The sequence below is a fragment of the Bubalus bubalis genome, chromosome 3 (genome assembly GCF_019923935.1).
Source record: "Bubalus bubalis isolate 160015118507 breed Murrah chromosome 3, NDDB_SH_1, whole genome shotgun sequence".
In the NCBI taxonomy this organism is placed as follows: domain Eukaryota; kingdom Metazoa; phylum Chordata; class Mammalia; order Artiodactyla; family Bovidae; genus Bubalus; species Bubalus bubalis.
This window is the reverse complement of record NC_059159.1, coordinates 18,628,938-18,700,727: the sequence shown is the minus strand read 5'-3', so window position 1 is coordinate 18,700,727 and position 71,790 is coordinate 18,628,938. Positions and strand designations below refer to the sequence as shown.

Sequence of the window (71,790 nt, the reverse complement as noted above, 5' to 3'; positions counted from 1 at the left end):
GTGGGGGGACACAGCTAGAGAGGGCAGGGAACCTCCCCACCCACAGCCGGTCCACCTTCAATCTGACACCCCCAGGAAAAGGAGGCATTCCCAGATTCTCAGACGGAAGGAGGAAGGGGAGGGGCTGCGGGGAGGGGAGGAGGGGCCGCCACACACTGAAGCCTTTGTGGGATTCCCAAGCGTCGAGGTGGAAACACTTCATATATCAAGTCTGTTTGTCCCTCCCTGGGGAAGGTGGAAGCAAGAGGGAGGGAGGAGGGGGTGGAGGCCCGGAATCGCCTAGGGCTTAGGGCCTGAAATAGGAAACACCAGTGTGTAACTCGAGTCGGTGGGGAGGGGTCCTCCCCAACCTTTCTGGAGGAACAGACCTGTTCTTGGCTCCTGGGATTCCCATTGGAGGCTTTCCCTCCCTTTCTCCAGGCCTCTACTCCTAGTGAGCAGAAACTCACACACCCATCACTCCGTCCGGATCCTGTGCCCGTCCTGCCGGGCTCTGTAGCTCCCTTCCTTGAATCCCATCCCTGGCCTGCCCCTTCGTCCTCCCAGAATTAGCTCCACCCTCCCTTCCCCATCTCCCACTACTCTAAGCCGGGATCCCCTCCCCCTTCCTCTCTTCCACACCCTGCTCTGCTTGAGCCTCTGAGACCCCTGTCCATCTCATCTGGATCTCCGTCACCCGCTCTTCAAACACCGCCTGACCTCCTTTTGCCCCCAACTGGTCCAGGACCCTGACTCAGTCTCCTCTCTAACTCTCGACACGTTCCCTGCCTCTGTGCCTCGACTCATGGCCCTGACCCGCAGGTTATGATGACAAGGGGGCTGGGGCTGCACTGAGAGTCTCTGTCCCAGGAACCTTGTGATGAGTCTGACTGTGATGACTGTGGAAGTCAGTGCTATTCATCTGCTTATTCAAGAAGCATTTATTGAGCACCTGCTACATGCCAGATCCTCTGCTAGATGCCGCACGCCCTTCAAGGAGCTCACAGTTAGTATGCGTCACTCCTCAGCTCCGGACAAGAGGGTCCTTTGTTCTGGGAGCCTCCAGGTGCTTCACACTCCACAGAGCAAACAGTCCATGAGATGCATATACCCAGAGTCTCCACGGCCCCCTCTACCCTCTCTTCTAGACCATTCTCTGAGTTCCTAGCCAAACACAGTGTGGAACCATATTGAAATCTGAGTCAAAAAGAAATCAGTAATACTGAACCCATCTTTACTAAGATTTTTGATATTTTGTTTATTATGGGTCATTTATATGAATTTTTAAAAAATATTGCCTTAAAAATATTTTAAAAATGCATCCTCAGGGGCTTCCCTTTTATAGTTTTATGTATTAATTTTTGGCTGTGCTGGGTCTTCATTGCTGCACATGGGCTTTCCCTAGTTGCGGTGAGTGGGGGCTACTCTCCTTGAGGTGAACAGGGCTTCTAATTGTGGTGGTTTCTCTTCTTGCGGAGCACAGGCTCTGGGCGCACGGGATTCAGTAGTTGCAGCACACAGGCTCAGTAGTTGTGGTGCACAGGCTTAGTTGCTCCGCAGCATGCGGAATCTTCGCAGATCGGGGATCGAACCTGTGTTCCCTGCATTGGCAGGTGAATTCTTATCCACTGCACCAGCAAGGGAGTCCATATTAAAATATTATTTATCATTATTAATGAGTTTTATGGCATCCCTTAAATTGTGTACCTGAGCTGAGGGCCTTGCTGATCCTCAGAATTTCCTATCTAAGTGACCCCAGACTGTTTCCAAAGTCTGTGGACCTCTTTCTCTATCCATCCTACCCACTGAGGACAGGCCAAGTGCAAGTGCCCATTCGCTCAGGGCTGACGGTGGTCAAGGGCAGGCTGGCTTTGGGAATGGACGTGGTTTGCACATGGGGACTGGGGAGGTGTCCTCACCTGAGTGGACCAGAAAGGAACTGCTGGTAGGAAGAGAAAGTGGGTAGATGGGGAGGGGGTGGTGCCACCACATTCCAGCCCTAAACTCCAGTGATTTTGAAAGCAGATTTGTCAAAGAGATAGATCTTTTTAAACATTTGATGTATAACTTTTATTTATTTATTAATTTTTAATTAATTTATTTATTTCTTTATTAATTTTATTTAGTTAATTTATAATTATATAATTATAATGATATATACTATCAGATCATCAAGGCTGTATATTGTCACCCTGTTTATTTAACTTATATGCAGAGTACATCATGAGAAACGCTGGACTGGAAGAAACACAAACTGGAATCAAGATTGCCGGGAGAAATATCAATAACCTCAGATATGCAGATGACACCACCCTTAGGGCAGAAAGTGAAGAGGAACTAAAAAGCCTCTTGATGAAGGTGAAAGAGGAGAGTGAAAAAGTTGGCTTAAAGCTCAACATTCAGAAAATGCAGATCATGGCATCCGGTCCCACCACTTCATGGGAAATAGGGAAACAGTGGAAACAGTGTCAGACTTTATTTTTCTGGGCTCCAAAATCACTACAGATGGTGACTGCAGCCATGAAATTAAAAGATGCTTACTCCTTGGAAGGAAAGTTATGACCAACCTAGATAGCATATTCAAAAGCAGAGACATTACTTTGCCAGCAAAGGTTCGTCTAGTCAAGGCTATGGTTTTCCCTGTGGTCATGTATGGATGTGAGAGTTGGACTGTGAAGAAGACTCAGCACCGAAGAATTGATGCTTTTGAACTGTGGTGTTGGAGAAGACTCTTGAGAGTCCCATGGACTGCAAGGAGATCCAACCAGTCCATTCTGAAGGAGATCAGCCCTGGGATTTCTTTGGAAGGAATGATGCTAAAGCTGAAACTCCAGTACTATGGCCACCTCATGTGAAGAGTTGACTCATTGGAAAAGACTCATGCTGGAAGGGATTGGGGGCAGGAGGAGAAGGGGACGACAGAGGATGAGATGGCTGGATGGCATCACTGACTCGATGGATGTGAGTCTGAGTGAACTCCAGGAGTTGGTGCTGGACAGGGAGGCCTGGCGTGCTGCGATTCATGGGGTCGCAAAGAGTAGGACATGACTGAGAGACTGATCTGATCTGATACTATCAGTTCAGTTCAGTTACTCAGTCCTGTCCAACTCTTTGCAACCCAATGGACTGCAGCACGCCAGGCCTCCCTGTCCAGCACCAATGCCTGGAGTTTACTCAAACTCATCTTCATTGAGTCTGTGATGCCATCCAACCATCTCATCCTCTGTCATCCCTTCTCCTCCTGCCCTCAATCTTTCCCAGCATCAGGGTCTTTTCAAATGAGTCAGCTCTTCGCATCACGTGGCCAAAGTATTGGAGTTTCAACTTCAACATTAGTCCTTCCAATGAACACCCAGGACTGATCTCCTTTAGTATGGAGTGATTGGACCTCCTTGCAGTCCAAGGGACTCTCAAGAGTCTTCTCCAACACCACAGTTCAAAAACATCAATTCTTCGGCGCTCAGCCTTCTTCATAGTCCAACTCTCACATCCATACATGACCACTGGAAAAACCATAGCCTTGACTAGACGGATCTTTTTTGACAAAGCAATGTCTCTGCTTTTTAATATGCTGTCTAGGTTGGTCATAACTTTCCTTCCAAGGAGTGTCTTTTCATTTCATGGCTACAGTCACCATCTGCAGTGATTTTGGAGCCCAAAAAAACAAAGTCAGCCACTGTTTCCACTGTTTCCCCATCTATTTGCCATAAAGTGAGGGGACCGGATGCCATGATCTTAGTTTTATGAGTGTTGAGCTACTATAATTATATATATATAATGTAAATTATAATTATATAATTTATAATGTGTTAGTTTCAGGTGTACAGCAAAGTGCTTCAGTTACACAACTACATATATCTATTCTTTTTCCAGTTCTTTTATTTCGGTTACATAATATTGAGCGGAGTTCCCTGTGCTTCGCAGTGGGTCCTCATTATAACTTTTAAATATTTAGAAATTTTTTGTTCACGGCTTTTTAAAAAATATTTATTTATTTATTTTTGGCTTGCTGGGTCTTTGCTACTGTTTGGGCTTTTCTCTAGTTGCGGTGAGCAGGGCAACGCTCTAGCTGTGGTGATGGGCTTCTTGTTTTGGCGGCTTCCCTTGTTGCAGAGCAGGGGCTCTAGGGCACACGGGCTCAGGAGCTGTGGTTCCCGGGCTCAGGAGCAGTGGTGCACCTGCTTTGTTGCTCCGCTGCATGTGGGATCCTCCCGGATCAGGGATCAAACCCGTGTCTCCTGCATTGGCAGGCAGACTCTGTACCACTGAGCCACGAGGGAAGCCCCTGTTCTTGGCTTTTTATTGGTTCTCTTGCCCTAAGCCCCACAGATGTTAAGGGCAGGCCTGCTTACAGGGACGGCGAGTGGGCAGACAAAATTTATCAGGATGGAGTAGACCAGCCTGATCTCACTTCTGCTCAATGCCCACCTGTGTACCTTTACTCCTGTCCTTCCCACCACCAACTCCTACCCACCCTTCAAATCCCTCTCCTCCCTCTGCAAAGTCTTCAGCGATTCCTGCTGTCCTTGGTGGCTTCTCCCTCCTCCCAACTGTGTTATTTGCTCCTCATACCACTCCCTGAGTCCTCCTTGCCCATCCTGCCTGATATCAGTCCTGATATCAGTCCCCAAGAAGCTCTTTTTGCTGCCATCTGTTAGTGTACGCGTGTGTGTATGATGTCCTGGGTTAGCAGTGTTTTAATGGTGCTGACAATGTACTGTTTTACTGTTTAAGTTCCCTACAATGTTAGGCTTTGGAAAGAATGAGTTTGGAATCAACCAGAGACCTAGGGTTGATGCTGGCCTTACCCCTTATTAGCTATATGACCTTGAGCAAGTTAACCTTCCTGAGTCTCAGATTTCTCCATATAAAAAACAGGGTAATAAAACTTGCTTGGCAGGGTGTTATGAATACAAGAAGTAATCTATATAAACGGCCTGATAAAGTAAGCAGTCAATAAAACGTTAACCATAATAATTATACTATTACACTTAATATATTATTATATAGTTTACATGTATTATATGCCTGCTATTATATTGTTCATAGGACAATTATAATGATATATTATTAAAGGCCTTACATAAACTCGATGACTGAATGGGACGATCAGGAGATGCAAGAAACCTAAGGGAACAGAAATGGAGCTCTTCTAACTTGAGGCTTTTCTGCCTGGGAGAGACTGAGGATGTCATCTGGAACTGGGTTCCTTTGGTAAGGGGATCCTTGGGACCCATGATTCCTCTCTGGGCATCTGGCATAGAAGTGAGGCATCCAGGGCTCAGGATTAATCCTTCCACGTGGCTAAAGCCTCTTGACCCCACACTTCATTTAGTTACACAAGCCACACCCTTGGCACAAGCCTGTTCCTGCCCTGTTAGCAGAGGCAGCTGAGTACCAGGCACCACCTCCATCTGCCACAGAGTTGGCCAGTCTTCCCAAGTGAGTCCTCTGCCCCGACATACCCCAGAGCGCCTGCCTAGGAGTAACCGCAGGAACCAAGGGCTGGGGGGAGCAGGAGACGTTGGATCCCAGCTCCCAGGACCACCCACCCTGACCTCCTCCCCTGTGATTATTAAAAACATATTTCCAAGGAATTAGCAACTATGCCAGGGATGTTGATCGCTAACCCTCAGTCCAACCAATGGTTTTAATCACTAACTGCAGCCACATTAACATTACTAACTAATGAGAAGTCTGCAAGGCGGGGTGGGCAGAGAGTGGGGTGGAGAGGGAGACACCTGCTAGATGGCTGAGCCAAGGGGCCACCCTGTAAGAGAGTGGCTCAAAATGGAATTCCGCGCCCCCACCCCAGTCAGAAGACCAGCTCCTTAGGACATTAAAGAGACTGGTTTGGGGATGGGGTGCCTATCTCCAGGCATTCTGTATTACCACATCTTGGGGGAACCACAAATTAGGCTCCCTGTGGGAGAGTCCACAGGGCAGGGCGTTCACCTGTGGTCAGCCAAGTTCTTAACTGGGGCCCCTGTAAAGACCTAGCTCTTGGCTCACAAGTGTGTGCAGAATGCAGGAGATTCAGACCCAGAGACTTGCCGTTGTCCAGCAGCAGCAGCAGCAGCAGCAGCATGACGGGGATCCTAGTCCACTCCTAGTCTTACCTCCACCCCTCCCAGACTGGGATCCCATTTTTAGCATGTGATTGTGATGGTAAAGAATTTGTCCAATGTGGGGGTGAGGGGGTGGGGGGTGGGGGGGCGGGGGATCGTGTGTGAGGGTGGGGTGGTGGTGGTGGTGGTGGCTAAAGGTGACCATTGGTGCACTCAAGATAGATCCTTTTGAGACAGCAGAGAGGAAGTTAAGAAGGCAAGAAAGGCATAGCCTGGGTTGATGAAAGGAGAAAAAAACAGAAGTCAATGAGGTGGTGGAGGGAGAGTAGACAGGTTAAGGAGGGTATGGAGATGCCTCTGGCTCTTTGGAACTCCCTAGGAAGAAGATATTTGACTCAGAGAGGGCTGTCCTTGTAGCTCATGGTTTTAAATTCTTTTTAATAGAGGTAGTTTTTTTTGTTTTTTTTTTTTTTTTGCTACGAAAACATCTTACTTCTCTCTCTCTTTTTCCTGTGGGATGTGGGATCTTAGGTCCCCAACCGAGGATTGATCCCAAGCCCTCCAAAGTGAGAGCTCAGAACCCTAACCATTGGACCTGCCAGGGAATGCCCCTGGTTGGAAACTTTTATGTTCAACAACTGCTTACCAAACACCGGCCCTCTTACCATCTGTCCTCTTCTCTTCCTCTCTCTCTCTCTTCTTTGTTCATACTCTAGCGAACAGCTAAGGCCTGGAGTTGGCTTCCTCTTCACTCGGTGCAGATTTTCTCGCAGGGCAAGTCCTTGGAGTTCTACCTCTCTCCCAGCCACCAGCCTTGCATCCTTTGCTATCAGCTTCCCTGAAGGCAGCGCCTCCATCCACCACCCAGACAGAGCAGCCCTCTTCTCTGTGTGCACACACCATGCCAGGCACTGGAGAATGGACCCCAGGAAGGAGGGGTCCTACAGAAGTAAGGAAGGTGCAGATTCCAGAGCCAAATGGAACCAAGAGTCAGTCAAACTGCTGAGCACATGTTCAACCAATCAGATTAAAAGAAAAATCAGAGAGATTCTTTAGAAGATGGCAAGGAGGTGTACAGGGAGCTGAGGTCCAGGCCCAGGCCCAGAAGGACTAAGACGGGGAGGCGCAGGGTGGAGAACCATTGGCTTGGAGAGAGTCTGGGTCCTGAGGTGAGGGCAGGGCTGGGATGGGGGTTGTGGGAGGTGGCATAGACTTGACCCCTAGAAGGCCAGACTCAAATGTCTGACATAAATTTAAAGGGAATGGAGGCTTCTCTGTGGGGCCCTAGGCAGGTGAGAAGGCAGCTTGCCTTTGTGCTCTCCCCAGGCAGAGGCAGGCAGGCGTACGGGGGGATAGCGTCCGGGGAACAGTTGTCGTGGACACTGTCCAGTAGCCCTCCACCCAGGCCAACCTGCTGTCTCTATAATCAAGAGCCCCAGCAACCCCTCCTGTGCCACCCCACACAGCCAGTAACAGAAGAATCATCTCTGAAATAAACACCATATAAGAACAACAACCCCCAGAAACTCCAAAGGGGCTTTGATGTTGGGGCCAAGGGTTTTGACTAAACAAACTGGAAGCGATTTAGGCCAGAGAATGCTGGGCAGCTCTGAGGCAGCACTAGGGTATTGAGTCAGGTCACCAGGAGCTAGTAGAGGACTCTACCCTCCCCACCCCCAACCAGCCACCCTGGAACCTCAGAGACCAGTGCAGAAAGGCGAGGGTGTGTGCTGTCTCCCATCTTCCCTACTTCCTACTGCCTGAGGGGCTGGACCGTTTAAGAACATCATCTCCACTCAGCGAATGCTGCGCTGTGAAGCTGACCCTGTGAAGTCCTCCCCTCCTCCCCCTCCAGCCCCAGCACACACAGTCACTGCCCTCCACTTCCCCGGTATCCTCTCCTCCTCAGCCAGTCCTTATCTTAAATGTCTTTATAAGGAACAACTGATTCCAGGAACAAATCTTGTCCCAGTCTGAAAAGTCCCTGATTCCATAACAGCCACGTGGCTCTGGCACTGAGGGGGGTCAAATCCCAAAGAGTTGGCAGTTCAATCCTTGGACAATCAGCAATCCCCTGGAGGGCATAAACTGCATCTGGTTCATCTCTGTGTCCCCCATGCCTAAGAAAAGAGAGGGGTTCAGTCCCTGTTTGTTGAATGAACAAATGAACAATCCCTTGGGGGAACCACAGAGGGTTAAAGTCCTGGTTCTATCATACGCTTCAGCGTCCTCTGCCAAGAGGTATTACCCAGCTCATAAGTGGTTTTATGAAACCATACATGCACACACACACATCCATATACATACATACAGACATACTACTGATACAAGAACTATGTAGAATGTGCAGCCCAGAGTCCAACATGCAGCAGGTACACAATGGCGGGGTGTAAACGGTTCATGATTTAGGTTACTTCCCTACCGGTCTGTGTCTCATTTGTAGCCAAAAGAACCTACATTTGTGAATCTGCGCAGAAGGGCTCAGAAGACTGGGGCTGAAAATCTTTCCAGGGTGGTGATTCCAGCAGGAAGGCAATGGTAGTTCCCTCCCCTCCCCAACCGTGGAGAAAGCTGAACCTTTCTGGACTTGTGTGGTGACTTTCTCTATTAGAGACGTGAGGGGGAGGGGCTGGGGTTTCATCTGTGCCCCTTAAATGAGACCCTCTGCTCTGTAAGATGGTCTCCCTCTGGTCTCCTCTCTGACTCTACTCTGGCTGTTTCTCTCCCTCATATCCTCTCCCTGAAGGCCATCTGCCTTCCTGCCTTTTTTTTTTTTTAAATCTTAATTATTGTTTTACATTTAATCACCAAGTCTTGAGTAATAGGATCCTAAAGAGCCAGTGAGATATCCCCAGGCTGGATTGACTCTCACAAAGGAACATAACAAAACAAGGGAGCCACTCACAGAGAGCCAGACACGTGCTTACACACTTTCTCTCTCTCTCACACACATACACAGAGTCCTATACACGAAAACAAAAAAGTACAGGGAACATGGGCATGCCACACAAATACACAGACACACACACTTAGATATGTACACACAGTGTCTCAAGCACACGCCTACACACATACATTCACTACTAACAAAGAATCTCCAAAAAGCAGCGCATACACATGCACACACACACACACACACAGACTTACAGGAGGCCCGATGACTGTACTTCAAGCTTCACCTCCCAACCCAAGCCCAAAAATCTGTCTCCAATTATCTGGCCCGTGTTGGGAGCAACAGGAAATCCAGAGCTGCCTCTGTCTTCTGGGGGAGATGCCGGGATTTCAGCCATTTCTCCATCTTTGGAAAACAAAAGCCTTCTGGTCTTGCCTCCTTCTCCCTGCTTCCAAGGCAGCTGGGGCTAGAAGGGTGTGCATGTGGGTGGGAGGGAGGGTGTAAAACTGAGACTAAGAACCTCTTGGGAAAGAACAGCCTGGGAGAGTGGCCAGGGATCTCTGAGCTCTGAACATGACCCTTTCCAACTTCCCCCAAAACACTGAACAGGAAAGTTGCTTGGGTCAAGGATAAGGGTCTACAGTGAGGATCTCCGAATCAGCAATGACCCCAGGCACTAGCCTCATGGAGTGACCAGCACAAGAGTGCAACAACCAGCAGACTTCCAATCAGAAGACCTGGGCTCGAGTCCCAGATCTGCAGCGAGCCAGCTGCCAGTGACTTCACGCCTCAGAATCTCACTTAGAAAATGGGGGTAAGACAGCGGCATGCCTTACGGGGTGGTTGTGAACAATCAGTGAGCTGGTCCAAGTGCTTGTGTAGCTGTTGGCTATGAGATGATGCCCCAACCTATGTGAGTGGCATCTCCTCCCCAAATAGAAAGCTGTCCATAGAAAGCTGTCCTTGTCTCCTCCAGATACATTTGGCTATTCCCACAGAAGAGAAAATATGGTTTCAAGAAACCAAAGATTGAGACTTCCCTGGTGGTCCAGTGGCTAAGACTCTGTGCTCCCAATGCAGGGGCCCAAGTTCTAACCCTGTTGGGGGAACTAGATCCCACATGCTGCAACTAAGAGTTTGCATGCTGCAGCGAAAGATCCCGAATGCTACAACAAAAATCTAAGATCCCACTTGCTGTAGTCAAATAGATAAGATCAAATATTAAAAAAAAAACCTGGATCAGCTTCTTTATCTCTCTTCCCTTATTAGTCTCCCCATCTTGCAACTTTCTTACTTGACTGCACAGCCCACCCCACTGGATTTGGATATCTTGTTTTTAAAGACACCTAATCTAGGGGCCCCTGGAGGAGGGCATGGCAACCCACTCCAGTGTTCTTACCTGGAGAATCCCCATGGACAGAGGAGGTTGGCAGGCTACAGTCCATGGAGTCGCAAAGATTTGGACAAGACTGAGCACAGTCCAGCAGTGCCTTCGCCTATTTAAGCCCAGGGTTAATTTCCCCAAATAATGGACACTCTACCTGGCTTTGCTTAGGGGAGGGTTAGAAATCATGACTACATAAAGGTAATAGCTCCCTCAATGGCTTTAAGGAAGGAACTTCTGAAAGTATTTGTTTGTTTATCTGGTTGTGCCAGGTCTTAGTTGCAGTGTACGGGATCTTTTGTTTTGGCATGCAAACTCTTAGTTTCAGCATGTGGGATCTAGTTGCCTGCCCAGGGATCGAACCCAGGCCCCCCGCATAGAGAGCACAGAGTCTTAACCACTGGACCACCAGGGAAGTCCCAGTAAGGAACTTTTGAAGGACTCTTGCCACCATCCAACCCACTCTCTGGAACTTCAGGGCTTTGTTGGATTTATACTGCTTTGTAGGATTTAAACATGCAATGGCACCCCGCTCCAGTACTCTTGCCTGGAAAATCCCATGGACGGAGGGGCCTGGTAGGCTGCAGTCCATGGGGTTGCTAAGAGTTGGACACGACTGAGTGACTTTACTTTCACTTTTCACTTTCATGCATTAGAGAAGGAAATGGCAACCCACTCCAGTGTTCTTGCCTGGAGAATCCCAGGGACGAGGGGGCCTGGTAGGCTGCCATCTATGGGGTCGCAGAGTTCAACGTGACTGAAATGACTTAGCAGCAGCAGCAGCTCTGGGAAATACGATTTCATTGTTTTCATCTAAGTTTCTCCACCAGGCAGGGAGTTCTGGGTCACCTTCTCAACACTCCAAGCATGCCAGGATAGTGGATGTGTGATATGCTAGACTTGCAGAGGGAAATGTTTCCTCAGCCCCTCCCCGGGCCCCTGGGATGGGACAATCTTGTTAGAGAGCCAGACTCCAACGGGTGCTCAAATAGAGGGAATTGAAACCAATAGAGTAAAGTATAGAAGGAAGACTTTTCTCACCTCTCTTCTTTATATCGTGAACAATCTTCCCTGGTAGCTCAGCTGGTAAAGAATCCACCTGAAATGTAGGAGACCCTGGTTTGATACCTGGGTTGGGAAGATCCCTTGGCAAAAGGATAGGCTACCCACCCACTCCAGTATTCTTGGGCTTCCCTTGTGGCTCAGCAGTTAAAGAATCTGCCCACAGTGTGGGAGACCTGAGTTTGATCTCTGGGTTGGGAAGATCCCCTGGAGGAGGGCATGGCAACCCACTCCAGTATTCTTACCTGAAGAATCTCATGGACAGAGGAGCCTGGTGGGCTACAGTCCACGGGGTCACAAAGAGTCAGACATGACTGAGTGACTTTCACTTTCTTTCTCCTCTCTCTTCTGTATATCGTGAACAATCTAATGGGCTGATTTAGTGTTTAAGAAACAGTCGGATGATGGGAAAGAGAATGTGGGGGAAAAAGAGAGGAGTGAGAAGAAAGGTATGTGAGCACCACAAGGTCAAGGAACAGTCTTGAACATGGAGAAGAAAATGATGAGATCGTCCCTGGGGGATTGGGGCGGAGCTGCTTGATTCTCACTAACTCCAGAGCTGGGGTTTGGGTCCCCCGAGCCAGGCAACAGAGCCCAAATCTTTGGGGGAGGAGGGGTCGGGAGCTCAGATACTTCCCCCTCCGCTCCTGAAAAGCACAGAGAGGACACCTTTCCTCGCCTCCTGCAGGCTCCCAGCACGTGACCTTTGAACATGTAGGGTCAAGGGGCATGAAATAGTCCAGCTCAGGAATGAAGAGATCCCAACCCTGCCGGCCCAGCCTGGCCCTCCGAGGCTGGCTCAGGGGGTCCACCCACAGTCCGAGCGGCCCTTCTTTGAAGGCTGGGCCGAGAGGTTCAGCTTTCCAGACTCTGGCGGTGGGAGTGAGTCACGGTCTAACAATGTGATCTGTCAAGTGCTGCAGCTCCCTGGGCTGCTTGTACCCACAGCCTCCCACCGCCCGGATCCTCCCTGGGCGTTCCTCAGTCTGAAAAACTCAGAGATCGTGCCTTGGCTTTTCTGTGCCCCCCACCCTCCCCCATCCCAGCTCCAGTTATTACTTTCCAGAGAGCCCATCTGACGGGGACACCAGCCAAAGAGATGGGTCAGAGGTGGAAAATGCTGGAAATATGGGGCAACTTTTCCAGAATTTGAGTCCAGACTCTTAGGGAGTTAAGAATTAGGATGATGGACCTAGAGTCTGTCATGCAGAGTGAAGTAAGTCAGAAAGAGAAAAATCAACATCATAGATTAATGCCTATATATGGAATCTAGAAAAATGGTGCCCATGAACCTGTTTGAAGGGCAGGAATAGAGATGCAGATGTAGACAATGGACTTGGGGACACAGAGGGGCGCGCGGAGGGTGGGGCAAATTGGGAGACTGGAATTGACGTATACACTACCATGTGTGAAATGATACACATTTTCTCTTAAGGCTAGAGGGAAGCTGCTGTATAGCACAGGGAGCTCAGCCCGGTGCGGGTGGGATGCAGTGAGGAGGCCGGTCTAAGAGCGAGGGGATCAATGTGTACGTATAGCTGATTCACGTTGCTGGGTAGCAGAAACTGACAACATTGTAGAGCAATCATACTCAAAAAAAAAAAAAAAAGAAGAATAAGGGTGAGGGGAGGGCAAAGGAAAAGGAACGGAGTTAGTCTGGGTGGCAAAGAAGGCCCAATGAGAGGTTGAGTGTTTTGTATACCAAAGCCCACTGAACGTACACTTGAAAAGGGTGAGCTCATGGTATGTATCAATATATTACATACATCAACAAAGCTGGTTTGTTGTTGTTTCCGAAGTGTCTGAGTGGGAGGCAGGTGAGTCTGTCTCCAGAAGGAGGTAATTCTGTCTGTGCAGGGTAGGTGGTGGTGGGGGAAATGGACAAGAGGGTTAGGAGGACGTGGCTGCCTCCAGCTTCAAGTGGATCTGGGCTGGACGGAAACAGTAGCATCTATGCCGAGGGGATAGTTGGGACCAGTCCCTGCCCACAGGGATCCAGGGCCCATGCAGAATGTGTCAGCCCTGCTATGAGCCTTCAGTCTCCATGCCAAACACCCTGAAACACCACCACCTCAGGGACCCCTTCCACAGACTCAGATAACACTTTATTTTCCCAGCAAACCTTGAGATCCACCTGTAGCAAACAAGGGGTGCCTTTTACCTTGTTTGGGGCTCATTATGTTATTACTTTTTTTCCTTCTGCTTTATTCTCACTTTTAATTGATGCTAGCTTACATCTTCTGTATCATTAAAAAAAATTATTTATTTTTGACAGCACCGCATGCTGGTGGGAGTTTTAGTTCCCTGACCAGGTATGGAACCCAGGCCCTGAGAGCACAGAGTCCCAAGCACTAGGCCACCAGGGAAGTCCCCTCTGTATCTCTTAAGCCTCTTGGAAATCCATTACCCCCACAAGGCAGAGCATACATAACATTTTTAAAAGTACAATTTGCAAAATACCCTCAGGTACATTTTCTGCTTTAGGGTTGAGAATAGCCTAGGTGGAAGGCATTAATAGAGAAAGTGAAGCTATTTCTATTTTTAGGTTGAGAGAAACAAAGAGACTTGGTCAGGGGCATCTGGCTATTGGATGTGGAGTGAAAGCTAAAACTGGGGTCTTGGACCTCCAAGGTACCACTCTTTCTTCTGTGGAAGGTACCAGAAGCAAGCCCAGGAGAAGACCCAGGTTGTCTTCCTCCAGCCTGGCCAAGGCACGCACCTCCTCCCAGGCACGCTGACAGGACTTTTAACAGAAAAGTGCCCCAGCCCATCTGCTCAGTAGGGGAGGCCAGGGCTGAAGGGAAAGGGGAAGATGACTTTCCAGTTCCTTTTCCTGGCCTCATCCCTTCCATGGACTTGAAGTGAATAGATGCTCCTCCTTTCGGTCACTTACACATGTAACCACGGTACGTCCCTCAGGACAAGGGCAGACAGGACAGTTTTTTCCCCAAGTCCCAGGCATAGGTGCCCACTGTTCTGTCTGGAGTTCATTTCAGAAGATATAGTATGACATTATCTCCTGACACCAGTGAGGCAACTCTGAGCCAAGAGGAGACCGCTCCTATTAAAAAAAATTTTTTTTTTTAATTTTTGACATAGCAGCCTTTATTTATTATTCATTTATTTATTTAAATATTTATTTGGCTGTGGTGTGTCTTTGTTTGGAGGGGAAGCTTGCATATTAAAATACTGACTTATTTACTTTTCACTGTGCTGGGTCTCCCTGTGGCACATGGGATTTCTCCAGCTGGTACACTGGCTTAGTTGCCTCAGGGCATGTGGGATCTCAGTTCCCAGACTTGGGCTCGAACCCTTGACCCTCACATTAGCAGGCAGATTCTTAATCCACTGGGCCACCAGGGAAGTCTTGAGTGGAGTCTTTTAGTTTAGACATGCTGGATCTCCCATCCTTGGGGCATCCTAGATCTTTAGATGTGGCATGTGGGATCTAGTTTCCTGACCAGGGGTTGAACCCAGGCACCCGGCATTGGGAGCACAGAATCTTAGCCATTGGACCACCAGGGAAGTCCTGAGACCCCTTTTAGAGGAGGGGCTGAAGGAATGACTGTGAAGATCACCGGGACAGGAGCCAAACTCTTCCCATACTCAAAAGTGGAAAAGAGAACCCGCAGCCTCGAGAAGGGGCTCCTCCCATTTCAGCGAGACTCAACGTACTTGGTGGTTCACAAAAGGGCCACACCCAGCTCTGCTTTCCAGCACTTGCTCTGAGGTGGGGTGGGAATGAGGGTGCAAGATAGAGCATCATCAGAGACACATAATCAGTCTGACTGGGGAGCTAAGGGAAGGAGCGAGTAGCTTATTATGGATTTGAACAGGCGTCTTTGTGGGCAATTACATCTGAGAGGGAACTGGGTGGTTATGTAAGCTTTATTTTCTTTCAGCTTTTTAAAACTTGATAACTCCTACTTTTTGTTTGTTCATTTAAGTTTTAAAATATTCTTTCTTTTTATTTTATCGAGGTAAAATTGACATGTAACCTTATACAAGCTTCAGGTGTGAAAGTGAAAGTCGCTCAGTTGTGTCCAACTCTTTGTGACCCCATGGACTGTAATCCACCAAGTTCCTCTGTAGGCAAGAATATTGGAGTGGGTTGCCATTCCCTTCTCCAGGGGATCCTCCCAATGCAAGGAGCAAACACACTGGTTTTCCTCATTGCAGGCAGATTCTTTACTGTCTGAGCCACCAGGGAAGCCCCATTCAGGTGTGCAGCACACGCAATTTGCCATCAGTATGTACTACAAAGCAATCAAGGCCAAAGGTCCAGCTATCCCTCCCCACATCGCCATCATACAGTTGATCTGCTTCACTCATTTCATCCTCCCCCAGCTCCATTCTCCTTGGGCAACTACCAATCTACTTTTGTATCTCTGAGTTTGATGTTTTTGTTTTTTGTGCATTTGGGTTTTTGTTTGTTTGGTTTTTGGGTTTTGCTTTGGCCACACTGCAGCACATGGGATCTTAGTTCCCCAACCAATGATTGAACACCTGCCCTTTGGGTTGGAAGAGTGGAGTCCTAACCTCTGGACCACCAGAGAATTTCCTGTTCATTTGTTTTGTTTTTTCAGATTCCTTGTAGGAGTGAAATCATATTGAATTTGTCTCTCTTCGTCTGACATGCCTCACTTAACATAATACCCTCAAGGTCCATCCATGTTTTCACAAGTGGCAGGATTTTGTTCTTTTTTATGGCCAAGTAGTATTCCATTGTGTGTGTATATGTGTGACAACCTCTTTATCTATTCATCCATCCATAGACACTTTGGTTGTTTCCATATCTTGGCTATTGTAAATAGTGCTACAATGGACATAGGGGTACATATGTCTTTTCAAATTAGTGTTTTTGTGCTCTTTGAATGAATACCCAGAAGTGGAATACTAGATCATATAGTAGTTCTATCTCTAATTATAATTTTTTAAGGAATCTCCATTGGAGAAGGCAATGGCACCCCACTCCAGTATTCTTGCCTGGAAAATCCCATGGACGGAGGGGCCTGGTGGGCTGCAGCCCATGGGGTTGCTAGGAGTCGGACACGACTGAACGACTTCACTTTCACTTCTCTCTTTCATGCATTGGAGAAGAAAATGGCAACCCACTCCAGTGTTCTTGCCTGGAGAATCCCAGGGACGGGGGAGCCTGGTGGGCTTCCGTCTATGGGGTCGCACAGCGTTGGACACGACTGAAGCGACTTAGCAGCAGCAGTAGCAGCAAGGAATCTCCATGCTGTTTTCCATAGTTGCTGCACCAATTTATAATTCAACCAACAGTGCCTAAAGGTTCTCTTTTCTCTACATCCTCGCAAAAACATGTCATTTCTTGTCTTTTTAAAATAACAGTCATTCTGACAAGTGTGAGGTGATATCTCACTATGGTTTTGATTTGCATTTCTCTAATAATTAATAATTAAGGATGTTTTCATGCATTTTGTTGGCTATCTATATTTCTTCTTTGGAAAAATGTTTATTCAGATCCTCTGCCCATTTTTTAAATCAGGTTGTTTGGGTTTCTTTCCTTTTTTTTGCTATTGTTGAGATGTATGAGTTCTTTATATATTTTGAATAGTAATCCTTTATCAGATATATGATTTGCAAATATATTCTACCATTCAGTAGGCTTCCTTCTGTTTTTTTGATGATTTCCTTTACTGCACAGTTTTTTTTTTTAAACTTTACATAATTGTATTAGTTTTGCCAAATATCAAAATGAATCCACCACAGGTATACATGTGTTCCCCATCCTGAACCCTCCTCCCTCCTCCCTCCCCATACTATCCCTCTGGGTCGTCCCAGTGCACTAGCCCCAAGTATCCAGTATCGTGCATCGAACCTGGACTGGCAACTCGTTTCATACATGATATTTTACTTCAATGTAGTCCAGTTATTTAACTTCGTTTGTTTTCCCTTGCCTTTGTAGTCAGATCCATGAATATATTGCTAAGGTCAACATCAAGAAGCTCCACTTCTGTTTTCTTCTAGGAATTTTATGGTTTCAGGTCTTACATTCAAGTTTTTAATCCATGTTGAGTTGATTTTTGTGTATGGTGTAAGATAGTGGTCTAGTTTTATTCTTTTGCATATGTCTGTCCAGTTTCCCCAACAACATTAATTAAAGAGACTGTCCTTTCTCAATAGTACAGTCTTCGCTCTTTCATTATAAATTCATTGATCATATATGCATGGGTTTCCTTCTGGGCTCTCTGTTCATTTCCATTGATCTATATGTCTATTTTTAATGCCAGTACTATACTATTTTGATGACTATAGCTTTGTAGTATAGTTTGAAATCAGGGAGTGATACCTCCAGCTTTCTTCTTCTTTCTCAAGATTACCATGGCCATTTGGGATCCTTTGTGGTTCCATACAAATCTGAGAATTATTTGTTCTAGTTCTGTAAAAAATGCCATTGGAATTTTGATAATGATGACTTATAATTTTTAAACAAAGGGTGGAGTGCGAAGAGAGAGAGAGAAGAGGGCATCAGTGATGGAAGGAAAACAAAGAGGAGAGTGTTCCAGGCAGAGGAAGACTGCCAAGGGCACAGGCAATGCTGTGGAATGTGGGCACACTTGAGAAACATTGAGTAATTCCGCTTGATTGGAGCATGAGGTAGTGGAAAAAAGGACTGGAAAGGTAGACTGGAGCCGTATCAAAACAGAGGCCCTTAAATTCCAAGCTAAGGAATTTGCATTTCATTTAGTAGGCCATAGGGAACCCCTGCAAGTGACTGGCTTAGAGAATGGTTTGGGAGGAAAACTCTGGCAGCTGAACGTCTCTGGAGGTCTCTCTCGTTAAGTTACTGAGAATGATTCAGGTTTTTGTGAGGTTGTTGTTCTTGGGAACTGGAAGGCCGGAAGATATTCATTTTAAATGCCTATGTGATGATTCTGCCTTTATTCTAATGAGAGATACAAAGATGAACAAAGACACAGACTCTAGTTGATTCCTAGCCTTGTGGAGAAAGCCAGCAAAGGAGCAGTTACCCTGCGATGAGGTCAAGTGTGCTGGGACCCCAATAGAAGAAGGATGTGGGAAACAGTTCAGAGGTTTCTCTCCAAGAAGAGAACAGTGATCCTAATGTCTTATCTTCCCACTTTAATCTAAATAGTCCTATTCCTGGGCTTCCCTGGTGACTCAATGGTAAAGAATCCGCTTGTCAGTACAGGAGACACGGGTTCTGTCCTTGGTCCAAGAAGATCTCACATGCTGTGGAGCAACTAAGCCTGTGAGACACAACCACTGAGCCTGTGCTCTGGACCCCGGAAGCCCAACTACTAAGCCCATGTGCCGAAACTATTGAAGCCCACGGGCTCTAGAGCCCGAGCTCGGCAACAAGAGAAGCCACCACAATGAGAAGCCTGTGCACTACAACTAGAGAGTAGCCCCGCTTGCCACAACAAGAGAAACCCATGTGCAGCAATAAAGACCCAGCATGGCCAAAAATAAATAAATAAAATTATAAAAATAAGTAACTAAATGGTCCTGCTCCTAAACATATTTTACATTTAAGGGGCACCTAGTCTGAGTCTGGAGAAGGCAATGGCATCCTCTCCAGTACTCTTGCCTGGAAAATCCCATGGACGGAGGAGCCTGGTATGCTGCAGTCCATGGGGTCGCTAAGAGTCGGACACGACTGAGCGACTTCACTTTCACTTTTCACTTTTATGCACTGGGGAAGGAAATGGCAACCCACTCCAGTGTTCTTGCCTGGAGAATCCCAGGGACGGGGGAGCCTGGTGTGCTGCCATCTATGGGGTCGCACAGAGTCGGACACAACTAAAGCGACTTAGCAGCAGCAGTAGTCTGAGTCATGAAGCAAATAACATCTGCTGAATGAACACAGACAAGTGTCCAGAACACAGACAAGTGTCCAGGTACCTGCTCTCTGTCTTCCTTTCTAACACCCCAAAGTGTTAGGCATTGACTAACCCCCTAGACTGGGTGGGTCTGAGAAGCCCAAGGACTCAGGGTTAACTTTGACCTCAAGACACATATCCCCCACCTCTCAGCTTTGCTTAATTGGGTTACAGGAATTAGTCTTGAGAAACAGAGAAACTACATTCTCCTCACTCCTAAGCCTCTAAAGAAGAGGTCAAGCGAGGTCGCCCCTGCTTGACCTGGTGAGGATGGCCAAGCAAGGAAAATAGCTTCTTGGAGGATATGGTAAGGCAGGCCAGTGCAGGGCAGGCAGGAGAATACAGTGGAAGTCGGACCAGGGAGAGCTGGAGGAGGATGCTCCAACCTCGGTACCTACCACACAGGAGGCTGATTATTTATGGATTGCATGAAAGAATCTCAGAAGTCAGAAGGCACTCATTTTCAGAGAAATGCAATTAAATTGCAGTGAGAAACCATCTTTCACCTATGGGACAGGCAAAGATCAGAAAGCTTGAGAAGATCCTGTGTTAGTAAGAGTGTAGGAAACAGACCTTCGCATGGCCCGCCCATGCAGCTGTAAATGGGTAGTTACTGTGCGAGGCGAGCTAACAATATAGATCAACATCACAAATGTGTGTAATTTGCAAGCAAGCAATTTCACTTCTGGAGATTTATCCTGCAGACATACAAAGTGTACAAAGTGATCTGTGTACAGTTGCTTCTAATTGCAGAAGATAAAAAATAATAAAGAGCTGATAAAACTGATGATGGCTTACCTATCCAATTACATACTGTGACTTATGATATGGACTGATTTGCAAGATAAATTACTGCAGAAAACTAGAGGATGAATAGCAGATGTAGTAGGGTAACATTTGTGTGAACAATAAAAAAACAATGTGTGTATATTTGTATGCTCTCATTTGTGTGGAAAGAAAAATACATATTTGGTTATATAAATATAGAATACTTTGAAAAAGGAACAGGAGAAAACTTCCTGGGTTTGCCTCCAGCCTGGTGATCTGGGTAGCAGGGGAGCAGATACATCGTACACATACTCATTTGTACCTTTAAAATTTTATTCTATGTGCAAGTAGTACTTACGAAAACATTTTTAATACAAACAAATTAAAAAGAAGAGAGGGAGGCTTGTGGCTGTTTCCTTCAACAGGGTCTCCCCGGGCAGCACCGTCCCTGTGAGTTGGTCTACAGCGCCCCCTGCTGCTGTTTGTAAATAATGCAAAGTGGGTGTGGGGATGACCCGCAGGGAATTCTGAGGGAACATTGAGACCTCTTTCAGCCAGTCAGTCAGTTAGTTCAGTCGCTCAGTCGTGTCCGACTCATTGCGACCCCGTGAATCGCAGCACGCCAGGCCTCCCTGTCTATCACCAACTCCCGGAGTTTACTCAAACTCATGTCCATCGAGTCGGTGATACCATCCAGCCATCTCACCCTCTGTCGTCCCCTTCTCCTCCTGCCCCCAATCCCTCCCAGCATCAGGGTCTTTTCCAATGAGTCAACTCTTCGCATCACGTGGCCAAAGTATTGGAGTTTCAGCTTTTAGCATCAGGCCTTCCAATGAACACCCAGGACTGATCTCCTTTAGGACAGACTGGTTGGACCTCCTTGCAGTCCAAGGGACTCTCAAGAGTCTTCTCCAACACCACAGTTCAAAAGCATCAATTCTTCGGCGCTCAGCTTTCTTCACAGTCCAACTCTCACATCCATACATGACCACCGGAAAAACCATTAGCCTTGACTAGACGAACCTTTGTTGGCAAAGTAATGTCTCTGTGTTTTAATATGCTATCTAGGTTGGTCATAACTTTCCTTCCAAGGAGCAAGCGTCTTTTAATTTCATGGCTGCAATCACCATCTGCAGTGATTTTGGAGCCCAAAAACATAAAGTCTGACACTGTTTCCACTGTTTCCCCATCTATTTGCCATGAAGTGATGGAACCAGATGCCATGAACTTAGTCTTCTGAATGTTGAGCTTTAAGCCAACTTTTTCACTCTCCTCTTTCACTTTCATCAAGAGGCTTTTTATTTCCTCTTCACTTTCTGCCGTAAGAGTGGTGTCATCTGCATATCTGAGGTTATTGATATTTCCCGTGGCAATCTTGATTCCAGCTTGTGCTTCTTTCAGCCCAGCATTTCTCATGATGTACTCTGCATATAAGTTAAATAAGCAGGGTGACAATATGTAGCCTTGATGTACTCCTTTTCCTATTTGGAACAAGTCTGTTGTTCCATGTCCAGTTCTAACTGTTGCTTCCTGACCTGCATACAGGTTTCTCAAGAGACCTCTTTAGAGAAACACAAAGAAGAAAGAATAGAGTACGATGTTAAGGCTGCAGGAGGTGAGAAAGGACAGGCTATGCCCTTTGGCATCTGATGTATAATAGGAGGAGCAGTGGGAATGAGCAGTACTGGGTTCTAGTCCTGAATCTGCCCTCGCTGGCTGTGTGCCCTGGGACACGCGACCTTTTTAAGAAGTCTTAGCTCTTGCCCCATAAATTGGGCTAATAATGTCTACCCCTAGGGTCATTGTGAAGATCAAATAGGTACGGAATGTGAGCAGAGGTTTAGAATTGGAGAAGTGCTATAAAAATGCTAAGGGATTATATTTAATTAGCCCTATTTGTTTTATGAGAAAATAGAGGCAGTTTAGGCCAGTGGTCAAGACAAAGGACTCTGGAGCTAGAACTGCCTGAGTTGTAAGCCCAGCTCACCATCCCCCAACTGGGATGATCTAGGATAAATTACTAACTTTGAAGACCTCCTGTTTTTCCATCTGTGAAATAGTGTTAAAATAACATTTTCGGATGGTTGTTGTGACAATTAAGTGAATAGGTGTTTCATTTGGTATCTTGCCTGGCACACAGCAAGTGCTAGTTAAGCATCCGCTGTTACTGATTTCTCATAATATATACAGTGCTTATATGCTTTCAGTTGTTGTTTATAGTCGCTAAGTTGTGTTCGACTCCTTTGTGACCCCATGGACTCTAGCCCACCAGTATCCTCTGTCCATGACATTTTCAGGCAAGAATACTGGAGTGGGTTGCCATTTCCTCCTCCAGGGGAATCTTCCCCACCCAGGAATCGAGCCTGTGTCTCCTGCATTGGCAGGCGGATTCTTTACCATTGAGCCACCAGGGAAGCCCATGTACTTTATGTAGGTGCTTTATAAATGTTAGCTAGTCTTACCATTTCTTTTGCGAAGAGCCTGAGGCTTGGAGAGGGGACGTGACTTGCCCAAGCCGCTCAACTAATGAATAGTAATGATTCCAGAACCTTCCAGCCATAAGTACTCTAGTTTAGAGGGCATTTTTAGGTGGGGCTGTATTTAATCCCAGCAACCTGAGTTAGAGCCAGACTGGAGAGGGGATGGAGGTTGGGGGGACAGTGAAGAAGAGAAGCTTTAGTGGGAGGAAAATGTGGAAGAGAGGAGGACTTGTGGGGAGACCCAGGGACATGTTGTGGCAGGGTCGGTAAGAATTCAGCAAAGAGACGTAGCACTAATAGGAAACCGAGTGGAATCAGGAGTACAGAACTGGAAGGACTTCAGAGGAGAGGATCAAGGATGAGGGATTTTAAGCTAAGTTCCTGGGGGTTGGGTGGGGACTGAGAACATGATGATAATCATCCTCACTGGGAATAAGTATTTCACAGAAAGGCAACACGATGTAGTAGAAAGAGCACTAACAAGTATTTGTTCCTCATCTACTCTGCCATGCTATCAACCAGAGAGAAAAAAGACTGCTGTTTGCTAACTGGGTGCCCTTAGGCAGATTATTAAGCTTTCTGAGCCTCTGTTCTCACAACAGGCATCATGACTTGACTGGCAGGATTCTCATGAAAAATGAAGCTGACAAAAAATAGAGTTCTATATGATCCAGCAGTCCCACTCCTGGGCACATATCCAGACAAAATTATAACTCAAAAAATTACTTGCACCCATATGTTCATAGCAGCACTATTCACAAAAGCCAAGGCATGGAAACACCTAAATGTCCATCAACAGATGAAGGGATAAAGAAAATGTGGTACATATATAATACAATGGAATACTACTCAGTCATAAAAAGGACGAGATAGTACTGTTTGCAACAACATAAATGGACCTAAAGATTATCATACTAACTGAAGTAAGTCAGAAAGAGAAAGATAAATAGCATATGATATCACTCATGTGGAATTTAAAATACGACACAAGTGAACTTATCACGAAACGGAAACAGACTCATAGACATAGAGAGCAGACTTGTGGTTGCCAAAGTGGACAGGAGGTGAGGGAGGGATGGATTGGGAGTTTGGAATAAGCAGATGCAAACTATTACATATCAGTGGATTCACAACAAGGTCCTACTGTATAGGAAGAAAGGCGTGCTGCAGCTCCTGGGGTTGCAAAGAGTCAGACATGACTTAGCTACTGAACAACAACAACAACAACAACAACTGTATAGGAACTCTATTCAATATCCTGAGATAGACCAGAATGGAAAAGATTATGAAAAAGAATGCATATATACATATAGCTGAATCACTGTGCTGTACAGCAGAAATTAACACACCATTGTAAATCAACTATACCTCAACAAAATTAATTTTTTTAAATATTAAATCAGGCAATAATGAACATGAAAGCCACTCACAGTGTCTGGTAGCCTGTGGGTACTCACAGGTGTTAGCTGTATTCGAGCTGAGCAACTCTATGCAGGAGACTGAGCCAGGGGCTGTGACGTGCGTGCGCAAGAAGCCTGAGGTAGGAACTTTTCGGCCAAAGAGCTTAGAGTCCAGTTGGAGAAACAGGACATATGCATAAAAGATTTTAAAACAAAACAGAAAAACTGTCAGCATCGTACATTTCAAAGATTGGAAAGGAGCAGCCTCCTCCACAGGCGGGGCTGCTGAAGGGGGCTCCCTGAAGACATGTAAGGGAGACCTTGAGGGACCTAGACAAGTGGAGAAGGAGGTGGGACGACCCAGAGGGAGGAGAGCAGGGTAAGGTGAGGGACAGGCGAGCAATGAGCGGAAGTAAGTGTTTCCTGAGCATCTGCTCCATGTCAGTTGCCACGCCAGGGGCTTTCCTGGATCTAATCGTGCTGGATTCTCACAGCAACTTGTGAGGTACTCATCTGTCTTGATTCATAAATGAGAAATGCTGAGAATCAACAATAACATCACTTGCTAATGGTCACCCTTAGTATATGGAAGAATCAACACTCAAAGTCAGAACCCTGACCACAAAATCCACATAAAGAGATAAAAGTTAGAAAATATCAAGGGACTTCCCAGTGGTCCAGTGGCTACGACTCCACTCTCCCAATGCAGGGGGGCCTGTCTTTGATCCCTGGTCAGAGAACTAAAGATCTTGCATGCCACAACTAAAAAAGATCTTACATGCTCCAACTAAGACCTCGTGCAGCCAAATAAATATTTTTATTGTTAATTTTTTGAAAAAGAATCAAAGATTGATGTATGTATGAGGGAGACAGAGTCTTGAGCAAGGGCGGGGAGGGGGCATTCCAGGTAAAACTGAAAGCACCCAGGCCCTAAGGAAGAAACGTAAGATCATGTGAGGGAGCCAGAGGGTGTCAAGATGAGGTTGGAGAAGCAGAACAACCCTGCCATCACACCCTTGTATATCACGTTCAGAACTGGAGCTTGATCCTAACTTAAGGAGAAGCCAGTTTAAGCAGGGGAGTTATATGATTCAGCTGATTTCTCAGAAAATTCATTCTGGGATGTTGTATGGAACAGGGTTAAAGTGACCAGGATGGAGCAAATTGCAATTGTCTTAGAAGGCTAGTGACGATTTGGATGGGGCTGGAAGTGTGCCTTCCCTGGAGGAGGGCATGACAGCCCATTCCACTATTTCTGTATGGAGAATCCACATGGACAGAGGAGCTGGGCGGGCTGCAGTCCATGGGGTTGCACAGAATCAGACACAACCAAATCGACTTAGCACGAAAGCACACAGAAGTGTTTCTTAGGAGTAGCAGCGTGAAGTCAGTCTTGATGACGAATTGGCTATGTGAAGGGTAAGGAGAACATGTTGTCAAGGTTGACAGGAAATGTCATTTCTGAGATGGAAGAAGACTGAAGGAGGAGGAGATTTGGGGCAGCAGGGGATAGATTGGGGTTTACAGGAATGTGGGCCAAGAGAAGGCTATAATGTCAATTTACTTTGAGACTGTTCAATCCTGTTATGAAAGATAAGTGTGTAGTGTGTAAAATACGAGTGAAATATCTTAAGATGTTTTAAGGATAGATAACTAGCTAGTAAGCAAAATGTTTGTTAGAGGGATGTAGACATCATCATTAGCACATAGTTAAACAGCAAGTAACAGAGAAGGTGATGGCACCCCACTCCAGTACTCTTGCCTGGAAAATCCCACGGATGGAGGAGCCTGGTAGGCTGCAGTCCATGGGGTCTCGAAGAGTTGGACATGACTGAGTGACTTCACTTTCACTTTTCACTTTCATGCACTGGAGAAGGAAATGGCAACCCACTCCAGTGTTCTTGCCTGGAGAATCCCAGGGACGGGGGAGCCTGGTGGGCTAAAGTCTATGGGGTCGCACAGAGTCGGACACGACTGAAGCAACTTAGCAGCAGCAGCATCAAACAGCAAGTAAAACGTGTGTGTGTGTATGCGTGTGCGTGTGAAATGTAGATAGGAATTAGTTCATATTCATTTATTCTTTCTTTGAATTACTAGACTATAAGAACCTGAGGGCAGAACCATGTCCCTTTAGAGTGTCAGTTTTTTAGACTTTTGAAAACCATAACCAGGACTTCCCTGACAGTCCAGTGGTTAAGACTCCATGCTTCCATTGCAGGGGGTGTGGGTTCAATTGCTGGTTGGAGAACTAAGATCCCACATGCTGCATGGCAAGGCAAAAAATAAATAAATAAAATGGATAAACAAAAGCTGTAACCCACAGCAAGAAATATATCTTTTGTATGTCCCAGGTAACATATATTTATAAAAATATATAAGTGCATTGGGCTTCCCTGGTGGCTGAGACAGTTTTTACTGTTTATATAAGTGCGTCAAAAGTTTCTCAAGGCAATATGTACTTACTCTTCCTACTGGTTATGCACTCTGATCTTTCCTATTTGATTCTCTTCTATTTTTTTTCCCAACAAAAGATCTCACATATTTATTACTGAGCCAAAGCACTAGTGCAGAAATACTAACACAAAGAGAAAAATCATTTTCCCAATAAAACATGTCCAGCTGTTCAGAAAGTAGTGATGTTCTCAGAGTAGTATGGTAAGATCTAAGTGACCCTGTGTGCGTGCTCAGACACTCAGTCGTGTCCGACTCTTTGCAGCCCTATGGACTGTAGCCCACCAGGCTCCTCTGTCCATGGGATTTCCCAGGCAAGAATACTGGAGAGGGTTCCCATGTCCTCCTCCAGGGGATCTTCCCAACCCAGGGATCAAACCCACATCTCTTACCTCTCCTGCATAGGCAGGCAGGTTCTTTACCACTAGTGCCACCTGGGAAGCCCCAAGTGACCTTGACACAAGCATAAATATGTGTGCCACCTCATGTGCAAGGCTCCTTAGAGACACAGCTTGGTTCTTCCCCAATGTCTTCCCTTGGAGTTGTACCTGATTCTGTTACCAGTTTTGATTCCAATTCATTAGGCAAAGCGACGACTCTGCTTTTATTTCTTGGCCAGGAATCACTTGATGCTGAACGTCTTGTGAGAAGACATGGTGAGGCAAATTCAACCACACGTAGAATGGCAAGGAAGAGAGGAGGAAGCAGGTAGGAGGACGTGTGTAGAACCTATTCTTTTTCAGCGCTGATTACACCTCTAACTGATTCTACAACTCACTAATGGGTTGTAACTTGCGGTTTGGGAAACTGCTAACAAGTGTATGGGGCTTCCCTCATGGCTCGGTGGTAAAGAATCTGCCTGCCAATGCAGGAGATGAAGGTTTGATCCCTGGGTTGGGAAAGTCCCCTGGAGAAGGAAAGGACAACCCACTCCAGTATTCTTGCCTGGGAAATCCCAGGGTCAGAGGTGTCTGGCAGGCTATAGTCCATGGGGTCGAAAAAGAGTCAGATGCAACTTAGCAACTGAACAATAACAAATGTGCGAAAAGAATGAAAAGCTGAGTCTGAACCCTACTCCAGCCATTTGCTGTGTGACCTCAGGCAAATTACTTTGTCTCTCTGGGCTTCATTTTTCTGACCTGGAAAATAAGAAAATTGGACTTAATGGTTTTTTATCTTCCTTCCAGTATTAAGATCTTTTAGCTCATTACTACTCCCAATACTACACACATACTCCCACCCACCAAATACACTCATACATAGCCCCCAGGATTGGGTTCCTGTTATTATTGACAGAGTATGTCACCTAGGAGGCCAGTATGATGAAGGGTAATCTAATAAAAATAGTTATTGAAATTAGTGTTTATCTAAATTCTTCATGAAGGAAAAATCTTATAGCCATTTTACAAATTGTCAGCACATTTTTTTCTAATTTTTTTTGCCATGCTGCTTCCCTAACTAGGGATTGAATCCCTGCTTTCTGCAGTGGAAGCGTGATCGGTGTCTTAACCAATGGACCATCAGGGAAGCCTCAAACTGTCAGCGCATTTGACCAAATTTGGTCATTATCATTACTCATTATCTCTCCAAAGTCTTTATCATGCAGCTAAATAATAATGACAATAATTTACAGCAAACTGTAACCTTTGCTGACAAAGATCCATCTAGTCAAAGCTATGGTTTTTCCAGTGGTCATGTATGGATGTGAGAGTTGGACTATAAAGAAAGCTGAGCGCTGAAGAATTGATGTTTTTGACCTGTAGTGTTGGAGAAGTCTCTTGAGAGTCCCTGGGACTGCAAGAAGATCAAACCAGTCAATCCTAAAGGAAATCAGTTGGAAGGACTGATGCTGAAGCTGAAACTCCAATACTTTGGCCACCTGATTCGAACAACTGACTCACTGGAGTAGACCCTGATCCTGGGAAAGACTGAGGCAGAAAGAGAAGGGGATGACAGAGGATGAGATGGCTGGATGGCATCACCGATGCAATGGACATGAGTTTGAGCAAGCTCCAGGATTTGGTGATGGACAGGGAAGCCTGGTGTGCTGCAGTCCATGGGGTGGCACGACTGAGCCACTAAGCTCTGAGCAACTGACATGACTGAGCTCTGACACAGCTGAGCAACTAAACGGAACTAAACTGCAACCATGATGTCATAAAAAACTTCATCAGGTAAGAAAGATCCTATCATCATATACCTCCTCTTTGTTTAACAGACAAGGAAATGTACTAGGATCAGGTGTATTGCAGGTCACAAAGGTCACATGGGGTGCTAAGTGGTGTTGCTGCACCATGAACCCACGCCTCCTGCTTTCACATCTGGAGCCTCTGTCTCCTGAGAACACAGACCCAGGACCATACCAGCCCAGAGGTGGGCTGTCTTTCTGCACCTGTCGGGGTGGGGGGCCGGGGCTGTGTGATTAGGATTTGCTGATGTACTATAACCCTGCCTTGCAATACTCCAAGCCCAGCTGATTGTTGTCTCATTTATTTTTCTTTCCACTTTAAAATGTGAATTTCTTCTGAGGGAAGCCAGTCCACATGTTTCTGATTTGTTTACACTTAATGTCTCCAAATCAGAGAAGGCAATGGCACCCCGCTCCAGTACTCTTGCCTGGAAAATCCCACGGATGGAGGAGCCTGGTAGGCTGCAGTCCATGGGTTCGCAAAGAGTCGGACACCACTGAGTGACTTCACTTTCACTTTTCACTTTCATGCATTGGAGAGGGAAATGGCAACCCACTCCAGTGTTCTTGCCTGGAGAATCCCAGGGATGGCGGAGCCTGGTGGGCTGCCATCTATGGGATCACACAGAGTCGGACACGACTGAAGCGACTTAGCAGTAGCAGTAGCAATGCCTCCAAATAGTGCTCTCTGACATCCCTGAGCTTCACACCTTTCCTGGAGAATGCTGGGTGAGCAGATTGAGAAGAGATGGTACTCAAAACGTCCCCTTAGGCTAATGATGTCTCCCAGGCTTGCAGTTGAGGCTTCAGCTGCAGATAGCAGCTTCAGCTCTAGCCAAGGAGACAGTTAAAACAGCTGGGCCAGGGACTTTCCAGTGATGCAGTGGCTAAGACTCTGTGCTCCCAATGCAGGGGCCTGAGTTCCAACCCTGGTGAGGGAAGTAGATCCCACATGCTGTAACCAAGGTCCCCCATGCCACAACCAAGACCCAGCACAGCCAAATAAATAGAAAACAAAGCAAGCAAACAAAAAACAGCTGGGTCAGCCAGCATGGGACTCCATTCAGAACACAGAATATTACGAAGCAAGGGTGACATTGATCCCTGATAGCTTAGCCAGGGCATGAAGTAAAGTGCTGTATGAGGAAGGGGGTGTTTCTTTGCTACTCCTTGGCTGTCCTAATCATATACCTCAGGAGGAGTGCTTAGATGTTTCCTCTAAGCAAACTTGACTGTAACAGTGGAAGTGAACTGGGATGGGTAGCCATTGGCCCGAAGGAGGGTTGATCTGTGGGGACAACACAGCATGCTAGAAAGTGCTAGATAGTCAGGGGAACCTGACATCCAAGCTTGAATCTGACATTCAGCTCAGGGTCTTTAGGTAAGTTACTTTACCTCTGTGGATATATGTCATCAGTAAACCCCCACTGCACATTGTTGTAAGGATTAAACGAGACAATGTGTATGACAGGAGAGTAAATAGGCACTTATATATGGCAGCTGATGGTTTCATATTATCTGAAAATAAAAGACTGTATGTTTAATTCCCTCTTAATTCTCATTTAAATCATGCTCCGGACTGGAGAAGAGAAAAAAAGTGTGTTTACAAGGTTATTGAGGAGTGGCTTGAGAAAGATGTCACAGATGCTTTAGAAAAATCACAAAGCAGTTTAATAGATCAACAGAATCTAAGTCGAGTTTGGGAGGCTGGGGATGAAGAAGCAAGCTGGGGGAATGCAGAGGCATGCTGGAGTAAGGCCTTAATCAGGGAAGTCTTCTCCATTATCCTGAACTTGGGCTTAAATTTTAAGCTTCCTTAATACACAGTAGCGGAGAAGGCAATGGCACCCCACTCCAGTACTCTTGCCTGGAAAATCCCATGGACGGAGGGGCCTGGTAGGCTGTAGTCCATGGGGTCGCTAAGAGTTGGACACGACTGAGTGACTTCACTTTCACTTTCCACTTGCACGCATTGGAGAAGGAAATGGCAACCCACTCCAGTGTTCTTGCCTGGAGAATCCCAGGGACGGGGGAGCCTGGTGGGCTGCCGTCTATGGGGTCGCACAGAGTTGGACACGACTGTAGTGACTTAGCAACAGCAGCAATATACAGTAGACAGGAAATCTGAGGTTGTATAATAAACGATCAATTTTTTGTGTTAAGAATTTATGGATGGGGGAAGGAGGGAAAACTGCTTAGTAGGATGGGGTTTCCTTTTAGGGTGATGAAAATGTTTGGGAACTATTTAGAAGTGTTGTTTACTCAACAATGGGACTCTACTAATGCCACTGAATTTTTCACTTTAAATTGGTTAATTTTATGTCATATGAATTTCACTTCAATTTAAAACTTATGGAGTTATAACCTAAATGAGAAAAGAATTTGAAGAATAGATGCATGTGTGTGTGTATATATATATATATATGTATATAGCTGAATCACTCTGCTGTACATCTAAAACTAATACAACATTGTTAATCAACTATACTCCAACATAGAATAAATTTTTAAAAGCTTGTGTAAATAAAAACTAGTATTTTTAAAGGAGTAGCCCTACCAGATGCTGGATTTTTTTTTTTTTTTTTTTTTTTTTTTGCCACACCACATAGCTTGTGACAACTTATTCCCCCTACCAAGGACTGAATCTATGCTCCTGGAAGTGGAAGCCTGGAGACCTAACCACTGGACTGCCTGGAAATCCCCTAGAAAATATTTTTAAGCTACAGAAATTAAAACAGTGTGTTATTGGCACAGGAATTAAACAGTAGATAAAACAGGGGAACAGAACGGAGTCCAAAGTAAATTCAAATGGCTCCCCTGTCCATGCAATTCTCCACTCAATAATACTGGAGTGGGTTGCCATTTCCTTCTCCAGGGGATCTTCCCAACCCAGGGATCAAAACTGGGTCTCCTATTTTGCAGGCAGATTCTTTACTATTTAAGCCACCAGCAAGGCCTATTTGAGAAATTAGTATTTGCTAAATAAGACAATAAAAATCAGGGCAGAAAATATGGATTATTCAACTGTTCAATAAATGTTGTTGGGACAAGTGCTAACCATTTGGGAAAAAAATTAAAGCTAGACTCATACCTCACAGTTTATAGCAAAATGAATTCCAGATGGATTAAAAGAGTAAATGCAGAAGAATGGAAGTGTGAGAGTTCTGGAAGGAAAATATGGTAGCACTTTGTATAATCCTGGGGTAAGGGGTCTCTTTTTATAGGCTTGACATGAAACCCTGGAACAACAACAAAAAAACGATTGATCAATTTGACCAAACACAAAAAAACACAGAAATGAAGGCAATTTCTGTATGTTCTATATGGCAAAAATTACTATAAACAAGTTTGAAAGATAAATGACAAATTGGAAGAACATTTGCAGCTCATATGATAGGTAACTAATTTCTCTGATATAGAAAAAACTTTTACAAGTTAATAAGATAAAGCCAATCATTTCTATTGAAATGAGTGTAAGAAAAACTGAATGGTCATGACATATGAGAATATGTTTAACCTTATTAGTAATCACAGAAATAGAAATAAAATCAATAAGGAAAGTATATTTATTGCTGACTAAATTGATGAAGAAAAAAATTATTCCCAGACAATAGATCCTCTGCATTTTTGTAAAGATGTGAAATAGTATATAGAACTTTCCTGGAGGGCATTTTGGCTTGTTTATCAGTATATTAAATGAACTTGCTCTTCAACCCAGAAATTCCACTATTATGACTTTATCATTGAGTTAATAAGTCAAGTGAACAAAAATAAAATGTGAAAATTGGAGGGAAAACCTAAATGTTAAATCAATAGAAGGCTGACCCATACTACTGGAATACTACGAAGTCATTTAAAAAGACTATGTACCCTGATATAAGTTGTACCATGATATTGGCTGGAAAAAGTAAGCTGCAGAATCATCCTACACCTTACAATGGTCTTATTTTTGTAAAAATAAATTAAAAACTGTGTATTGCTTGCTTTTTTTTTTGTATCAGAAGTAAAAAAGTCTAGAAGGATACATACCAAACTATTAACAGTGGATACTCCTGGAAGGGAGTGGGGAAGACTGGGGGAAGAAACTTACCTTGTATATTTCTGTAGTGTCTCAAAATGTTTTACTTTTATAATCAAACAAATTTGAGGGTTAATTATAAATTATAGAACATTTGTGTAAGGGAATGCTTCAAAGGACTATAGATCTCTACAGGTAGCTAGATAGAGACATAGGAAGATAGATATCCTTCTAAGTCTATAGATAGAAAGATATCCATAAATTATTGTCTGGTGAAAGTGGGATGCATGCTCAGTCACTAAGTCGTGTCTGACTCTTTGTGATCCTACGGATTATAGCCCACCAGGCTCCTCTGTCCATGAGATTTTCCAGGCAAGAATACTGAAGTGGGTTGTCATTTAGATCATAGTGTGTCCCGATCTTCTATATTTTTCAAAGAAACAATGTAGTAACCAAAATCCCCAAAGGGAGGATAAAATTTTTATAAATTCTGAATCTAATAAAACACATGTACACAAAGATGTACATGAATGTGATAGCATATGAACTCGCCTACATAAATTGCGATTGTAATTTCACAATTGTCAGAACAGAAACTAAAAATAATCTTTAAGCACCATCTCATGGAGATAGCACCACTACCATTTTCAAATATGCCCCAGTGTTTCTATTTTTGTGATCTGGGGAAGAAAATTAGCATACATGCTTGTGTATGTGTGTGTGTGTGTATGTGTACACATATGCATAGAAGAGAGAGATTGACGGCTTTGATAGTATGATGGAATTTCTAGGGATATTTTTCCTTTTTCTTTAACCTATTTGTCTAACTTCTTTACACCAAGAAGTGTTATCTTTGTAAACCAAAAATAAATATTTTTAAGAAAGAAGTGAAAATTAAGGTAAAATGTATATATTTCTTCAGTTTTTTTAGTAACTACTCCCAGCATGGGTAATTCCTGAAAATGTTTTCTAGTAGTGCACTGGTCAAACAATACATCAAGGTCATGATCCATACAACTCTCTTCTCCCTGCCCAGTGTTTGATATTTCCCTAGAGCCAAAAAGAAAGCTCAACAAACAAAAATAAATAATCAAGATGGGGGGTATGTGAGGCTGGGAGTACTAGGTAAACAAAAGCAGTTGAACTCTCCAGGCGCAGTTTGATCTTAATATCCAGTGGGGGTGACCTGCAAACCACATCACCACAATCCCCTTAATTCCCTTTGAAGATCATTGAGCAGTGCTCACTAGTACAGAAAATAGCTTCCCACCGGGGCTAATCACCAGGAGCCCTCCTTTCTCCTAAATCAGAACAGATGACCAGACAAAACCACATCATACGTGGGCAAGTCCCACCCAAGTACTGTTTATTTGAGGATTTTATCTGTACACCAAAACTGCTCCAAAATTGGTGGAATTTATTCCACTCACAAAAATAAAGTTAGTTAGGCGTAAAGTTAGTAAGTAAAATATCAAGATGATCCATTTCCATGAGAAATTTTCAGGAATAATGGAGAGAGGGAAAGAGAGAATTTTTTTTTTAATTTAACATTTATTTGGCCATGTCGAGTCTTAGCTGTGGCACGCGGGGTCTTCTTTTGCTTCTTGCAGCGCATTGACCCTAGTTGTGGCACACAGGCTTAGCTGCTCTGAGGCATGTGGGATCTTAGTTCTCGGACCAGGGATTGAACTTATGTTTCCTGCATTGCAAAACAGATTCTTAACCACTTGACCACTAAGGAAGTCCCTAAGGTAGAAATTTATTTTACCATAGTCTTGATTTTTTTTTTTTAGGATGGAAAAAATTTTTAAGGTGGAAATCTTTTATACCAGAGTCTTGATTTACTCTACATAATACCAAATAATTGACTTTATTTTCAGTTCAAGAGATCTTTACTTCTCTTTTCTTCTAGTAACTGTAACTAGGTTTCCTAAATCAATCAGCTGTTTTTATATTGTATGCACATTAATTTAGTGGGCAAAAAAGCTCCCCCAAAATATAGTTTGCAGGAAAAATTATTGTCTCAGAGTCATACTTATGTTAGCAATTGCAACTGGCTCTTGTGAGCATTGATGTAAAATCCCCACCATTGATCTGTACCACATTAAAAATTATGATCTTCAGCAAATCTTTTTTTTTAAATAATTTATTCATTTATCTGGGGCTTCCCAGGTGGTACTAGTGGTAAAGAATCTGCCTGCCAAAGCAGAAGATGCATGAGACATGGGTTCGATCTCTGTGTTGGGAAGATCCCCTGGAGGAGGTCATGGCAATCCACTCCAGTATTCTTGCCTGGAGAATCCCATGGACGGAGGAGCCTGATGGGCTACAGTCCAGAGGGTCGAAAACAGTCAGACACAACTGAAGTGACTTTACACTCACACTTTCCCTCACGTATCTTAGGTAGCTGTTCATGGGCCCTCTCCAGCTGGGGCTAGAGGGGGCTCCTCTTCGCTGCAGTGCACAGGTTTCTCACTGTGGTCTTTGGTGTAAAGAAGTTAGACAAATAGGTTAAAGAAAAAGGAAAAATATCCCTAGAAATTCCATCACACTATCAAAGTGTCTCCTGGTGTGGAGCACAGGCTCCAGGGAGTACTGGGCTCAGCAGTTACCTCCCAGGGATTCACTAATTTTGGCTCACAGGCCCTAGAGCACAGGCTCAGCAGTTGTGGCCCATGGACTTTAGTTGCCTGCAGCATGTGGAATCCTCTTGGATCAGGAACCAAACTCGTGTCCTCCATCTTAGTAGGCAGACTCTTATCCTTGGTACCACCAGGGAAGTCCAAACATTTTTTTTTAATTATTTTTATTTGTTTATTTGGCTGTACCAGGTCTTAGTTGCAGTTGTGGCAAGTGGGATCTAGTTCCCCGATCATGGATCGAACGCAGGCCCCCTGCACTGGGAGCAAGGAGTCATAATCACTGGACCACCAGTGATTTGGAAGTCCCTACAGCAAATCTTTAAGGAAAAAAAAAACTCATGGAAGATTTCATTCTTAACCACATTGTCTCCACATATGAAGTCTTTACTTTCCATCCTTATTCCACACCCAGTTTCATGCAGCCTCAAAGCTATGCCATCTCTTTGCAGGAGTGGAGAAATTTCAGAAAGGGCTGCTAAAACATTTATTTCACAGCACAGTTATTATGAGTTAGTTAAGTTTCTGTTTATATAGTTACCATGACTACTGTGAGAATGGCCATGATCTCTCCCTCTTACTTGAAAGGTTGCAGGAAGCCAGGCTTGTCTGTCTTTAAGATGCAGAAGCTAAGAAGTATGGGGTTTTATTTCCAATTAAGAATCCTGCAAAACTGAAGTGAAATCTGTGGTGGGATCAAAGTCATAATTATCTCAACTATTAGGTGAGCAACTTCCATCAGGATATTTCCTAGTTTTTCATCCTTAGACCAGAAGAGGTAAAATTGCATAATGGTTAGCCTTTTGTATATGATGATAGTATTTAGTGCAATAGACAATTGTTTTCTAAAAGTGTAGATAGACTTGCATTGCTATATCCACATTCTCTCATCTACTAACACTTCGAATATATTTGAAAAACAGCTGGCTGGCATTAAGAGGACACGTTGTGGTTGAAGAGCAGTGACGTTAAGGGAAAGCTCTAGTCCTCTCAGCCAAATGAACACTGAAGAATATCCATCGTTTGAAATCAAGCAGACTTTTGCTGAGAAGATTGTTCTAAGAGCAAGAAGGATACAGTCACTAGCAAATCATGTTGATTTCATTGTCATGGAAATCATTGGGAGGCTGGAGGTCAAAGTTCTGGATCTGGGACTGCTGTTAACAGCTATGTGGTCGTGGACAAAGCAAATCACCTCTCTGAGCCTTGGAATAAGAGGAGAATAATATCTTTTCTGATCTCAAAATTCCCTGTCCAAAGCTCTGGGAAGCCCTGTTCTCAGCTGAGGTAGTGTTTACTGTGATAATAGGATGGCGAAATTCTTCTTGATCTGGCTTACAGGGAACAAAAATAACAGCAATCAAATACATCCCATCTGTAGAAAAAATGAACTCTTTTACACTGTTGGTGGGAATGTAAGTTGGTGCAGCCACTATGGAAAACAGTATGGCGGCTTCTCAGAAAACTAAAAAAAGAACTACCATATGATCCAGCAATCCCACTCCTGAGCATATATCCAGGGGTGGGGGGAAATGTACCCCTATGTTCATAGCAGCACTATTCACAATAGCCAAGTTGTAGAAACAACCCAAATGTCCATCAACAGATGAATGGATAAAGAGGATGTGGTGCATATGTACAATGAAATATTTCTCAGCCATAAAAGAGAACAAAATAATGCCATTTGCAGCAACATGGATGGACCTAGAGATTATCACACTAAGGGAAGTAAGTCAAAAAGAGAAAAACAAATACCATATGATATCATTTATATGCAAAATCTAAAATATTACCCAGGGACTTCCCTGGCAGTCCAGTGGTTAAGACTCCATGCTTCCACTGCAGAGGGCACAGGTTCCATCTCTGGGCAGGGAACTTAGATCCTGTACGCTATCAGTGTGGCTAATAAATAAATAAATAATAAACAAAATATGACACAAATGAACTTATCTATGATACAGAAACAGACTTTTGATTTTGGGAGAATGGTAGGCATGGACTGGGAATTTGAGGTTAATAGATGCAAACTTTTGCATATAGAGTGAATAAACAATAAAGTCCTACTACATAGCATGGGGAACTATATTCAATATCCTGGGATAAACCATAATGGAAAGGGATCTACATGATGCTAAAACATCTAGGTAAAAGATGAAATTGTATGCAAATGAAATATTTGTACTATATATGTTTTAAAATTTTGGTTTCAAAAACTTAAAATTTATATCTTAAAAAAAAGTACTGTGAATTCCCTGGTGGTCTAGTGATTAAGGTTCCGGGCTTTCACTCCCGTGGCCTGGATTCAACTTCTGTCTGGTCAGGGGACTGAGATCTTGCAATCCTTGAGCCACAGTCAAATAAATAAATACATTTCAAAAAATAAAAATAACGACAACAAAAAAAACTGTACTAATGTAGTCCCATCTTACCCACATTTTACAGATCACTTCCAAAAAGATAGCAGCACTCTGCTTCATCAGTTCAGTTCAGTAGCTCTCTGCGACCCCAGGGATTTCAGCACGCCAGGCCTCCCTGTCCATCACCAACTCCCAGAGTTTACTCAAACTCATGTCCATTGAGTCGGTGATGCCATCCAGCCATCTCATCCTCTGTCATTCACTTCTCCTCCCGCCTTCAATCTTTGCCAGTATCAGGGTCTTTTCAAATGAGTCAGTTCTTTGCATCAGGTGACCAAAGTATTGGAGTCTCAGCTTCAACATCAGTCCTTCCAGTGAATATTCAGGACTGATTTCCTTTAGAGGAAAACTACGCTGCATAGTAGGAAATTATCTCAGGGATCGATGATGATGATTACATGAATAGATAATTATGAGATTATTAAGAGGCTTAACTACAGACTGAGAGTTAAAAACAAAGTGACTGTGATCTTATAAACATCCCTTTCTCCAGGAGGCAATCTTTGTGGGAAACATGAGTTTTGTCTTTTGGGTTTTTTTTTGTCCCCCTCCACCCTACACCCACCACACATGTGGGATTTTACCCTGACCAAGGATCAAATGCATGCCTCTGCTGCAGAAGTGTGGCGTCTTAACTGGTATACCACCAGGGAAGTTCAAATAAACGTGAGCTCTAGAGGCAGCTCTGGTACCACTCGCTCTGTGATTTGGACTTCTCACCCATACATTTGCTGCTGGAGAAGACTCTTGAGAGTCCCCTGAACTGCAAGGATATCAAACCAGTAAATTCTAAAGGAAATCAACCCTGAATATTCATTGGAAGGACTGATGCTGAAGCTGAAGCTCCAATACTTTGGCCACCTGATGTGAAGAGCCAACTTATTGGAAAAGACCCTGATGTTGGGAAAGTTTGAAGGCAGGAGTAGAAGGGGAAGACAGAGGACGAGATGGTTGGTTGACATCACTGACTCAATGGACATGAATTTGTGCAGGCTCCCGGAGTTGGTGATGGACTGGGAAGCCTGGTGTGCTGCAGTCCATGGGGTGGCAAAGAGTTGGACACGACTGAGTGACTGAACAACCTGTACATTTGAGGATTTAGTGAAATGATCTTCAAGGGCCCTTACAGATCTAAAATTCTATGATTCTATGGTTCTAGTAACTTGAATTGTTCCGTATTCTAATTTTATGAAAAATAAAAATTGTTAACAAAGCTTTCAAGAAGTAATTTTAATTATATATTCTTAACTCTCCCCAGTCTTATCTATAACTCCAGTGTTGTACAATGATTATAGGAATTTGGAATCTATTCTGAAGGCATTATAAGAGGGCAAACCAAAACCTTATTTTATGGTTATCATAATTCCATTGTTGGGCATTCTAATTGCATAAATATTTGCTAATGCATAAATGGTATATAACTATTTCCATTTAACTCCCATATGGAAAATTAGTGTAATACTCCATTACCTACTCGCTCTGATTAAATGAATCTCTCCTGGGGAATTCAACAAGTTTTTATTTCTGGCAGTTCATTAACATTACTCAATCTTTGAATGACAAGGACAGAGATTATTGTTTCTAGGTTAAAGAGGGGGATGTGGAGTCAGGATAACTCAAGAGTTGGAAGGAAGTTTAAAGGTTATCTAACTAGATCCTTTATTTTATAGATGAGAAAAGTGAAACCAAGAAAAGGTAAAAACCAGAAATTTGGTGATCATCTTGGACAAGAGCTGGAATAAAACACTAGACTAGGAACTTCCCTGGTGATCTGGTAGTTAAGAATCCACTTTGCCATGCAGGGGATGTGGGTTCCATCCTTTGTCAGGGAACTAACATCCCACATGTTGTGGAGCAACTAAGTCCAAGCACCACAACTAAAGAATCCATGCACCACAACGAAAGATCCCAAGTCCCACACCTAAGACCAGACACAGCCAGATAAATAATAAATAAATAGATAAAATCAAACACTAGACCACTTGATCCCCCAGCTTATTTTCCAACAGAAACCCTTGATAGATTTCCCTCTTCGTGCCCAATATTTAAGATGAGTTAGATAAGAAAAGCCAGGTTTTTTTAGGGTTTATCTCACATGCTAGTAAAATAATGCTCAAAATTCTTCAAGCCAGGCTTCAGCAATACGTGAACCGTGAACTTCCAGATGTTCAAGCTAGTTTTAGAAAAGGCAGAGGAACCAGAGATCAAATTGCCAACATCCGCTGGATCATAGAGAAAGCAAGAGAGTTCCAGAAAAACATCTATTTCTGCTTTATTGACTATGCCAACACAATAAACTGTGGAAAATTCTGAAAGAGATGGGAATACCAGACCACCTGACCTGCCTCTTGAGAAACCTGTATACAGGTCAGGAAGCAACAGTTAGAACTGGACATGAAACAACAGACTGGTTCCAAATAGGAAAAGGAGTACGTCAAGGCTGTATATTGTCACCCTGCTTATTTAACTTACATGCAGAGTACATCATGAGAAATGCTGGGCTGGAAGAAGCACAAGCTGGAATCAAGATTGCCGGGAGAAATATCAATAACCACAGATACGCAGATGACACCACCCTGATGGCAGAAAGTGAAGAACTAAAGAGCGTCTTGAGGAAAGTGAAAGAGGAGAGTGAAAAAGTTGGCTTAAAGCTCAACATTCAGATAACTAAGATCATGGCATCCGGTCCCATCACTTCATGGCAAATAGATGGGGAAACAGTGGAAACAGTGGCTGATTTTATTTTTCTGGGCTCCAAAATCACTGCAGATGGTGACTGCAGCCATGAAATTAAAAGACACTTGCTCCTTGGAAGGAAAGCTATGACCAACCTCGATAGCATATTCAAAAGCAGAGACATTACTTTGCCAGCAAAGTTTCGTCTAGTCAAGGCTATGGTTTTTCCAGTGGTCATGTATGGATGTGAGAGTTGGACTATAAAGAAAGCTGAGCTCAGAAGAATTGGTGCTTTTGAACTGTGGTGTTGGAGAAGACTCTTGAGAGTCCCTTGGACTGCAAGGAGATCCAACCAGTCCATCCTAAAGGAGATCAGTCCTGGGTGTTCATTGGAAGAACTGATGTTGGAGTTGAAACTCCAGTACTTTGGCCACCTGATGTGAACAGCTGACTCATTTGAAAAGACCCTGATGCTGGGAGGGATTGGGGGCAGGAGGAGAAGGGGACGACAGACGATGAGATGGTTGGATGGCATCACTGACACAATGGACATGGGTTTGGGTGGACTCTGGGAGTTGGTGATGGACAGGGAGGCCTGGTGTACTGTGGTTCATGCGGTCACAAAGAGTCAGACACAACTGAGTGACTGAACTGAACTGAACTGAATATGGGAAATGATTCCTACCTCTTGTTATCCACATCCAAGGGCCTCAATTCAGTTCAACTACAGAATCTAAGACACTTGTCTAGAAGAGAGAGTTCTTTTTTTTTTTCCTTAAAATATTTTTTTAGATGTGGACCATTTTTTTAAAAGTCTTTATTAAATTTATTATGATATTGCTTCTGATTTATATTTTGTTTCTTTTTTTCCCCCAAGGCACATGGAATCTTAGCTCCTTGACCAGGGATAAACCTGCATCCCCTGCACTGGAAGGCAAAGTCTTAATCATTGAACCACCACAGAAGTCCTGAGAGAGTTCTTAACTGAACAAAGGATATAAGACCCCTTCTTAACTTTGACAATGACCTGTGGTTGAAATGGGGAGCAATACCTCTCAGTGAGGCCCCTTTTAGTCATTGATATTCACTTCATTACAATGTCCAGGGAGCTTACTTACAAACTAGCTCATATTGGAAAGTTAAACAGTTGTAGGTGTAATCTGTAGAGCAAAGAAAAAAGGAATGAAGGACGAGTGAGAAAGAGACATACACAGAAAGAGGGAGATACATGGCATTATACTTTTGTCAAAACCCATAGGATGCACAACACCAAGGATGAACCCTCATGTAAACTGTGGACTTTGGTTGACAATGATGTGTCCAGTGTAGGCTCATTGATTGTAACAAATGTTCCACTTTGGTATGGATGCTGATAGGGAGAACATTGTGCATGTATGGGGGCAGGGAATATTTGGGAACTCTCTATACTTTACATGCAATTTTGCTGTGAACCTCAAACCGTTTTTTAAAAAATAATGTCTAGGGCCTCCCTGGTGGTCCAGTGGTTAAGAATCTGCCTGTCAGTGCAGGGGGCACAGGTTTGATCTCCAGTCCCAGAAGATCCCACATGCAGCAGGGCAACTAAGCCCAGGCACCACAGCTACTGAATCCAAGGGCCCTAGAGCAACAAGAGAAGCTTCCATGAGAAGCCAGAATACTGCAAAACTAGAGAATGCCCCCCACTTGCCGCACATAGAGAAAAGCCTGTGTGCAGCAATGAAAACCCAGCACAGCCAATAAATAAATAAATAAAACTTTAAAAAATAATGTCTATATTTAATGTCTATTAAAAAGAGAGAGGAAGAGAGAGAATCAAATCATCAAGCCAGACAAGCAGTGGGACTCCAGATCAGAGGTAAAATCCTTGAAACAGAGGTAGAGCCTTACAAGTGGGGAACCTCCCTTACTCCGCCCTCCAAAGCAGGAGTCAAGGAAGTAGCTTTTCTAGGTTTTAATTTTGTAGGTGCCCTAGGAAAGGACAGGCTGGAGAACTGTACCTACTTAGGGATCAGTTCAGAACCTGAGCAGAATTTAAAAGCTTTTGCAATAAAACAACTATTGAATATTTCCAGGCTCTGACAGATTTTGATAAGGACCCTCAACTTCGTTATTTAATACAATGGTTCGCAAAACATCCAGCTTTCAGGTTGACCTGTCAGTAAGTATGTCCTCTCATGGTATTTTAGACTGCACAAATAGAAAGCAAGACAGATAAAATAATATAGGAAATTCAGCTCCTGAAAAATTGCAACAAGGAGGTGGGCTGTGTGTTTTCAGGAATATTCTATATATTCAGAATCTATTTCCCACCTCAACGGTACATAATCATTCAATTTGAAAACCACGTCTTTCAGGAATGTTCTTTAATTTTTTACCTTTTGGAAGGAAGCTTGCTGGCAGCAGTATACCACAACACAAAGCTTTAATGGATCTTTAAATGCCCAGATTAAGAGAGAATGACCTGGAACCCTATCAACTGAAAGGGAAAAGGCAGAAACAACGAATCTTTTTAAAGTTCTCAAACTCTGTGGTCTAAATTAAAACTGCAGATCTCAATTAAAAAAAGAAAAAGAAGCAGCTGTTTTCCAGTCCATTGGTGTCAAGAGTCCTTCATTCTGTATCTGGGGATCCCTCAAATTTGGGATTTTCCATGTTCCAGAAAAACATCTATATCTGCTGTATTGACTACACCAAAGCCTTTGACTGTGTGGACCACAACAAACTGTGAAAGCAGTGAAGTCATAAAACAATTATTTGAGTATTTCTAACTTCTTACTGTAGTCTGAGGTTTGTATCTATCTTTAGGCAGTTGTGAAAACAATCCCATCTACCTCTCAACATACCCATTCAGAATGAGATCTTCCAAAAAAGAAATGCAAGAGATGAAAGAAAGAACTAATTATACTAAATACTTGTTTTTACTCCATAACCAAAATGATCCCTTTTTCTAATGTATTCACTTGAGTTCAATGCGGTGTTCCATTTTCCTGTAACCTTCATTTCCAAAATAAACCATATCAATACTAAACAAGACAATACAATCTCAAAAAAATTAGCAAAGGATTTAAATAAATATTATCCGAAAGAATATACACAAATGGTCAATAAGCACATGCAAAGATACTTAACATCATTAGTCATAAGGGAAATGAAAATCAAAATCACAGTGATATACCATATCACAACTTCTTGAAAGGCTATTTAAAAAAAAAAGGAAAGAAAAATAACAACTGTTGGCAAGGATGTGAATAAACTGGAACCCTGGTGTATTGCTGTGGGGATGCAAAATGGTGCAGCTTCAGTGGGATAGTTTGGTGTAGAAAATGTTGAACAGAATTACTATATGACAGCAATTCCACTCTTAAACATATATCCAAAAGAATTGAAAAGGGAAATCAAATAGACATTTGTACACTAATGCTCATTACACCATTCTTCATTACAAAGAAAAGGTGAACACAAGCCAAGTGTCCATCAACTGATTAATATTATTCAGCCATAAAATGGAGTGAAGTTCTGACATGCACAACATGAATCTTGACATTATGCTAATGAACGAGTCGTGAAAGGACCAATATTGTATGATTTCACTTATATGAAGTACCTAGAATAGGTGAGTTCACAGTAACATGAAGTAGAATAGAGGTTCCCAGAGAGTAGAAGGAAGGGGAAATGGGAGTTATTTCTTTTATTGGGTAAAAAATTTCTGTTTGGGATAATGAAATATTTCTAGATATGGATAGTGGTGATGGTTGCATAACACTTGAGTATAATGTCATTGAATTATACATTCTAAGATGCTTAAAATGGCAAATCTTATGTATATCTTATTACAATAAAAAAGATACATAAGAGGATTCATAGTTTTGCAAAATCATTCTGGGTGTTATGGGAGAGAGACAAAACACTATGTTCTAAGTGTAAGGAGGGAGTAAACTCCAGGTTAGCAACTTTAAGGGTGAGGTGAAGTGAAGTGAAGTCGCTCAGTAGTGTCCGACTCTTGGCGACCCCATGGACTGTAGCCTAATCAGGCTCCTCCGTCCATGGGATTTTCCAGGCAAGAGTACTGGAGTGGATTACCATTTCCTTCTCCAGGGGATCTTCCCGACCCAGGAATCGAACCCAGGTCTCCCGCATTGCATTGTGAGGTAGGGAAATAAATATAATGAATTGGTACAGCCAGGTCAACTAACAAGCTTTCTTAACTCAAAGCAGAGTTGGGATCCAAAATAAGCATCAGAGCAATATAGGCCAAAAAGATATGTCCCCCTATCCTATTTCCATTTATGCTTGAGTTAAAAAAACACCTCCCACTTTATTGCTTCTCAAATTTTGATATTAAATATACATGCCCTAAAGGTGGTAACTGTGCTTACTTTGATCGTCTTCAATATTTCAATGCACAGAAAACTGTTCAGCATTTTCTGGGGACAAAATCTTGAGATATCACATCCTCGAATGGGACCATCTATGTGAATGGCCTATTTGGTATAGGTCAGAGTGAAATTTGTTCAGGGGTTCCATAAGCACCAAAATGCCTTCAACCCCACCGAAGCGTGAGGCCTAGGACCGAGAACAGCTCTCTTCCTTCTCGGAAGAGACTTTCCCAACAACCCCCAACTCCTTAACGGGTTCCTCACGCTCCGTAAGCGAGCCCAAGTCTATCATTCTCTGAGGCAGCCCTAAAGGATTCTGGGAGTTAGGGGCAGGACCAGGGGCAAAATGAAATGTTTGGAGCAAGAAGAACAGCCGGTAAATTTAGGATTATCCGCCGGTTGCTGAGCGACTTCTCAAATCTTCCTGACCACTTCCATCTCTTCTCCCACCTGGTAGGCCCGAGCTCCAAATCCTCCTTCCACGCCCCGCCCCTCAGCTGCTCTACTAGCCAATCATCAGGCGGGTGCTTGACGGACTGGGCCAATCCCGAACACGTTCACTTTGAGCGGGAAAGGCTCAGAAACGCAGAGAGAGCGAGGTCGCCTTAACGGCTGGTTCTTGGCCTTGTCTCTAGTGGGTTACAGGCCTCGGAGGCCGCCGCCCATTGGCCGGGCAGCGGGCCAATGAGGGGTGCGAAGCCGGAGACAGGCCTCCCAGGAGGGGGCGTGGCGGGCCCGTGCCGGGTCGCGTGCGGGGTCGCGAGCCCCTGGTGGGCAATGTAACGGCTTCTCCCCAGCCTCTCCCTCCCGGCTCCTGCCCCCGCACCCACAGACCGGCTCCAGGCAGCGCCCGGGGCGGAGGCGGCAGTGGCGGGGTGCGGGTTGAGGGAGCTGGGCCTCGACGCCCCCCCTCATCCCCGTACCCCAGGAGCTGTGCCTAGTCCAGGAGGGGCTGGGAGGCCCATGGAGGTGAGCTGCGTAGACCCCCGTCCGCCCTCTCACCCCCCGGGCCTGAGGGAGGGACTTGAGGTAACCGGCGGGGACTGTCAGGGGTCTGGGTGGCGGCCGGGCTAGGAGGACGGCGACCGTGAGGAGAGACAGAATGGGCGCGTCCCCAGACGCGGGTCTCTGAAGCGGCCGGGCGGGAGAGGCCGGGTCGCTGGCAAGGAGCCCCGACGTGGCGACCGGGCTGCGCCGCGGGGGTGAGCCTGCGGCTCGGCGGCCGGTGTGGTGGGGGCCTGGGGACGCGCCGCGGGCTGACAGAACTGGCGGCGAGGCGGAGCAGGTGACTGGCTGCGACGCGCAGGCTGCCGCTGCCTCCCCAACGTCGGGCCATGGCGGCGCTGAGGCGGAGGCCGTCAGGGAGGGCCCGTCGGGCGCACCTCGGGGCCCGGCCGGTAAAGGGAGAGGGAACCCCGGGGACGGAGGCGCGGGGTCCCCAAATGAGTGTTCTGGGAACGGATTCCGGGTGGAGCTAGGCGCACAGCCAACGTAGAACCGTAGAAGCCGTCGTCCGGCCGTATCGGTCCGGCTCTGCCCTGCGTGACGTGTCTCCTGTTTCCTATCCCCGTTTCGTGCAGCCGAAAGTCGCGTTCCGTGGAGGTGCGAATCGCTGCTGGAACCTCAGTGCGGACGCCAGCAGTCGACTAACAGATGTCTTCAACAGCGTGGTGCTGACGGGCTCCCCTTCCTTCTATGATTGCTACAAATCGCAGGTCCGTTTCTCCGCTCTGCCCTTTGTTAGAGGATTTCTTCTCCTTCAAATCCGACCCTACCCCCAGCACCCAGCCCATTCACGTTGGCGTTTAAATTGCTCCACGTTTAGGACCAGACAATATTTTAAATACAGAGTTTGTAAAATACAAACTGGTTTTCAAAGCAAGTTAAGGAATACGATTTTTCATTGATTCTTGCTTTTGCTTTGTCCTCAGCGTTACATGATGCCAGAAATGTAAGAAAATCGTATTTGCTTATACCGTAAGATAATTTTCCCTTCCGGCATTTATTGGAAGTCGGTGCAAACATACGTTTGATCATTTAAAAGGGAAGTTTTTCTATACATTTTTATTCTCTGGCTCTAACAATGTCTTAGATGACGTGGTACCTTTTACCTCACCTAAAACATTTAGTTTGGTTAATCGTGTTAAATTAGCTTAGGATAATATGTCATTTTCATTTGAAATTATTTAACCAGCACATGGCTGTTGATATTGTTATATTTTGAATTATAACAGTGTTCTGAAATAAATAATTTTATTTAATTCACATGACAGCCTTGTATAGTATTATACCCGTTGTACAGATAGAGAAACTGAGGCCCAAATAATTTGACTTATGCTGTAAGTGACAAAACCCAAGTTGACTCCAGGTCTTTTCACTGCCAAGACCAGCATTCCACTGCTGTCTATAATGTTTGCTGCTGCTAAGTCGCTTCAGTCGTATCCAACTCTGCTGCTGCTGCTGCTGCTAAGTCGCTTCAGTCGTGTAGGACTCTGTGCGACCCCATAGACTGGCAACCCACCAGGCTCCCCGGTCCCTGGGATTCTCCAGGCAAGAACACTGGAGTGGGTTGCCATTTCCTTCTCCCTATAATGTTTACCTGACTACTAAAATTTACTTGGATTTAATTTCAGTTGATTAAGCATAGCAAGAATAAAGTGAGACATTTTGCAATTATCTAGACTAATTAGTGTACCAACCCTAAGCATTCACATATTTAACTTCCAGAAATGTTTTGACTGAAAAGGATCTAGATAGCCACCACATTAGTTGCTTGTTTTATCCTAGAGTATTAAATTTAAATCAGTGTTTTAAAAGGATTTAATTTTTCTAATACTCAAATCTTTAAAATATAAAGTATACTTGAAAATAAAAAAAGAAAAAATATAAAGTATACTTGAAATAATACTTATATATTTTGTTTGAAATACTGTTTACCTCATTTGATATTATATAATCTGAAAATGCTCATTTTGTTTAAGCAACTCTTTCAAAACGATGAACAATTATTTGTATCACTTTGGATACTTCACACCTAAAAGAGAGTTAGGTTGGGCCTGTCATATAAACTTAAGAACTAAAGGAATAAAATTATGAAAGGTTCTAACCATAACAGCCTTTGTAAAAGTTACTGCTAACTAACAGAAATTTTGGAAAGACAGTTTTTAGTGGCACTTTTAGCAAAATCTCTTGTGTGCCTCAGTTTCTCCAGCTTTAGAATAGTCAACAAAATAATAAGCTATAAACAAGAAAATTTAGGTTTCAAATAGTATTCATAACTATAATTTAACTAAATGGCTATAAAATGTTTGAGATTTGTAAAGATTTGTGATTAGATGATATTAATTTTCATATATTATTGGTATAAACTCAGTGAATGTTTAAAATGTTATTTTTCAGTTATGTCCATGAAGAACAAAAATTTAGAGTGTTTTGATCTAAACATGTTTTATCTCTTTTCACATCAATTTTGATTGAGAATAAAAGCAATTAGAAAATATTTTTAACCAGGATTATATACCTTCTATATTTATAAGAAAATACCCTTTCTACTCTGTTTATGTCTGGATATTTATAGCTATTACATCTCAGGTTTTAGTAGCTCCTTATTTGGAGAGTTAAAAATTGTGAATCTATGTATTCAGACTATTTTAAGTATTTAAAATTTGAGGTGCAGTATTTTCATTGTACTTCATTCCCTTTTTTGGAAGGAGCCAGAACTTCAAATAATTCATTAAAATCTTAAAACTCAAACCTTTTACCTTATTTACTCAAAATTCATTATAGAAGTATAAAGAAAAAAAATGAACTCGTTTTTTCTTATAACTATAATATCTTTAAATTTCTTAAGCTAAAATATGTTATGTATTGTCTCATTTTTATATTTCCTCTTGGAAATAAACTAAGCTGAAAATTAAAGATACTGTTTTAAAAGGCCCTAGTGTAGGAGTGGAGAAGGCAATGGCAACCCATGATGTTTATGAGATTTATCCACATTGTTGTTTTGCCAGTAGTTTATACCTTTTTATTGCTGCGTATGATCCCACTGTTGGAATATATGACAGTTTGGCCACCTGTTGATGGACATTTGCGTTGTTTCCAGGTTTGGACAGAGAAGGCAATAGCACCTCACTCCAGTACTCTTGCCTGGAAAATCCCATGGAAGCAGGAGTCTGGTGGGCTGTAGTTCATGGGGTCACTAAGAGTCATACACGACTGAGCGACTTCACTTTCACCTTTCACTTTCATGCATTGGAGAAGGAAATGGCAACCCACTCCAGTGTTGTTGCCTGGAGAATCCCAGGGATGGGGGAGCCTCATGGGCTGCCGTTTATGGGGTCACACAGAGTTGGACACGACTGAAGCAACTTAGCAGCAGCAGCAGTGTAGGAGTAAGACGGCCTTGAGTTTGGGTTTTAGTTTTGTCATCTCTTAGCTCAATAATTTGTAGCCTCATTTTTAAACCCATTATAAAACACCCATTTCCTCATTTTTAAAATACAGAGAATATCCATGTCATAAGGTGACTGAATACAGTGTGTGGAATTTCTTTGAAAATTTGATGTAAATGTACATTTACTTGTTTTTCACAGATTGGGGGCATTAAGACTGAATTTTGTAAATGATTTATTAAAAATAATACTAAAAATAACACAGCTATGGTCCACATAGTGCTCATCTGTTCAAAAAATTAAAACAGCAATAATTGTAGGTGTTCGTGTCCTATCTCAGGGATAAGCAACAGCTATTGGACAGGGGCAAATCTGCTGAGTGGCTGTTTTTGTAAACAGAATTTTATTGGAATAGCCACAGCCTCTAATTTACACATTGTCTATCGTTGCTTTGGTGTTAGGAGTTTCAACAGAGACCTTAACACAGCAAACCATAAAACATTTATTATCTGACCCTTTATAGAAAACAATTGCCATCTCCTACTGTTAAAGTAAGCTTAAGTGGCTAAGTCTAGATTTGTCTCCCAACTTTTACACATGTTATTTCCTCAAATTTCTTAATATTTCACTAATATTCTGTAGTTTTTATTGTATCTGATATACAAACATGTCTTTAAAATTTCAGAATGAAGATAGTGTTGACCTAAGGCAGACCTATGCTCCACTTTCTTCATCAACGGAATATGCAAGTTCTGTAGATTCTTCACTTTTCTATGCACCATGGTCTACATATGGAGATGATATTAAACAGCCCTGTAATTCTCAGATCAATGTAAAGAACAGGTAAATTAATACATTAGATTTCTCAGGCTAAACAAAGTGTTCTTAAGTTTGATTACGTGGGAACCTAGTTGTTTTAGCTCTTTGTTCCCTATATCAGTATTTTTATGACATTGCAATTTTATTTATCAAACTTCTAGGAAATAAAGTTATGTGTCTATAATTTTTTTCTTGCTACTTTCTTTCATTAATTAGAGGCAACTCTAAGTGAGTACATCTTAAGTTCCTCTTTCTAAAGATACCATATAAATGAGTTACAATTTTTCAATCTATTTTTTAATCCAGTTCTAAGTTTTTAGTAATTCTTCCCTTTACAAGTATACAACAAACAGGATTTTATCAAATGTAAGATACTTATTTTCTATTCAGTTCCACTAATAATGGGGGCTAACTCTATGTCAGATTCTCTCCTATTGGGGATATTAGAATTAACATGGCAAATATTATCTCTGCCTTTATAGATCTTACAGTAATGGTGATGATTATAACTTGCCAGGTGCTGCAAGTGCCTGGTGTACTGCAAGGTAAGGTCTAAAGGAAGAAGTATAAAATATTATGGGAGCTTATTGCAAAGAGAAGCTTAAGGGAGTGACACTACCTTTATGTTAATTATAATGAGGGAACAGTTAAAAGAGGCTGATGTGTCTTTAGTTTACCAGGAAATAATTATTTTTAAAATCTACTAATTAAATAATTGTTAAAAATTTAGAAATTAGTTTTAAGTTCTCTAAAGTAGATTTTATTAGGTAGACTATATAATATATAACTCTACACAAAAAAAGTATTTTTTTAGTTAATACATGTTCATTGAAAAACTTCAGACTTTATAGAAATATGTAAAGGCAAGCAGAAGTTTACCTTTACCCTGCCTTTCCACCTCCCAGTAACAACTATTAACAGTTTGGTATATATTACATCGAATATTTTTCTAGATATATACTAACATATTATTATACAAAAAGTTTATATCAAATCTTTTTGAAATAAGTATTAGACTTGTAAGTAGACCATTTATTCAACAAGCATGGCAAATGATAAACCTTTGCAAAATTCAAGTTTTTTAATATCATGATCATTTATTCAGTTTAATGATTACTAATACCTACCTTTCCTATGTTATGAAGATCAATGAAATATTTGAATGTTATGCAAGTATAAGGTATTTTCATTTCTAAAATGTCCTAACACTATGAAATGTTAGACCTAAAATATTAAAAACCAAGAAGTTACAATTTTAAAACAACATATTACTTCTAGGAACAAATTACCCAAAATCCATAAGAGGTAAAAAGGGTCCAGTATATTCCATCTCATTGTTGTTTTTTACATTTTGTATTGTTTAGATAGTGTTGGTCACTAGGTAGGATTTCATCTACATGGAGAACCAGTCACTTCTTTGGCAAAGACTTAGGGATAGCCCCCAAATCTTTTACATTTAAGGGACAACTGCTACATTCTTGTGATATTTAGGATGACCATATCACTGTACTTTTTAATCTAACTTTTAGTATAAGAGTCACAAAAAGAGAGTAACAGGTTCATATGGTTTTCAAATCACAGATGAAAAAACTTAGCAAGTGTGATGTAATGATGTATAATAGGACTAGACATGCTTTCAGAAGCAGCCATGGTACCAATCATGTCTATAACATCATAGATTAGAGATTTATATCTTGGTCATCTAAAATGAATAGCATGTGTTTTGGAGAAATAAGAGGTAAGCATTCATTGAGAACTAGACATAAGATTTGGAATGAAGGAGAAATACTTATGTAGGATAAATAGTATGCCAAAGTGGAAAATATTCTTGAGTTCCTATTCCCTCTTTAGTTGAAATGAAGGTATAGAGTTAATCCAAATATTTTATAGAAAAATAAGTCAGAATAAGTCTGGAAAAAGAAATATATTATGTTTCAATATGAGCAAAAGAATTTACATGTGATATTCGTTTATTTTTAGGATTCAAACAGAAAGAAATGACTATGGTAGTGAAACAGACTTATATGGACTTGTGTCTAACATTTTGGAAGAACAAGATAAATCACAGCCATACTTTGCTGAGGGGTTAGTATATTACATAACCTATATAGTATGTAATAAACTTTTAAATTCCCAGGTACTAGATCATTAACTTTTATTTTTACTTAATAGAGGATCATCTGACATTCGACATCGTAATTCAGATATTTGTTTCTAGGAGCCTAGATTTTCCTGAGGTGCTTGCCATACAGTTGAAAGTTTAATTTGCTATTAAGAACTTTCATTTGAAAAATCATTCTTCCATAACTCAAAGCTGTTTTCCTTGAGTTCATGAGCTAAAATTTGGCTTAAAGAGTATAAATTTCAACGACTTTTATACTTATACCTCCAAAAATAAAACTATCATCGCTTCTGAGTAGAAATATGTATGGATTTTATTCATATAGTAAAAACTTTTAAAGTATGCATTAATTGTTTTACTTGGGTATAGAAGCCATGTTATCCAGATTCCCTATTTCATAAATAGGGAAATATGTAGCATACATATAACCAATGAAAATGTTTTCATTTCAATGAGAGTACATCTTTTTTAATTAAAAAAATTGTAGTCAACAGCACTTTTGTATTGATCTTATATAATAATGTAAGAAAAACCTTATCTGGTTTCTACTTACTATATGTAAACAGTTCATGTAAGACCGTGCAATCACCAGCCTCAGGCTTTAGTTTATGTCGCCTCGAAAAGTATACTGAAGACATATTAAGACTAAAATGCATATTTATGCAGCATATAGCACATTTTAATTGGCAAAAAGTTATTTGGATGTAATGGCAGCTTATAAGGCAAAGTTGGAAAGGATTAGAGAATGGTGAAATGGGGCAATATAAAGGTTTTGAAAGCCTTTCCTCCCTTCTCCACTAAGAAAATAAAGACTTTAAAAATCTAAATTGTAATTAAATATATTTGCTTGTTCTAGGACCTGTTCCTCCAATTTAAAGTCAGTTTGGCCAATGAACACAAGCAGATTTGCAGATCACCATGACCTCTTAACAGAAACCAAAAGGCCAGTAGATACAGCCATCTCTCAGCAAGCTTTTTATACTGGTGAATCTGTGTCAGCAGTGGAAAAGCAGTACCTACATAACAGTAATCTCATACCACAACAAAAAATAGATGAACTTTATCATGGATTTACTGGTTTAGACCTTGAAGAACAATGGATGTACCCCTCACGAAATGATCATTCTAACTGTTACAATATTCAGCCAAATGATACAGCTAAGACAGCATTTCAAGAATATCCATTTATCAAAAATTGTTTTACACCACAGACTGGTCTGTCTGACATCATGAAAGAATCAGGAGTTGATACTTACTCTTACGGAAGAGAGAAAATATGTGCTAAAGGTCTTGAGGCACCATTACAGCAAAAGAGGGCAGAGATATTTCTTTCCCAATTTAATAGGTACAGTGAAAATCCAGATTATTGTAGATACCCAGAATATGCTCATCCTAATAAGGCTAAGCTGAGTAAGTGTTCGAATTTTAGTGTCCAAGATAGTAAAAAATTAGCTAGTGCCACACCTGAAACACCAACTGTAGAAGCAGACACCTACACAAAGTTATTTCAGGTAAAACCAGCAAATCAGAAAAAAATGGAGGAGACAATACCTGACCAGCAGAATTTCACATTTCCAAAAACTACACCACATCTGACAGAAAAACAGTTTGGAAAGGAAGCAGCATTTACTGCTGATTTTGGCTTAAAATCAGAATATGGACTAAAACCTCATACAACTTGTTCAGCTAATAATGATTTTGCTAATGTCACAGAAAAACAACAGTTTACAAAACCTGACCCCCCAAATTCTGAGTATTTTAAATCAGTGAATTTACTAGCAAATTCAGCAACATCTTCAGGAGGTATCAACTTAAACAGACCAACATGGATGAATGTCCAAACAAAAAATAACACTCCTATTCTTTATCGAAACCAAGGTAACTTGATGAAATTAAATTCTCATTTAAGTGCAGCTTCAAAATGTTCTAACCATTCTTCGGATTTCCCCCAACTATCATCTACAAATTTAACCCCAAATAGCAATTTATTTCAGAAGTATTGCCAAGAAAACCCTTCAGCATTTTCTAGTTTTGATTTTGGTTACAATGGTGCAGAAAGAATTCAATCTATCAATCACATGGAAGGACTGACAAAGACTGGAGAAGAAAATCTCTTTGAATCTGTTACCGATAAAAAAATAAAGCAGCCAAATGGATTTTGTGATAACTATTCAGCTCAACAGTATGGGATCATTGAAAGTGTAAACAAACATAATTTTCAAGCTAAGCCCCAAAGTGGACATTATGATCCTGAGGAAGGGCCAAAGCATTTAGATGGCTTATCTCAAAATACATATCAAGATCTGTTGGAGTCACAGGGTCATTTTAATAGCCACAGACAAGGAAGTGGAGACAACAATATTAATAGCCGTGTGAATCGCACACAGGCATCATGCTTTTCAAATAATTATATGATGGGAGATTTAAGGCATAATCAGAGTTTTCAACAACTTGGTTCAAGTGGGTTTCCACTAAGATCCACTCATCCATTTGGCCATTCAGTTGTTCCACTGTTGGATTCGTATGATTTGTTTTCTTATGATGACTTAAGCCATTTATACCCATATTTTAATGATATGATGTATGGTGATAATTCCTTTTCTGGTTTCGTGCCAACTTTTGGATTTCAAAGACCAATTAAAACCCGCAGTGGACCAGCCAGTGAACTCCATGTTCGTCTAGAAGAGTGCTATGAGCAATGGAGAGCATTAGAAAAGGAGAGAAAAAAGGTAATACAAAACTATCCATTTAGGCATAACTTAATATATCCCCTTTGCCTATTTTCATTTTGTTTACCCTAGTGTAGTTTAAGAAAGAGTACTTACTTTTAAGTTGAATTCTTCTATAATGTGTAGTATTTGTTAAGTCCATGACTATACGGAATTAATTAGGTGACTTAAGAGACTAAAAATGCTTGGGGCTTAAAATTTTTTTTAAGTTTATTTTGCCTGTTAGGTAGACTTTTTCCTTAATGGGTTGAAAGTTTATTTATTTGAATTTTCTAAGTATTAAACTATTGGAGTGTTCAGGTATTTTATGCAGTAAGTGTGACAGAAAAGTACATGGTACTATGGTTTGTATTTATTGCCTTTTGATTCCAAAAAAGAATTTTTATCTAAAGGAGTAATTTTCGATTTTCTTTTTAGGCCTATGAGAAATATTATTCATGATTGAATCATATTTAGAAAATTTAGTATCTAAAAGTTACGTATTTTTTTTACAGACTGAATTGGCCCTTGCGAAGAATTATCCAGGGAAAAAAGTATCCAGTACTAATAATACTCCAATTCCACGGCTAACCTCCAATCCATCTAGAGTTGATCGGTTAATTGTGGATGAACTTCGAGAACAAGCCAGAGTAAGCTGTGAAAATATCTAATAGCAGATTTTTTTAACTGGTTGATAAAATTTTTAAATGCCTCAGCAAGTTAGAGTTCTGAAGGATTCTTAAATCACATTTATGTGTAACTCTCTGAAATGTATTCTTTCCCATGTTTGGACCTAGAACTATTAGTTATTTAGGAAAGGGAAAATAGCCCCACTCAGTCATTAAAATATTAAGTTTAGTAATCTTAAGAGATTCCTCTTCAAGAAATCCAGATTAGCAATGGAACTAATCCACAAAAGAAGGAAAAAATTTTAAAGCAAAACCATTTAAAATATTTATAGGGAAAGTCCCATTTCTTATTCACAAACATTTGTTTTCTAGCTTCACGAAAAAGCTTTGCTTATATTATACAAGGTAGTAAATTAATAGGAAAATTACCTTATTTCGTTTTCTTGACCCTGTTCTCTTGAGTTATTTAACAAACATTAAGTATATCTAGCAATGTATTAATTACTAATAAACTGAAGTATGTAGGTATATGCATAATTTTATAAAATAGCCTTATTTTGGAAAAGTAGTATATCACTTCAGATCAAATGTAAAGAATCTTGATGTTAATTAAAAATTATTTTCCTATTATCTCCTTTGTAATTTCAGAATTTTCCAAGCAACTGTAATAGAATAGGGTAGTTTTTTCTTTCTGACCCTCCTCTTTTAAAAACTTCTGTTTCCTGGGACTTCCCTGTGGTCCAGTGGCTAAGACTCCATGTTCCCAATGTAGGGGCTCCTGGTTCCATCCCTGGTCAGGGAACTAGATCCCACAGGCTGCAACTAAGAGTTCTTATGCTGCTATGTAGATTCACTATGCCGAGTGCTGCAACTATGACCTGGTGCAGCCAAATAAATAAAATAATTTTTAAAAACTTCTGTTTTCCAAATAAAATTTGATAATGATTCCTAGGAAAAGGTATGCAGTGAAACAGATTGCATCTATGATTGAATAAAAGCCATTTAAGGAATTATAAAAAATCAGCACAACAGAGTCTTTTTTTATTGATCATTATTTTCTTACCTATACCATGCTGTCTTTAAAATACAGATATGAAATACTTCAATGGAAAAATATTGATTTTTACTTAGCTTTCAGCCTTGATCAGTTGTAATTTTTAATCAAATTCGTAAATTTGTACAATGGAATTTATCAGTGGTGTGGTCAGATATAGCCAAATGTTATAAAAACTTAAGTCTTTTTTTTTTTAAACTTCCAAGTTAAAATTTTTCTCAGTAATGCATTTCTAGGCAATAAATCAAAGAATTGCTAATGTGAGTATTAAGAAATGTACTTAATACTTTCCAGCCTTACATAGGCTTCACCTTAGTTTAGCATATTTATAGCTGTTATAATAATTTTGTTTCTGTTTAGCAACATTAGCCTAATAATATACAAAGGGCAAAAATATTTTTATGTGTACTACTTCTAGTTTGCTGGTTTTATAGAATTCTGAAAAAAATCTTTTAAAAGTTTATTAAAAATCACTTGTATAAATTTTTACACTTATTCAAAATGACTATCTTATTTTAAAAATATATAATTTGTAGTTCACTGGAGTTTTTACTATGGTATTTTTTCCTTGTGTTGTCTTATTTTCTCCCTCAAGAATCTGGCTGGTTGTACAGTTGGGAGGAAAATATTTAATACCTGTACACTTGTGTTTTCTCCATGGGCTTGAACTGGCATGGACTTACGCCAAAGAAATTTGGTAGGAGTGTAAGGTTAGAGGCATTCATTCAGGTGCTTATTAATTGAGAGGTATTTTTCTGTTCTTTCCAGTCACTGAATTATATGAGTTTTAAATCATTTGGCTCCCAAAGGCAGTTACTGTATTTATTAGATGTTCAAATCCTAGCTACTCAAAAGTTCTCCTTCCTTACTCCTTCCAAGTTTAGAATTTGAAATTTTAGGCATATACAATATGAAACATACTCCCCTTACTATATATCTAAGATATATAGTGTTCTTTTTTAGGCTTAATTAACCAGAAGATTCTTCTACCACCAGAAGATTAAGACCTCCTAATTTTCCCTAGCAATTTTGACACTTAATAGGATTTATTTTGTTACTTAAGCTAAACTTAAGTCAGTATTTTCTGGATTATGGACTCCTTAAAACTAACACTAGCCAATATTATTTCTGACTTCCAAAAGGGAGAACATTGAAGGCCCAGAAAGGAATTGCTGAGGTCAAGATTAATCAGATCTAGAGACTGATTGACCCTTTTTAGCTCAATTTTTTTCTTTTAACTACAGTAACTCCTAATAATGCTCTTTTGGCAGGCTATTCTCTTATTTACCAAAAAGAATGTCAGATTTTATATTTGCACTTACTGTTAATCATATGGATATATTTAAATGTTTGGCTTTTTCACTGTTGCTTATTCTCAGAAACTGACTTTTAAACTGTCTACAATTAACATATGTACAAAAGACGGACTTTCCATCTTTGTTTCCCCCATCATGGTGTCAGGATATAGTAAGCTAGTGAAGTGAAAGTTGCTCAGTCGTGTCCGACTCTTTGCAACCCTATGGACCGTACAGTCCATGGGATTTTCCAAGCCAGAAGAATGGGTTGGGTAGCCTTTCCCTTCTCCAGGGGATCTTCCCAACTCAGGGATGGAACAGGGGTCTCCTGCACATTGTAGGCAGATTGTTTACCAAATGAGCTATGAGGGAAGCCTAAACATTTACTTATTACTGAATGAACATTATTCCTGTCATCTCTATTCTGCTTCATTGAAGATTTGTTTTAAATTAATGACAGGGCAATGTTAAATTTTAAATGCCTCATCAAAATTTAAAATGTTTCTCTCAGGTTGTGACTCTACTGGGCAAAATGGAACGTCTTCGAAGCTCTCCCCTTCATGCCAATATCTCTACAGCTCTTGATAGACACTTGGAGTCCATTCACATTGTACAGTCACGTAGAAAGGATGAAATTGTTAATGCTTCAAATCGGCAAAGGCAAGGAGTTCCTAGATGCCAAGATGACAGAGGTACAAACATTAATGCATATCCTTTTGATAAGGCAGTTAATTTGAATGTTAATAAAATCAGATTCTGAAGTTAAAAAGGTTGGATTTCTAACACTTAGACTTATCTAAAAAATAAATTGTTAAATGGTGCCTACATAATTTACTCCAAAAGTGAAAGTGAAGTTATTATCTATTTTGCTAATTTTACTCATTTAATTGTAATAACTCTGTCAAAGTCTGTGTTCTACCCAAAGTATAGTCATGGTCATACAAGTCAGAAATAAAATACAAGTGTAACACTTTTTTTTACATTAGTATTTATATTTAAGGTATAATACTTTTAAATATTAAGTCAAGTACTTTGATTAGCTCAGTCAGTAGCCATCTTTCTTTTATAAAAAATAATGATGTTTGATCATTTAGTAGCACAGACTGGGTTTTATAAAGAGTTAAGGAGTACTTAAATGATATTTAATTTGAACTGACCACAAATGTTTCTTTTACAGATGTTTTTGCGCTTGCTTCAGCAATTAAAGAGATGTGTGTAGCTACTCGGAAAGCGCGTACTACCCTGTGGTGTGCACTGCAGATGACCTTGCCAAAAACAGCCAGTACAGCTGGCCAAACAGATGTAGAAAAGGCTTTACAAGATATAGTAAACTGTGAAGATAAAGTCCATGAAAGCCTAAATAGTAGCAATCCAATGAACCAGAGAGGTGAAGCAAACAAACATTAAGGAAATGGCAGCAGAAAGAAGAATAAAAAGCTGATAAGTAAATGTATCAAGACATGCTAAAAAATTTTAATGAACTTGTCAGGCTTGAAAATTTCATTACATTAATTGTCTTTCAGATTTAAAGTTAATAATACCTTAATGAAGTCTAACTTCTATTTAAAAATCTATTTGGAATGAATCAGATGTAGTTGAAAGTGAGTCAGACGTAAGTAAAGTTGACTATTCTAGGGCAACTAGAAATGCCCAGGTAGTCAAAGGTAACAAGTTTAAATTAAATTTTTCCTAACAGCTGAAATATTGCTGAAACTCATTCTGCAGTGCAGGGAAATGCAAATATGAAATTCTTCTAGAAGATAAGTTTCATTTAGGTCTGCCTTAGTAAGTATAATTCCAAATAATGAATCTTAAGTGACTGTAACACAATTATGGCTACAGTCTAGTAACCAAAACAAGTTTTGATTGTGATATAAGAATGTTTTCCTTACAAAACTGGATAATACCTAGGGAACAAAGGAAAGAGGGATGAACCCAATATTCATGTAAAAATTTAATATTTAAAATACTACCATATTTATAAATTTGAAATCTTAGTGCCTAAGTATTTGGAGGGAAGTGCATCTGATTCTCCTAAATTAGTGATAAAAGTGCCAGTGTAAAAACCATGCAAGTTACTGAATATAAAACCTGTTCAAATCATTTGTGTATATTATTTAAATTTTAATTACACTATCAATTATTAAATATTTCCAGTTTTAAAGTATTTTAATTGAATCAAAAAACAAAACATTTCCTTTACCTGGATCTTTTAGACTTGATGCATCTAAAATAATGACTATTGTCTTAATACCCTTAGTTTGCTGCCTTTTTGAGGGTATCACGAAGTTCTAAAATGTATTTTTTTAAGGTTAATCTTTTACTAGTTTAGTTTGCAATTGGTTAGTGTATATTTTGTGTAGTTATGTTCATTAGTTTGCTTCTGAATTTTTTAAGAGCTCTTGAAAGCTTGGCTTTTTCTGTTTCTCATCTTAATATCTTTGTATGGAACCCAAGTAATTTATTCAGTAATATGAAATGTTGGTATTATGTGACTCAGAAGATCTTGGGTTTTAACATTTCTAGCATGAGTTAAACTATAATATAATGTACTGATGAAATTTAATTGAACTACCCTAGACTAGAAACACTAATGTTTTAAATGTTGGTGTTTTTCTTAGTTTTAGAAATCCTGGTATTAAAAAAAAAAAAAAAGTGTAATCACACCACGTAAATTTTCTTTAGATGATGTGCAGAAGAAACTGATTGAGAATGCAGGAGTAACTGTAGGGAGAAACATTTTGATCACTGAAATGCCTTAAAACTACCCAAATGAATTACATTGAGGGTAGTCAAATAAAATAGATCATCCCACCACAGTCACTGCATAGAAAGTGGTTAAGTTTGATATAAGACATGTTGGATGTTATGGAAACAAATATTGTACTGAATTTAGTCTCTCAAGAAAAGTAAATAAATTGCTTTGTTGAAAATAGCTTTTTTTTTTTGAGTTTGTGTTAGTTTCTAACATTGAGTCACTCGTCAGAAAACCAATTAAATTTCATTTAACTGATAAGAACTGGTGCTAAGTTTTAAACTTCATTATTAACACATAAATAATGTTGGCAGATAATAAACCAACACCATTCTGATTTCCTTGGATTTAACCTGACCTTGTTCAAATATGAAATTTTTGTTCTGCCTTTGTGCTAATCCAGGAGAACCATAGTAAAACTTCTAGGGAAACTTTTACATACAGTAGTCAGAAATGAAACACTATTAACAAAAAACAAAAATTATTTCAAATTTTGTTAATCAAGTTACACTGCAGATAACTCTCAAATTAGTTGGTTGTCCCTTTCTATTGAATACCCTCTAATGGATGGTTCTTATGTATTATACTTCTGAATTACAACTTATGAAAGTGTTATAAAAGTTATGACAAGATTTACAGTCTGATCAAACTGATGGTTCCATCATTTCTAATCCAAAAGAATTTGGAATACTCAGTTTTTTTTTTTTTAATAGAAAAAGCAGTTTTTTATAAAGGTGGTTGAAAATTAGGTACCTTGAATTATATCAATATCTTTCCCACTTGAATAGTCTGGTACTGTAGGGTTTAGAAGGTTGGGGAATTAATGACTGAAATTCCAAATTTGGCCTAAAATGTCCATCATATAGTAGAAAACATAGTTGTTTTAAAATTTGCCTTTTCCAATATTGAATATTTTAGACATAAAAGGTTTATTAGCACCTGAGTTACGTGGATAACCTTACTCAAAGCCTAATAAGTTGATCCTTTTCTTCTGTTTAAACATTAGTTCAGGTGTACATTTAACTGTGACCTAGCTAACAGAGTCCTGGAAAAATGAATTGAGTACTCTTAAAACAGATTGAAACTACTATCCTTCAGGGGTCTATGGATATAAACTGACTCTGCTTCAGAGACCAAAATTAAGGTGAAAACAAACCAAAAATTCAAAATAAGGGTTATTAAAACAGGCTCTCTCACATGCCAACTGTAGCCACAGCCACGTATAAAACTAAAATACCAGCAGGACTCGAGAGACTTCAAAGCCAACCTACTGTCCAAAAAAGAAGGTAATCTTTCTGATCTCCTAATATCCAACCTCACAGAAAGGAAAACTGAGGCAGAGAACTTATCCAGGAAGAGGGTCTAATAGCAGAGGAGATTATTGGACTAATCAAAACATAAGTAAAATTCAAACACATTCCTGAGGGACTATCCACACAGAACTCACTTCCAGCTGGAAGGAATCAGAATAAATCAAGATACTGATTTAAATAGTTTATTTTTTAAAAAGGTGGTTATTTTTTTAAAAAATTTTACAATGACATGGCTATAGGAGTGTATACAGGTGACACATCATTTCCTTAACCATGTTTTTTACCTTCTGTGGAGCGGTAAACATTTTTTTGTTAATCTCATAATTAATGGTATAAAACAGAGGTCAGCAGACATTTTCTCTGAAGGGCCAGGTAGTAAGTATTTTACGCTTTATAGGTCACATAAGGTCTCTGTCACATGTTCTTTCTTTTACAACCCTTTAAAAATGTACAATCCATTGTTAGCTCGAACCATACAAAAACAAATGACCGAATTTGGCAGTAGTTTGCCCGCCCCTGGTATAATGTATCTACTTTCTGTCTTGACAGAGAAAGTGCTCTCTCTTCAGGCTTCTTGACGGTCTGCTTCCTGAAGTAGAGAAAGGGCTACTTATAACCAAATGTGGTTTGTCACAAAAGTGGAAATGGAGGAGAGTTCCTACTCACTTTCAACTCTCTCAAGCAGTTTCTCCACTCACTCACTCATTCAGTAAATTTGTTGAGCACCTACTATGTACACTCTTAAATATCTCTGTGTTAGCAGAGATTTTCAGTGTTTTTCCTTAAAAGGGTTTTTCTAAACCTGTAATTATCAGGTCCTTGTATGTGTTAGGGCAGATCAGGGTTAAAATCTCTACTAGCACTCAAGAGAGTTCATGATTATAAAAAAAGAATCTAGCTAATGATGATTCCCTGCACTCAATACTGACACATCCTTCTTAAAATCACAGCCTAGATGAGGAAAAATATATAACTATCTCTTACTAAAAGAAACTTTGTTTCCTATCATAGGCTGAAACTTAAAAAAAAAAAAATCTCAAATGCAGAACATCCACCAAATAACCTTTTCTTATTTTCCTATTTTGTCACCATGTAACATAAAAGTCTGGATCCGGGTAGGGGTCTTCATTAGCTTCCTAGTTCAGCCCTAAAACCATTTATTTAGATGTGAATAATACTTCTGAAGCAATTGACACTCCTACAATTCATCTGGAGAGTCCCATGGATGGAGGGGCCTGGTGGGCTGCCATCTATGGGGTTGCAAAGAGTCGGACACGACTAAGCAACTAACACACACACATAATTCATCTCAGGGAAGGAGTGGTCATGATTCAGCTCCTTCAGGACAAAAATTCAGCTTTCTGAATATTCCTGCTGTTTATCCAAGGTAAGGGAAGACTTTTTAAAATGGTCAAAAGGAGTACAGGACTTCAGTATTAAAATATAAAGGCTGTCCCCATCCCAGATCTTTGGTTCAGACATTAGCTACAGTAATCCGATTACCCACACCACAGAGACATGGCACATTTTGTAATTAGAATTGTTTGCGATTTTCCTTGTGACCATGTAAACAAAAGGGGAAATGCCTTGGGAAACTACCTGGCAATGTTCTCTCATTTCTCTTAAATACACAAATGCACAACCAGGTCTCCCTTTGACCAAGTTCATTAGGAGAAATAGAGTGGACCAAGGTTATCGCTTTCGCTCCCCTCTTTGTGTCCTTTTCTTTTCCTTTTCCTTGCGTTCCTGCTTGGCTAGTTTGTCTCTCTCCCTCTGCAGCTTGTCCTGCTCCTTCTTCCTCTGGGACTCATCCCGAAGCGTGTCTCGCTCCAGTTTTCGGGCATTGAGGACATCTTCCACATTGGTGTTTCGGAACAGAGCTGCAGGTGAGTTAAGGGATAAGGGTCCAGGTCACACAGGTCTCAACTCCTGCTCTTCTCATTCAAGCCAAGTTTCAAATACTATCTATCCCTCATCTTTAAAAACCAACCAACCAACCAACTTTATGTTTATCTTTAGTCCAATGGAAAATCCTACAACTGCTATTAGTAAAAAAAAAAAAAAAAAAATTGAATAAAAATTTCATTCAGACTTGCCTAAATCTGAGTGCAAATATTTTATGAAAATGAAATCTCATTCTAGAATAAGTACTCATATCATTCACTGGCAGAATATTGTTGGAGCATCCAGGCTAGTTTTAGTGACTAGAGTATTCAAGTAACTGGCAAAATTTTCCTATACTCAGCACTATTAAAATGCTTGAAAAGAGTTTAAAAAGTTGTTTAACCTTACTAAACTTTATCAATTTGCTTCTTTTCCTAGACCACTAAAGTTTTAAGTGAAAATCATGTTCTAAAGAAATACTTTAACCACAGTTAGAAAATAGGTGCCGTCTATGGGGTCGCACAGAGTCGGATACGACTGAAGCGACTTAGCAGCAGCAGCCAAAAATTTACCCCTCATTTCTTATGACTTTAAAACATAACCTGTTACTATCAGACAAGCTCCTTTTTACTCTTTCCACATAATCTTTTTCTGCTTTAGTGCTTTAAAATGAATGTTTCCCTGAAATAACCCCCATTTCTCAGAAAATAACCTCCCTTTCAGAAAATCCACCTTACTCCTCACCTTTAAGAAGGTGGATTTCTAAATCCACCTTCTCTATAAGCTGCTCATAAGTGATTTTGTTGGTAGGGACTTTTTATACCACATATGTTTCAATTTGTCCATATTTTCACTTAAAGTATTCAGTGCTTTTATTCTCTTTCCAATGAGTTCCCCAGGTCTTTGAGGACAAGGACCAAAACTGCAATATTATTCTAATTGCTTCCACATTGCTGGGAAACCCAACACTATACACAAGGAGTACAGATTCTCATTTTCCCTCAGAAACCCTTTCTCTAAACTTACCCCTTCACAGTTCATGTCAACATATTTTTGGGGGGGGAAATTCTTGCTAAATTGACTATTTAGCAGTCCAAGGACTGGGGCTCACGATGTTGACCTAACATGTGTTCTTGGAGGTAGAGGGAGCCCCCAGCAATGACAGTGAAACACAAACTGACCCACAAGAAGATCCTATGGAGCAACACCTGGAGATGCACACAGAGAAGGATACATTTGTCAGAACCAATGCTCATCGTGGTGGCGCCCGAGTCATCCTTCTCATCGGCTTCGGTGAGTGGTGTTAAGGAAAGTCACATGTAAAACAAAGGTTAGCACATCCCATCACAACATCAGAAAACAGTGATTAAGCTGATGGGAAGGAAAAGCAGGCTTCATGGAAGGACTCTGACAGGGATGTGATGGTAAATCCAGGAAAGTCACCTTTAGAAGTCTCAACTTGGGGAAGACTGCTCAGAGCTCCTATAGGATTCTTATCTGTTAGGGTCTGAAAAGAAACTGAAGCTGGTCTGGGTGGACTGCCACATTACCTGGGAGCCAGGTAATGTTTCAGATGACCTCTGAAACAGTGGTTCTCTAAGTGTGGTTCCAGAACTCCCTAAGAGCTTTTGAGAAATGCACACCATTGGGCCCCTCTCTATATCTACAAAATCCCAAACTCTGGGGCTCAGGGCCCAGCAATTTGTGTTTTAACAAGTCCTCCAGGAGAACTAATGCTTAAAATGTTTTTTTCTAGCCCAGGAAATGAGACTTTTTTGTAATTGGAACCCCAGTTCTGCCAAACCTAACAAGAAAAATCATGAGAGAAAACAAGAAGTTGACCCCAAAGAGCCTAAGAATTCTTTCCTAACCTAGTGATTAGATAGCAAACATTTCTGATACAACAGTCACTCCATTCAAGCAGGCTCAGTAAGCTAAGTATTCCCTAAACAAATTTCAGATCCAGGTTTGGAACCAAACCTGTTCCTACCAGCAACACTTTCTTTTTACCTAGTCCTCACTCAAATTCCAGGTTTATTTTGGTGTCACTTTTATTATGTAGTCACTGGAGTATCACTCATTCATCTCTTATTGCCTCCATTCCCTTATCAACTATGATAAAAATTACAAAGATGTATTATACACATAACACTATACTTCATAGAAAGGTATTATACAAATATGAAGAATCCTAATTGTAAATCAACTATTTCAATTTTTTAAGCTAGATCTTATTTTCTGAAAACACAATAAGAAGTGGTCCATTCAGGCATTATTTGTTTCACACAGAAGTTTTCAAGAACATATACATTGCAATAGTCCAGTATCAATCATTCCAGCATCATTCCTCATGCCCACAAAGGGCTACAATCTCTGCCATTTTAGAGGAGAATATTAAGCTCTGGTGGGGTGGGGGTGGAGGGTGTACTTCCCTGGTGGCCCAGTGGCTAACGTTCTGTGTTTCCAATGCAGGGGGCTGGGGTTCAATGCCTGGTCAGGGAACTAGATCCCACATGCTGTAACTAAGAGTTTGCAGTGCAACTAAACAAATCCCACATGCAGCAACTAATACCTGATGTAGCCAAAGAAATAAATAATTTTTTTTTTAAATAATAAAGCTATAGAGGGGGACTAGCAACTTCCCAGAGTTCAGTGAAAACCAGCAAAGGCTTTTGACTTGAGCCTTAGGGAATGGCGCTGAGACTCCAGAAAGGATATTCCTCTTCATCTGTCACATCAGCATACTGGGCCAGGAGGGCAGCTTTTCTCTGCTTCTCCTCTTCTGACACCATTCTGGGCTTCACCACGATCTGCGCCTGCTTCTCAATGAGGGTGGCAATGGCCTGGACTTCATCTGGGAGGTGGTGGGAGGGAAGTGGGGGACAACAAGGTTGTATGTGAGAGGAAAGATGCTTCCAAACCACCAGTCCACCCAGGCAGTGCTTGGAGCAAAGGCAACGGCAGCTGCTGACTCCTGAGAGCCCTGGGGTGCAAAGGAGGTGCCTCAGGGGCCAATGAGAAAGGCAAGGAAAGGCCACGCAGGCCAGGCTTTAGGTCTCATATCCATCTTCAATCAGAGCAGCCCTGCTTTTACTTTTATTGTATGCTGAAGTTCTGCTGCTTTAAGGAAAAAAAAAAAAAGTTGACAAGTACTGCATTAGAAGCAGAGAAAATCAAGCCTCCAAACATGCAACTTTCTCTTGTCTCAAACCAGAAGCCTAAGAAGGAATCTAGCATTAACTTAGGCTGGTCTATCCCATGTTGATAATTATGCCAGGTGAAACTTGGATTATTTTAAAAACAAAATTATTTTTTGACTTCTCCATACTCAAAGAAAGGAGGCAATGATGTCAAGCAGGCATCCTGCTTGTCAAGGAGGCAATGATGACTCTCATGCCTGGTTGCATACTAGAATCATCTGGGGGAGCTTTTGAAAAAATAACAATGCCTGGGTCCACACCCCAAAGAGGTTTATATAATTGGCTCATGGTGCAGCCTGGGCACTGGCACTTTCAAACATACAGCAAGCGCTTCCAGTGTACAGCCACAACTGAGAACCAGCATGTGAACAGCTCAGAATAGATTCTATTCAAGTTTGGATTTCTGTTTTGAGCTGTGTGTAGCTGATTTTTCATCCTAATGGGATCACCTCTTTCATTTGAAAGGATGGAGGGTTTAGCTGAATGAAGCAAAAGACCAATCACAGTCTGTGTTATGAAATGAGATTATGAAAAGGGTGGGAAAATATAGTTGACCCCGTACCTGCAGAGCAAATATACACAGGGGAGTGTAAAAAGGAAAGAGAAAGAAAAAAGCAAGAACCACAGTGAAGACAGCCATGGTCAGCTGAAGTGGTAAAATGTAAAAGAAAACCAACCTTCAGTTAAAAAGTTAAAATAAGCTGCCAGGTGTTTACCGGTTTAGCACAACTGAGTGAGGAAAACTAAAGACTCTTAACAGCTGTACAGAAAAAGTGGTTGGAGGTTAGACATAAAAACTCCAACTCTACCTTCTTTTTTCACTTTGGTGACAACATTCTGAGTTTCTGACCATCGTTCCACAATCTCCTTGCAGATAATAAGGAGGGAATCTTCTTCCTGGTTGAAAAAGTAGACCAATTAATTTCCGGAGAGCCCTCAACCTAATGCAGAAGGAAATGGCAACTCATTCCAGTACCTTCGCCTGGAAAATCCCATGGACGGGGAGCCTGGTAGGCTACAGCCTATGGGTTCTCAAAGACTCCGACACAACTGAGGGTCTTCACTTGCACTTTCTCAACCTTATCAAATCTACGCAAAGGGCAGAGCTCCCCCTGCTGTTGATGGGAAGAAATCACAGAGCAGGTTTGGGACCCACAGAATAGAAATGATGATTCTCTTCTGAGGGCTCCCAACACAGAGGGAATCCTATGTGAGTCACAGAAGCCACACCTGCTAGAGCACCCACTCCATCCTGCCAAGCTCCAAAGGAGAGGATTCTCACCAACTCAGGGCAGTCCTCCTCTTGGAGCAAAAACTTGTTGAGTCAAAATGCTCCTCTATGAAAATCTTCCTTGGCCAATATACTCAATTCAGTACATTCTCCAATGTACTCACTGATCCATAATAAAGAGAAGTTAAGTGAGAAGATGGTCTCCTATCCAGCCATCTCTCTGTCCATTTTACATAAGCAGACATATTCTGCACACCAACCGATCTTCCTCTTTAGCATGGTATGACCAAAAGGATGTTGGCTTTGGTGTCACACTTAAATTAAAATCCAGATCTACGAGAAAGTTTCTTTTCGTAGAAAAAGGCTGGTGTATGAACAGCTGCCACAAAATGTAATATCCTGCTCACTAAACTCATTGTGATAAAATTTCATGATGTATGTAAGTCAAATCATTATACCGTATACCTTAAACTTATGTAGTGCTGTATGTCAATTACATCTCAATACAACTAGAAGAAAAAAAATGTAACATCCTACTTAATGTAATGACCCTACTTAAAACTGCTCGCCCTCCATTCTACTCCCAGTTTTCTCACAATGCTTCTTTTTCTCCTAGCACTATCATTTTCAAATACCCTAGATAATTTACTGATTATGTTTTTCTTTACTGGAATATAACCCCTCAAGGACAGGGATTTCTGTCTGTGTTGTTTCCTGAAGAACCCCCAAGCACTTAGGGCAGTGCCTGGCAGAAGAGTAGTCCATCAATAAAAATTTGAAGACTCAATCAATCAGCATAAGTGGAATCAGAAGGAATAAACAGGATGACAGGAAGCTTTTGTTTACTGTCATTTTCCCCCAACCATATATATACTGTTCTTAAGTCTTACCTCAAATTGTTGCTGATAAGCTTCTAAATTCCTAGTAATGAATCCTAGCCCAATAGAGCAACTAATTTGGCTATCTTTTGTTTTTCCTAAAATGGGATTCAGTATAATAGTTGGGAGCTTTTATACCCAGCCCAGCTGACTAAGTAGTGCTATAAGTGATGTTTGGTGTCTGCCATATTCACTGGCCTTGCTGCTCTATAAGGTTGCTCCCAAGTTGTTTCATGGACAGGACCCTGCCTCACCATATTGTTCCTGGCCAATTTTTTTCAAAGTTATTTTCTACACAGAAGGGGCTGGAGAAATTACAAGAAAATTAAGTAGGGTTTGTGAACTGGGCAGGGGGAGGAAGGAAAGTCACCTTAAAAGTGAGTTTGTCTTGGAACTTCCCTGGTGGTCCAGTGGCTAAGACTGTGCTCCCAATGCAGGGGGCTTAGGTTCTGTCCCTGGTCAGAGAACTAGATCCCACAAGCTGCAACTAAGAGTTCACATGCCACAATTAAAATGATCCCCAAGCCTCAACTAAAGGTCCCACATGCTGCAATGAAGATCAAAGATTTTGTGTGCCCCAATTGAGACCCAGAGCAGCCAAATATATATATATATTTTAAGACTCAATTATTAAAAAAAAAAGTGAGTTTGTCTCTGCAGTTTATGCAAACAAGAGATACAAAAAATAATAATAATAATAATAAATCTGGTCTAGACAACTCTTCTAGTAAGACTGTAAATAGTCTCGGGCAAAATTCAGGTCTACCTTTATCAGCAGACATACAGTTCTAAGTAATGATACAATGAAAAGAACAAGTCAAGGAGCTGTACCAGTGAGTACCCAAGTTACCTGAACTTCTTTTTCATGGACTTTTTAGGAACTTCCCAGTGGGAAATTTTTTTAAGGTAACTTAATTTGTTTGCCTCCTATTCTTTCCAATTACAACCTGCAATGTAAGGATTCAGGAAAAGAATTTATTCCTCTGTGTTGTATTTCCAGCAAACTCATGAGCTGCATCACAAGCTGTGTTAAGGCTTTCCCATTTATAGGTCAATCTCACCAGAGCAGGTTCTGGAATTAAAAAGGGGGCCCTTGCCAGGAGGCCCTGGGACAGCTGCACTAGTGTTAGATTTCAACCATGTTGAAATCAATGAACTGCATTTTCACCAAATAAGAGTAAGCAGAGATGAAGGCGGAGAAGGAAATGGCAACCCACTCCAGTGTTCTTGCCTGGAGAATCCCAGGGAACGGGGAAGCCTGGTGGGCTGCCGTCTATGGGGTCGCACAGAGTCGGACACGACTGAAGTGATTTAGCAGCAGTTGCAGCAGAGATGAAGGCAGCAGAAACGGTCAGGTTGGAAAAGTGTGGACTTCTTGGTGACTTACTACTTAAACACAGTTTAAAGCACACATTTCTGAAAGCCTGGATCTGCTTCTAGGAGGCTAAGTATCATGTTTATTTCTCTTAAACTCTGATCTCTCTTATTCCTCCACCCACTCCCCCCAATGATTACTGCATTTCTAAATACAGTAAAGGATCGAGCCCAAATTTGCTTCCATTCTGCCTAGGCGTGAAAAGACCTCTACTGCCTAAACTGATCTTTTTGGGAATCCTACCTCCAAAATAGGAAACCAAGAGGGTACTTCCTGCGGGCTTTTGTCAGGGGCTCTGCCTCCTATGGGGCACAGGCACCCCAGAACACTTAATTTCCCCCTCTCATCACTGTCAACGGACGGGAATGAAATTGGTTGTTAGACGTTTATGATAAATCTAATTTCAATGCCTTTGGAAGAATACTCACCCAGCTGACCTACAGGCACCTAAGAGGGCAGAAATAAGAGAAAGCTTTTCCTCTCTCTGCACCTGCAACCCTCTGGCTCCCGAAACCCTGGATGAAAAGTAGCTCCCTGTCCCCGAGGCCCAGGGCTCAGAAAATTATTTCTCTTCCAGGTGAGACCACTAATCCTCTGGGACACTAGGTAGGGGAAAGAAGTACTAACAGGAAATGGCTTAAGAGGCTAAAGGAATGTGTCTGGGCTTCTCACCAGGAAAGCAGAGAGAATACCCTGCAGAGCATCCAGCTTCTCTTCTTCCTCCTCCTCCTGCAAGACACCCAAGATGTAGGAGCCATAAACGGCTCGGTCCACTCCCAGCGCCTCCAACCGTCCATCTAGCCACGATTCAAAGCCGCTGCCCCCTCCATCTCTCTCGCTGGAGGTGGCAGCAGCCACTGCGCTGGGCGCCGCCATCTTGGGGCCAGGGACCTGCCAGCCTGCAGGGCGCCTACCGCAGTGCCTGACGGGCCGCACCGCGGCCCACTGCGCATGCTCAGAGAGGAAATCCACGCCCCCGGCGCGCTTGGCTTAGAGCCCAGTTGACCCCTAGTAACCTGCTGGTGCGTTTTGTACCTTCTAAATAGAGCGCATCCTGGCTTCTGCACGATCATGCGGTCTCTCTGGAATCCTGGCAGGTGAGTATTCTTAACAGACTCTTTTTTACAGTTGGGGAAGTTCAGTGACTTGGCCAAAGTCACGCGGCTACTAACTAAACAGAACTGGAACTCAGCTTCGATTCCAGCGCTTTGACAGGCCTCACCAAGCCGCCCTTTCTTGCCAGTCGTAGAAAGCTAAGCCACCCGCTCCCACACTTTCAAGGAGGAAACCGCCGGCTCTGTGGAATATGCACTATGGCTATCAACTGCCACCTGCGCCTTTCCAGGCTACCCCCGCCCCCGCGCCCCGCCCCCCATCAAAATTCAAGCTCCAGAAACCTTCCCTGATTCCCTGCAATCTGTGTTAAATTAAGGCTTCTCCAAAGTGCTGTGGTTGCTCCTCTGCAC

The 71,790-nt window shown here is 41.7% G+C and overlaps 2 protein-coding genes across 6 annotated transcripts; one reads left to right on the top strand and one right to left on the bottom strand.

The window, feature by feature from the left end:
- Positions 1 to 45,264: 45,264 nt before the first annotated feature.
- On the top strand, positions 45,265 to 59,100 carry MEIOC (meiosis specific with coiled-coil domain). 2 transcript variants are annotated; one of them, XM_025279960.2, is made up of 9 exons: positions 45,265 to 45,639; positions 46,251 to 46,385; positions 49,747 to 49,904; positions 50,363 to 50,425; positions 51,861 to 51,965; positions 52,859 to 54,731; positions 55,226 to 55,360; positions 58,200 to 58,380; positions 58,866 to 59,100. In XM_025279960.2, the coding sequence occupies exons 1-9, from the start codon at positions 45,634 to 45,636 to the stop codon at positions 59,093 to 59,095; spliced, it is 2,886 nt and encodes a 961-aa protein (XP_025135745.1). In that variant the 5' UTR covers positions 45,265 to 45,633; the 3' UTR covers positions 59,096 to 59,100. The 2 variants fall into 2 exon arrangements, with proteins under 2 accessions (XP_025135745.1, XP_025135746.1); XM_025279961.2 differs by lacking the exon at positions 50,363 to 50,425 and having other exon boundaries at positions 45,266 to 45,639.
- A 2,824-nt stretch (positions 59,101 to 61,924) lies between these two features.
- Positions 61,925 to 71,292, bottom strand: CCDC43 (coiled-coil domain containing 43). Of its 4 annotated transcripts, XM_044938889.1 has the most exons (6): positions 71,239 to 71,292; positions 70,997 to 71,053; positions 67,650 to 67,737; positions 66,359 to 66,494; positions 64,875 to 64,933; positions 61,925 to 63,636 (listed from the first exon to the last, which is right to left on the bottom strand). In XM_044938889.1, the coding sequence occupies exons 1-6, from the start codon at positions 71,275 to 71,277 to the stop codon at positions 63,449 to 63,451; spliced, it is 567 nt and encodes a 188-aa protein (XP_044794824.1). In that variant the 5' UTR covers positions 71,278 to 71,292; the 3' UTR covers positions 61,925 to 63,448. The 4 variants fall into 4 exon arrangements, with proteins under 4 accessions (XP_044794824.1, XP_006045635.1, XP_006045634.1 ...); XM_006045573.3 differs by lacking the exon at positions 71,239 to 71,292 and having other exon boundaries at positions 64,822 to 64,933; positions 70,997 to 71,232; XM_006045572.3 differs by lacking the exon at positions 71,239 to 71,292 and having other exon boundaries at positions 70,997 to 71,232.
- Positions 71,293 to 71,790: the final 498 nt, after the last annotated feature.

What these genes read in the sequence shown, in the direction of transcription:
- MEIOC (XM_025279960.2), top strand. An exon ending in ATGATTGCTACAAATCGCAG is followed by an intron (nt 46,386 to 49,746) that starts GTCCGTTTCTCC and finishes TTAAAATTTCAG; the next exon opens with AATGAAGATAGTGTTGACCT. An exon ending in AACTTCGAGAACAAGCCAGA is followed by an intron (nt 55,361 to 58,199) that starts GTAAGCTGTGAA and finishes TGTTTCTCTCAG; the next exon opens with GTTGTGACTCTACTGGGCAA.
- CCDC43 (XM_006045572.3), bottom strand. Translation starts at nt 71,200, where the DNA reads ATGGCGGCGCCCAGCGCAGTGGCTGCTGCCACCTCCAGCGAGAGAGAT. An exon ending in GTATTCTCTCTGCTTTCCTG is followed by an intron (nt 67,738 to 70,996) that starts GTGAGAAGCCCA and finishes TTTTTCAACCAG; the next exon opens with GAAGAAGATTCCCTCCTTAT. An exon ending in CACCAAAGTGAAAAAAGAAG is followed by an intron (nt 66,495 to 67,649) that starts GTAGAGTTGGAG and finishes ACCACCTCCCAG; the next exon opens with ATGAAGTCCAGGCCATTGCC.